Source organism: Pinus tabuliformis, chromosome Q, assembly GCF_031772625.1.
Source record: "Pinus tabuliformis cultivar Carrire ecotype Pingquan chromosome Q, CPIR1, whole genome shotgun sequence".
Lineage (NCBI taxonomy): Eukaryota > Viridiplantae > Streptophyta > Pinopsida > Pinales > Pinaceae > Pinus > Pinus tabuliformis.
The window spans coordinates 1,335,130,603-1,335,202,691 of record NC_142296.1 but is presented as its reverse complement, the minus strand read 5'-3'; the positions used below and the strand labels follow the sequence as shown (position 1 = coordinate 1,335,202,691).

At 36.7% G+C, this 72,089-nt stretch overlaps 2 pseudogenes; both read right to left on the bottom strand.

The window, feature by feature from the left end:
• Positions 1–35,828: 35,828 nt before the first annotated feature.
• LOC149224775 (protein BPS1, chloroplastic-like) lies at positions 35,829–36,938 on the bottom strand (annotated as a pseudogene).
• A 959-nt stretch (positions 36,939–37,897) lies between these two features.
• On the bottom strand, positions 37,898–39,720 carry LOC149224774 (cytochrome P450 704C1 pseudogene; annotated as a pseudogene).
• Positions 39,721–72,089: the final 32,369 nt, after the last annotated feature.

Below are 72,089 nucleotides of genomic sequence, written 5' to 3'. Positions count from 1 at the left end.
TTGGTAGAAAACAGCACTGGTAGAACTTTAAAATGTTTAAGAACTGACAATGGTGGTGAGTTTACTTCCAAGGAGTTTGACAGCTATTGCAAGGATGCAGGGATCGAGAGACATAAGACCACGGTTTATACCCCTCAACAGAATGGAGTTGTTGAACGCATGAACAAGACTCTTCTAGAGAGAGCAAGGTGTATGCTGAGTAACGCCGGGTTGCAAAAGGAGTTCTGGACGGAAGCAGTGGCAACAACTTGTTATGTGATAAACCGATCTCCATCAATGGTGATAGGCTGCAAGGTTCTGCAAGAGGTATGGAAAGGACACTCTTGTGACTATTCTAAATTTAGAGTGTTTGGTTGTGAAGCATATGCTCTAGTGCCTAAACATCAGCAAACTAAATTAGATCCAAAGTCTAAAAGGTATATCTTTGTTGGGTATGGTGATGGAACAAAGGGATATAGATTGTGGGATCCTACTACCCGCAAAATCATCATCAACAGAGATGTAAAGTTTAATGAATCCTCTCTTGTACAGTTAGATGTAGATAGTAGATTGAAACAGGATGATGTATTTGATTTCCAGCACATTCAGTTTGACAACATTTCTAATGATAGTCATAACGACCATAGTTCAGATTCTAGTCATGAACAGGTTTCAGAATCAGATTATGAACAGGGTTCAGATGGAGGTCATGAACAGGTCTCAGATGGCGATCATGAAGAAGTTCCTACAGATGATAGACAGCCAATTGTGGAAGCACCAGAAACATTCTTAAGGAGATCTACAAGGATCAAACGCCCTCCGAGAAGGTATGATGATCATGTTACTTCAGTTGCTTTGATCACTAATGATGATGAACCTTTGTGTTATCAGAACGCTGTAGAAGGTTCAAATAGTGACAAGTGGAAAGCAGCCATGAAGGAAGAAATGATGGCCTTAGGTAAGAATGGCACATGGGATTTGGTTGAACTTCCCAAAGGCAGGAAAACTATGGGATATAAGTGGGTGTTCAAGGTGAAATGGGGTGTGAATGATACGGAAGACAGGTACAAAGCGAGTCTGGTTGCAAAAGGGTTTTCTCAGAAAGCTGGCATAGACTTTCATGAGATATTTTCACCAGTGGTTAAAATTGTTTCAATTAGAATTGTGTTAGCATTAGTGGCTTTGCTTGATTTAGAGTTGCAACAGTTAGATGTTAAGACTGCATTTTTACATGGTGATTTAGATGAGGAAATATATATGGAACAACCGAAAGGGTTTGTTCAGCATCGCAATGAGAAATTTGTCTGCAGGCTCAAGAAGTCATTATATGGCCTGAAGCAGTCGCCTCGGCAGTGGTATAAGAAGTTTGATTCTTTCATGTTGAGTCAGAAATATGTAAGAAGTGAATATGATCATTGTGTTTACTTTAAGCAGTTAAGTAATGGCATGTTCATTATCTTAGTGTTGTATGTTGACGATATGCTTTTAGCAAGCAAAAGCATTGAAGAAATCAACAGGTTGAAGACTCAGATGGCAAGGACGCTTGATATGAAAGATCTAGGAGCAGCAAGACAGATTTTAGGCATGGAGATTTTCAGAGACAGGAGTAATGGTAAGCTGTGGCTATCACAATAGAAGTATGTTGAGAAAATACTTTTGAGGTTTGGTATGAATAATGTAAAGCCTATGTCAGTCCCTTTAGCTTCCCATTTCAAGCTTTCTTCCAGTTTATGTCCTAATACAGATGAAGAAAAGGATTATATGTCTCGAATTCCATATGCCAATGTAGTAGGATTTTTGATGTATGCGATGGTGTGTACGCGACCAGATATTTCACATGCAGTTGGGGTTGTCAGCAGGTACATGGCAAATGCGGGTAAAGAGCACTGGTCAGCAGTAAAATGGGTGCTTCGTTATTTGAGAGGGACAAGTAGTTATTGTATTACTTACAATAAGAGTAGTGAATCTGTTTGCGGATATGTTGATTCTGATTTTGCAGGTGATTTGGATAAGATAAGATCAACTTCAAGGTATGTCTTTACTCTTGCAGGTGGAGCTATTAGCTGGATGTCAAAGCTACAAAACATTGTTGCTTTATCCACTACTGAAGCAGAATATATTGCTGCTTCGCATGCTTGCAAAGAGGCGGTTTGGTTGAAAGGTTTGCTTGGTGAGTTTGGTAGGTTACAGGACAACATCAGGTTACTTTGTGATAGTCAAAGTGCAATACATTTAGCTAAGAATCCGGCCTATCATAGTAAATCAAAGCATATTCCAATTAAGTATCATTTTGTAAGACAAGTTATCACTGAAAGGGGCGTTTCTCTTGAAAGGGTGCATACAAAGGAAAACTGTGCAGACATGTTCACAAAACCAGTTTTGTTAGAGAAGCTACGTTGGTGTTTGGCTTCTCTTGGCTTGTAGAAAAAATGAAAATAATAAACAAACAGGGCATCAGGCTAATTGTTGTCAAGGTGGAGATTGTTGAGATTTTTCTGTTTTAGACGAAATAGGCAAAAATCCCAGTGTGTGACAACAATAGAAAATCTGTTGCTGGATTAGCTCCAGGTTGTTGGGAGAAAATTAATGCATCCTAAATTTGATGTGAGAGGCAGTTAGATTCTCCTTGCTATAAAATAGGTAGTCATACGGATAGCTGGGTGTAATGTGAGAGTTTATGTAATCTCCTGTTTATTGATTAATAATATTGCCGATGCCTTAGTTGTGTGGACGTAGCCCAGATTGGTTGGGTGAACCACGTTAATTCCTATGTCCCTGTGCATGATTTTAATCGCTGTGTATATGCTTTTATGTTTGCTGTGCATCTGATCTCCTACATGATTTTTTTGAATGCTTGTTGTTGTTTACATGCATATTTGTTTGTACAAGCACCGTTTTAGTTTTCATTAGCATCTCACTACTGTCGCATGCATGATATTGTTTTGCATGGACAGTCGCCGATTCGACGACTCATCTCACACACATGCATGTTGTTTTGTTTTTTGAATCTTGCATTCAATTTTTGAATGCATGATCATTCACCTCTACTTCCACTCAGTATCACCATTCATTTAGATCTTCGTTTTCTTTCAGTTTCCCGTCGGTGGGTCTAGGCATCATTGGCCCAGACTCTGCCTCACTAAGACAACATTGTACAATTCTGAGAGGGAAGGCTCTACCTTCCTCCTAGAAAATACGCATTTCTGGATAATGACCATCCTCTAGGCTTGCCTAGCGCAATTCTGAGAGGCAGTTACTGCTGGGCCAGAAAATTGAACAATGCAGTCTCTGGGCTTGCAAATCTTGCCAGCTGAAATTGCACATTGTGTAATCCCAACACCCAGCAAGCTATTCTTGATTGTGCATTGCGCAATTCTAGTAGCCATCCATCCTCCACATATTCCAAACTACCTTTTGCATAGTTTCGACAGCCAGTCTACCAGCCACCGAGTGAAAATTGTACAATCCTTTCCAATCAATACCCAGGCATGTTGCATGTCATTCCTCAAGTTTTCTTTGGTTTTAGCTAACAAATTTCTTGCCATGCATGTTGCCATGTCTCTAGATCTAGCATGTATTTGTCCGTCTCTCGGCATTTCAGGATCAATGACCTCCTAGAGAGTGAGATCAAAGGACACTGACGGAAGTGCAACTAGAGCAGTAGTTGAGTGAGTATCTACTAGTTTTCCAATCTATGAAGACAACAAGTTAATCGTAGATGAAGACATAAAGCTAAAATAGGAAGAGGTCAATGATGCATTCTCAGGCACATTTGGGAAAGACCTCGAAGACTACCAAGTCTATGTGAATATTCACAAGTCCGGCTTGTACCGGATTGCATGTAGGTATCTCGCATTCCCATGTATAGACATGATACATTGGATCGTCCCACAAACTAATCCTGAGACGATGAAATTGAGCAGTTTTAGCAGGATGAAGACTGCTACCTTTAGGGCACAAGATTATTAGCAGATGTACCATATGTCAAAGCCAGTGATCACCATGGATACACCCTTAAGCACACCCAACAGAAATGCGAACTCCAGGGATATCTTGGAGAACTCGGTGAAGGAGACAACCAAATTCAGGATGACACCCAACCAGATTTACAAGATGAAGATACTACGAAAGACGTATCAATACTTGGTCATCTTTTCATATCACTTGTATGGCCAAGCGAGCATGGAGACCTTCCCACAAAATTGGGTGAACGCATTGGACCAGCTAGCCAATGAAGGCAAAGCATGCAACTGGTCCGACACGTTGGCTCTCAGGCTGAACGAACAGGTAACAGGAGCTCGGTAGCCGCCCAAAGGTCAACAAGCAGAAATATACATGTCTTCTTACATCTTGGATGTAATCTATGCCTCGCAGGAGTTCCCAGGCTTCAAGTGGGCATGGACATCGGTGGAAACCTCTGTGAATACTTATTGTAAAATGTTGTCCGAATGCAGCTTCAGAGGAGTTATGACACAGCTGTTAGATCATTTTGTCACCCCGGTGTACAAGATGACATTTGAGCAGGATCCACCTTGCATGTCAAAGGCAGCAATGGAGGCACTGATTGACATAGCGGATTGGTATGCCTCACCATCCAGCACCTTCATATGGATGTACAGTTCGAATAAGCCTCCACATGTTCTGTTGAAGTGTGCCATGGACAAGCTTGTCATGCAAGAAGTATCATACCACATCTCGGCAGGATTGTCAACTAGGTTGCACTGGAAGAAGCAGGCACCTTGGCCCACTCTTCCATTATGGATTGGGTTGTACGAGATATAGAACCTCAAGAATGGAAATGTTGAAATAGAGGAGATCAAGGAATATCCTTTTGACGTCTAAAGCCTTAATCTGTATGACCTGCATTGTATTGTGAAAGATCACTACGTGAGAGTACAGTTCTAGTGGATCCACAGGGCATGTCATTGGGCAGAGGAAGACCCATGGAGATATTGTTACAGCTTCTCCAGGCCCAATGAACTGATCGACATCATTGTGGAATGGTTAGTGAAGTAGCGTGAAGTAGCATCCAGGAGAGCACCAACAGGAGCAACAACAGAGGTAAACATACCGGCATGCGACAAAGGCAATAGGAAGATTGTCGATAGCATAGAGGCAGAAAAAAGCTGCAAGTTCAGACCAGACCCACTTGTACAGAAATTAGTTTTGGCAATAGAGGCAACAACACAATAGGAGCAACGCGCAAAGGCAGAGAGAAAAATAGAGGATGGAGGAAATAATGAAGGAGTTGCATGAGTTGAAGGAGAAACTCCAAAAGGAACAGGAGCTATGCAGATAGGAGAAGGAAGCGCAAAAAGAATAGGTACAGTAGGGGGTTCAACATATACAAACATATGAAACTGAGCTCGTACAAGTAGTAGACTCATCCGAACAAGTTGGCACCAAGCAAGCAGGGTGAGCAGTGAGAGGAACAAGACTTCGTTCAAGAGATTGAATAAACACTTCAGAAGAGGATATAGATATGGAGCAGGAAGAGTTAGAGCAAGACATCAACCTCATGCCTTACCACCAAGAGGTCCACATACCAACTTCATGGGATCTGGAAGCAGAGCAAGTCCCAAGCGACCAAGGAGACACTGAGATCCTTGGAGATAATACAGAAGGAGAGACGCACAACATATCATTCAACGAGTCGTAGCATAGAGTTGTGTAATCTAAGTGTCTACTCCTGATGAAAACACATCTATTGCACAGTTTGAGGAACGATTGATCATGTCTGATGTGCGCAAGCATCCAGCAGCATTGGTTAATGCTACTAGAGAGTATACTGAATCCACTAGCTTGAGTGTTCACTTTCTGATAGAAGAGGATGAGCGAATGGTTAAGGAGTTAGAAATGGCCAAGCGAGGAGGAGAACTGGCTACAGCATCTACCTAAGCATAGTTGAAGAAGGAAATACTGGATGAAGTATTGTCCCTTGAGATAGTCATGCTGTCGTTGTATTCCAAGTTTGGTACCATTTATAAGGCAGTTGTCCATCTCAACGGTTGGCAGCAGTGATGTGCTAGGAGAGCATGTATCTTATCAAACATGCATACTATTGTTGACTACATGCAAACATGGACAATGAGCTACAAGGGAGCCCCATTACACTTGCCCAAGATGATGAATCCTAGAGCAGTCGAGCTTAAGGCATCCATCCGGAGCCTGATCTGGAACTATGAAGATCTCCCACAACTCATCAGTAGTTTGCAGGCTTCCCATGCACGGGTATTCAAGAGTATGATGTTGTTGTGTGTGCACATGTGATCCCATCTATTGGGACACTCACTAAGGAAAAGACAAAGGCACAAGTCCGGTTGGAGCTTGACTCGTACTTTGAGGAGTTGATGCACATAACCACCAGTGCGGACTTGGTGATCAATGCGAACTCCATGCATCAGTATGTCGTTGGTCCAGTCGCACTGAAGATAATGATGCACATATTATCAAACGAGTTGGATAGAGGAGCTCGAGCAGTGTACCCAGATGCAATGGAGGCAAGAGTTCATTTCCAAAAATATGTCACCATAGAGTACATGGACACCATCGCAGACTACCAAGCTTGGCATCAGTTCGCCACTATCGACCATCATGAGGATGTAGAAGAGTTGGTCTTACCATAGTTGTCCGAGTCATAGTGATGTCTTGCATGGCTTGTTCAAGCCTATTTTGTTTCACATGGGTACATGTGCAGAATGTATGTAACGTCTTGTTAAGTGGAAGTTCAAGTGTCGATAGTTAGATGTAAGAGTCATAAAGTAGATGAAGAGTCATGAGGGTATATGAACAGTCACAAAGGGGAATTTCAAGGGCCACCCCACCCTTTGCTATATATAGTCCCTCATAACTCATTGTAGAGGCTTTTGGTCAACCAAGCTTCCAATAGGAGTATCTTAGAGAAATATTGGAGAGTATTGTAATTTGCGCTTGATTCTCCATTGTGCAAAGCTAGTATATCTCTTTGGAGGAGTAGGCGACAGTGACTATAACATTCCGCTGTCAGAACTAGTGGTTAAGCATGTTTGTATTGTATGACTGGAACTTTCACTTCTTAATATAACAAAGCCAACACGTTTCATGCATATGTCCTATTGTATTTTAGCTATCTTGTTTACTCTAAATGATATATGTATCTATTTTCTTACGCATGCATGTATGGCTTTCCTATGTATGTATGTATGAATCTTACTGAAATGTGTTGTTGGATTAACCATCACTTTGGATTGCTAGTTCACTTTCCTTCTAGTTTGTGATGCATCTTTGCTCGTGTGTTCCCTTCTTAAACACGTGCTTTCACAGGTTTCCAAGGGGCGCACTCATCTCACCCTCCATGTGTTAGAACCGCTCATGTACCTTCCTTGACTTATTGCATATGTCACACCCTTGCTACCAACATGGACATCTTACTTTCCTCTGCACACAACCGTGGTCAAGGCGATACCGTACGACCACTGTTGAGACTCCTACACCAAACGATCTGAGGTCTAGTTGGGACTTCTTACTGGGGAGATCCCCTGACATGTTGGCGGGTCCAACACCATCAAAACTACTCAAAAAATCTTGGAGTCCTTTTTGGCATGTCTCAGTTTGGTGTCGTCAACTGTGCTTCGTGTTGCTCCTTTTGTGCGACATCATCTTCTTCCATCAGTGGCACTTGTGCATTAATTGTTTTGTCTATACTACCATTCCACGACTCTTATCCTTTGAACACAACATCTCTACTAATTATGGTCTTCTTGGTGATAGGGTTATACAATTTGTAACCATTTAATTGCTCACTATAACTAGTAAATATGCATTTTTGACTTGTATCATCCAACTTGCCTCTTATCTCTTTAGGCACATGTGCGTAAGCTACACATCAAGATTGTTTCTTACCTCCTTATTTTCAATTTCATTAGATTAAAATTTAAAATTGGCCTCAAATTTGGCCTCTTTATCATTTTAAAAAAAGAAAATTGTAGTGCCTTCACAAAATTAGCTCATACCAAACACATTGATGATGCATCCTATCAATATACTTAAAGCACCATGATGATCTCTAAAAGAGATGCCTCCATCATTGTGCCTCACAAAATACAATACACTAAATAGGAAGAGGTTCTTAATTATTGATACATATAGGTGTGCTCCAAGAAGAATAAAAAATGTTCAACATGTTACAGATAATATATCACACCATTTCACTGACCAGATATTTCTACATGACATTCCCACCAATGTGCCAAATGACATGGAACATCATGATAATGATAATTCTTATTGTTCATCATGAAACCCTTCCAATGTTGCACATCATTTCTTTAAAGATCAAAGTGGTAATGGTTTTAGGCTACCTAATTCATTTTTCAATCCTACATCTAAAAATTTGCATTGTGGTGTTCCTAAAGAAGAACCAGTGCACCAAATGATATGAACCATCATGACAACGGTGATGATTTTTGTCTAGCATAGTGCACCATTTTCTAGGGAAATTATATTTTAAATAAATCACACATTGAATGCCTTATGCACAATTTATAAACTTCAGATTAAAAAAATTATCATAGCAATGTGTTAAATTAAAAAAGTAGCACTAATGTGCCACTTTTGGTGCAGCATTGTAACTATGCTAGTGTGCCACATATGATGTAGCACTATAACTATATTGGTGTGCCAATTAACACAGTGTTGAAGATATGGCAATTCTTGTTGTATCGTATAATGCACAATGGTTGTGTACATGAACTATTAAAGGTACACTAGTTACTTTACCATGTCATTTTTGAAAACAAAATTTATTTTTTGTTTTTGATAAATACAATATCGTTTGTAATTTCAATTTATTTTACCTATATATATATATATATATATATATATATATATATATATATATATATATATATATATATATATATATATATATATCCTAAAAAGAATTGTATGTGAATCCGAAATGATAGCAACAAGTGGAGGAGCAACAACAATAGTAGCAGGTTGACAAATACAACCTTGTAGGGGATTGGGAGATTATAGAGAGGGAGAGGGATATTATCCTTTTCCATATTGTAGCACATATGTGTTTCCTTTTGAGGAATGTTTTCTTCCTTAAGTTTTATGATAAGGCTACATCTCTTACAGAGGAGTTTACATTTTTATAGTAGTGGATCTGTCATTGGGATCATGTCAAGAAAGAACCTAAGATCAATACTAATATATATTCTATTAACCCATGAAGGAAGATATCTATTTTGTCATTGAATTTTCTATGAGCAGGGAGGTTTTAACCCACTTCCCTAATATGAAATTTGAATTGCATGATAGGATTAGCTGACATATGTGCAAAGAAATGTTAGCTCACAAATTATTCATGTCATATATTTCTAGGTCATTGGTTGCCAATTGTGGATAGGTTTAGTTACTACATAGGATGTTAAGTTCCAATCCCTTATTGTCATTGAACTAACAGTTCAATACCCCCAAATTATTAGGTGGTAATAGATATTTCATGATAGTCCTTTGCTTTGTTAAGGTCATTTCCATTGTATTTTATTATGGGATGTTATTATTATATTTGCGAAAAATCTATTTACATTACTTTTAATGGGATCCATGAAAATTGGATAACAATACACGACTTCCCTACTAGGCCTATGATGGATGCACATGTGTACATGTGAGGGTGGTTGTTTCCCAAGACGGACTATATGGAGTGGTTATGTATTCTAATCAGTATAAAGATTGATAATTTCTTGGCTAGAGGGGAAAATCCTATCATAAATATTATAAAACATTAATACACAATGATTGATTGGAGAGTTTTTCTAAACATCCTATTTACTCTAGAGAATCCACTATATGGTCGACGTAATATTATTGCTATGTTTTGATAAATCTAGTTGCATATTTTTTCTCTTTTATAATGCACGTGTAATTTATTGAAACAATTTGTTCAAATTATCTTATTATTATTATTATTATTATTATCATCATCATCATCATCACATGTGTTGGGGAAAACCCTCCCTAGTAAGGTCAAGAGATGGATAATAACTTTTAATAACTTCCAATACACTGACTTAGATTGCCATGCATGCTGGACCATAGGGTCCAAACTCTGCTCATATATCACATATATAGTCTAATTTCTTCACAAGGTGTGGTACCTATGCACATCAAATAGATATTACAAGACCCATATTATCTAACATATGGGTGACCCTTCCTTACAACATTATTTCATTGATGCATCATGTTGTCAGTGTCATCAGTTTCATTCATATGTTTAGGGATGGTGTTTATTCTAATTTATATATATCATCCTATGAGGATGAAAATCATAATCATTAACCTCCTAATTCTCCACTACTTATTCCTACGCTATATCATCTAGCATATCCTCTTCCTCCTCTAATCCATTATTCTATGCTTCTTATTCTTGCATCAGACTAATTCGAATCCGCTTCTCCTCCTTGAAAATAAGGTTCTCCAACACTTGGTCCTCCACCATGTTGAGTATAATACCCTCATCCTCCTCCACAAACATCAATAAATAAACCATTGAGTGATCCATCTCCTTGTCCACCTCCTCCCCATGTGTAAGTAATTGGACCATTCATCAATCCACAACCACCTCCTCCACATCCTCCTCATGAATCATCAACCAAACCATCCATCAATACACCATTTCCTCCTCCTCCTCATATTCCATGTGTTATCATTTAACTCATCCACTAATCCACCACCTCCCCCTCCTTCACATGTGTCACTAGTTACATCAGATTCCTTTGATTATTCTTTTCATAATGCTAACAAGGATGGATATCAAAATGTTGGTCTTCCATATGAATAACTTGATGAAAATGTTTACATTTATTATTTTGATGTTGAATGTGAACATGAGAAATGGAAACTCCTTGAATCAAACCTATGTTTTGAAGTGGATTAGTATAGAATAATGTGAATATGAAAAGTTACTTCCTTATAATATCCAAATCTTATTCTACAATTTTTGTTTCTAATTTTTTCCCAAGGTATAATAGTGGGCTTGGAAAGAGTATATTGAACCTATTAATGTATAACTCCATCCTCATCTGAAACTACATCTAAAGTTATTTCACAAAGTTATTTCTATGTTGAATGTGGATTGGAACCAATATTGATTTCCAAAAGTGGGTTGTTTTGAAAAAGGATTACATTAGAATGTTGAAGATACTTTAGTTATAATTCATCATGAATAAGTTTTAACTAGGTTTGATGAAATTTAATTTCAGCTTGTGAAACTAGAAAACAATTTAAATTGATTTAATATTTTATCTATCAATTCAGATTGTGTTATCAACTTCATTGAGTACTAGAGTGTTTAATAACACTAATAATTCTATACTTTGGTTCATTATTAAATATTGAATGAGTCATTTTTGTGTAGATAAGTCCATATTAAAATCAGTTCAACAAAAAAGAAGGCTTCTTGTGATTCCACCTTATCTATAATTCAATTACTACAAACAATTATTGTATACTTAGAAATTGGAAGTTATCGAGTTAAACAAAAGATGCACCTAACAAGTACAGTTTCAACTTGATTTCAAAAATACAAGTGAGCTTACAAAAAAAAACCTATTTGCAAGATACAATTAATGTAGATTTTTAATCTTCAAATTTGAATGTTTCATTATACATTGAGTCTATAAAATTATCCTTTAACTATTAACTTAACTTTTCCATTGCTTTGAATGATTAATGATGCTTATTAGAGTGCCTATATTTCCTTCAATTCCGAGGTTTGAATTTCTTTACTTACATTAGATTGTGGAAAGGAATGAATAGATCAACTCACTTGTGTAGACAATATGTACAAAACAATACTATCATATACAAAGATATACACATGGGAATAAAAGAGAGTTCCTTATAACCCTCATTCCATTTCAGGGTATTCTAGAATAAGAGCCAAAAGAAAATGATTTTATTGTGGTGTCCCTAATGAAACAAAATTGATGTATCCAAATACAATGAGAGTTTTGTAATGGTTTAAATTGAAATTTCCCAAACTCATATTACATCAAATTGAAACCATATTAATCTTATAAAATTGATATATTTTCAAAATTAGTTTTCAATGTACTAATTCCCTTCATTAATAAAAATATTCCATCTTTTTATAAAAAGGGGCTAAGCACCTTTTTTAATTGATTGCACTTCATTGCAATACTACCAAACCCCGATAAACATCTAATTGCATACTTTTAATTTCCGAAGAAAGATATCAATTTGAAGAAATAACATTGAAAACAATTAAAAAATACATATTTTTATCTTTGTAAGAGACACGTGTACTTAATTCTAAGGTTTAGTTTAATTGGTAGAGTTCCCATTCTTAAAAGGCCTTTGCTATTGAGAGATCACAAGTTCAATTCTCTCGACATCTTTGAGGTCAAGCTCCATGGTTGAGCTAGTAGGAAGTGATCCCTCTGGGTGATCTACATGGCATAAATATTCTATGGACATAATAGTCACCTATCTCTAGCTTCGTGAACCACATTAAAAAAGAAAAACACATTTCTCGTTCTAGCATATTGTTTGAATTTAGTGTCATAATTGGGATCAAATAATTCATTACCATTATATTCTATGTTACATTGAAACTTCTCCCGAGAGGTGGGAAACCTGTTTCAATTGTTCCCGCACTCCCGGGAGCTTTGGAACTGTATGGGAACATTACCTTTTCAGCGGGAGATGCAATGGGAGCTGAGGAAAGTTTCGGGAGCTTTGAAGACTATGTTTTTGGAGTTTCGGCATTCTCGAGGGTTGGGGAATACAAAGCCTGTAGGGAAATATGCTAAACTTCCCACAAAACATGAGCCTATATTGAAACCTTCATAGTAAGAAAGGCCAAAGACATCATTAACACCGATATCCTTAATTGACAAACTGGAAAAATCTCTTTATGGGTTAAGGAAGCATGTGGCACCTCGATGTAAAGGCGATATCTGGGATGTCATGTTGATGAGTATTTCTTTTGTTGTTTATGTATATACATTGTAGAAGATTGTGTGTGCATATTGTATGTGGCATTGAATGTTTAAACAATAGAGTTATTTTTTCTCTTAAGAGAACTGATAATAAACTTGACCTTTTATATATATAAAAGGGAGAGACTTCGAGAGAGAGACACCCAGAGAATATATTTATATATAAGAGAGGTTATATATTTAAATTGATTTTAATATTTTGATTCAATATTAATTTTGATTATTGTATAAATAATATATATATATATATATATATATATATATATATATTATATTTATATTTTTTTATTATATAATATCACCTTTTGATTAGCGATTTCCTGTAAATTTTGGGAAAACCTCTAGCCATTCACGACACCCATACCCAAGTTTCCAACGTTCCCACAGTAAACTCATGCAACATATATTATATTGCTAATAAATCATGAATGCAATATATATGTAGATAAGAAATGATAAACAAATCCACATTGAGTATTTTTGAAAAAAAAATAATGAAAAGAAATTAAGATAGAGATCTAATATTATATATGTATCTAAACACTACCATTTTAAAAATATTTTATTTATCAATTTCAAGGTGGCTATAAACATTTTCTTTGATTGTAGTATTTCAAATCATTGTCTATGGATCCATGGTGAATAGGAACAATGACATTTAATTCATTAAAATATATACTCATACAAATTTAGTGACTTTTTCTTCAAAGTTATTTATTTAGAAAAGAAAATTATTTTCATATTTTTCTTCTATAATTTCTAAACCATTTAAATCACGTATACATTCTCCATCATCCAAAAAAATCAATAAATTTCAACATTAAAATTCTCTTAACTTAAGAAACAATCAAAGAGGATTCTATAACTTCACAAAAATGGTCATGACTCTAAACGTCCTAAAAAAAATAGTTCTCGATGACATCCTATTATCTCTTTGTATTCATATTAAAGACTCTAAACGTCCTAAAAAAAATAGTTCTCGATGACATCCTATTATCTCTTTGTATTCATATTAAAACTTTCTAATTGTAATCAATAGTAATCACATAAATCAATTCTTAAATTCTGATTCTTAAAGGATTATGCTCATAATCCATACTTCTTTACAAGAAAACACACTTCATAAAAGCTAATACCAACTCAAGCTTAAGTCTCGATAAAGATATTTTGTGGAACCGGCTCCTCTTCCTTCACATTATTTGGAACCAGTTCCTCTTCCTTGAGTAACTAACACGTCTTATCAAATAGATCCATACTTCTTGTTCGTTGGCAAACTAACACACTTTATTGAAATAGATCCATATTATTATTAAGATCAAAGGCATTTACATCCTTTATAAAATTCATGTATCTTGGGAGTGTAAATTGTTGTTGAAGATCATAGAGATGTCACTTGCATTTGTGGGTGTGGGTGGTATTGCCGTGTTCATTCTCTTTGCAAAACATCTTCATTAGCTATAACTATCATATTTCAAAGATCTAGTTTCATTTAGCTTGAACATTCATCGTTTTTCAAAAACTTTGATAAATCACAATTATGAAATTATGCATGATGTATGTAAAAAAAAAAAAATCTATATCATGTTAGAAATATAATACAACATAATATGACAAGACATATAAATTAACAGAAAATACCTGAAATTATCATTTTTTTTGGTAGGTAAGCACCCACGGGGGATTTGAACCAGTGACCTATCGCAAGGAGTGATGAGACATATAAACTAACAGAAAATGCCCTAAATTATCTTCTTTTTTTTGGTAGGTAAGCACCCATGGGGGATTTGAACCTATCGCGAATGACGAGACATATAAACTAACAGAGAATGCCCTAAATTATCATCTTCTTTTTTTTGGTAGGTAAGCACGCACCGGGGATTTGAACTAGTGACCTATAGCAAGGAGTGCCTTAACAGTGCACCCATTCACTATCAATCCAAAGCCCCATTAGACCCTAACTTATCATCTTCATTCTCATTATAACATTGATTTTAATTATACAAATTTATAATATATATCAAATCAATTCACAATTAAATTTATTTTCACTCTAAATAAAATAAAATTTTAAGTTTTATAATATAAAACACATATACTGTATCTTATAATATAAAATATGTTTATGATTATACAGAGAACTGCACACTAACAAAAAAAAATGTTTAATGCATGTTACTAAAGGTGTAGAAAAATAATAAACCCACCATGTATATCAAATTAATTTACAATTAAATTTATTTTCACTCTAAATAAAATGAAATAAAATAAAAATTTAAGTCTTATAATATAAACCACATATACTGTATGTTATAATATAAAATATGTTTATAATTATACAGAGAACTGCACACTAACAAAAAAAAATGTTTAATGCATGTTACTAAAGGTGTAGAAAAATAATAAACCCACAAATACATTGATTATTATGGAGTACTTTATAAATAATTAATACAATGAAACGAATATGAACCAAAATCACCGTAATGCAATCGTCATAAGATGCATACAGCGATCTCGGAAATACAGAGTTGTTTACTAATATTGACTAAATTCATAGCCTCAATAACAGCTGTTGTTAAAATTCATAGCCTTATTAATAGCTGTTGTTAAAGTGAAAATTATTGTATATATATTATTAAATTTTCATTATATCTAATTTCTCATCTCTATCGACCGATAGTACAAAATTTGAACCCTAACTTAGAAGTTTTAATAAGATTTTATTTTCAATTGAGCTACCGTTCCTCGTCGTAGGAATTTTGGTTTTGAGTACGGCCAAAGAGTAATGTAGAGAAGCTCTTCCCCATCACTGAAAAGGAACTGCAACACCGATACAGAGAATAACCCCAACTCAATCTCTTGCACAACGCTATGGAATTGGTTTTCAGTATGAATATATAGAGTGAAAATCCACAGTATTCATCACATTTTCAACGAAACGTGTCCATTAGCATTTGACCAAGCTATAATCAATTGGGCGCAGTAAAAAATAAATTTTCTTTTAAGTAAGAAAAAAGCGAGATATATATTCATTATGAGAACATATTACATATTATGTCATTGCAGGAGCCATATCAGATACGACATATATCATTCCTGAGCGAGTATCTCGCTACCCATCCAGTAAACAATACGATATTCTAATTTTTCTGTTCCACATGAAATGGCCCGGAGAGTTAAGCCACATATAAACAGGGGACAAATATAAACAAGTGTACAAAATAAGAAGTATCATCTAGATCTACATGGATATATACATATGATTCACATTCTTCATGATATTATCATCAAAACAAAGTAATAGATATAAACCAGGCAAATGTTCAACATATAAAAAAGATAAGCATAGATTTTACCAAAAAGGAAAACAGATCTATAGCTACTGAGGAAATGGAAACACCTCCGCATCCAATGTAGTGTCTCCCAACTTGACTTTAATCAAGTTGCTCTAGTAAACCCTCTTTTGACAATCGATCAGCTTGTTGGTTGTAATCCCTTCCGATGTGCATAATCGAGGATTTCCTGAAATTTGTCCATAGACTATCAATTTTCCAGAGCCATCCACGGAGTGCTTGTTGGTTGATTTTAGCACCTCCCTGAACATGCTCAATAATGATCTTTGAATCACCAAAAATGTCGATGTAAGGAATGTTGAGGAAGTGAGAAAACTATAACAGCCCCCATAGAGCCGTCGCTTCAGCCTTTGTATTCGTGCCGCTGCCTGCATTCAATGCACCCAAAATTCTTGTTCTTTGGAAATACCAATCCAAAATCCGCATCCACATTTGTTTCTCTATGCTGCCACGTCAAAAAAACGAGTCGGGTATTCCATTTCATGACCCGTCAACTTGTGTGGTTCTCTTTTGGGTCCAACATCATGGGAAAAACCCATAGAATGACAAGAGCAAATGTGATCAAGAACCAACATAAAATTGTCCCGAGAGTTTTCAGAAATTTTCCTATTTCTCCATTTCCAAATCGCCCAAAATAGGATGGGAGGGCTAATCCTCCAATAGGATTTCTGAGAGCTCCACCATATCATACAAGCTTGGATATTATCAAATCGAAAACATGGAAAGCCAAAATTTTGTGCCAATTTTTTCCATACCTGTACCGTGTAGGGACATTTAAGAAACAAATATTCATTGGTCTCCTCTGTGTTCCTGCAAATCACGCAAATATTCAATCCATGCATTGCCTCTTTTGAAGATTTTCCCATGTGAGGTTTTTGTTGTGGCATACCAACCAAAAAAATATGATGATTTTGATGGGAATATTTGTTTTCCAGAATTTGTAAAAGTCACATATCCCCAAATGATGGACCTCCCTTCCACAGAGAGTAGTATATGTATCGGCCACCATGATGTTCCCCCCTTTCATCTTGCCAGTGCATACAATCTGATCACTAAAACCCTCATGACAGATACCTATGAAATTCATGTGTGTACGGGTCCATTCCCATACCCTCTCCATATGCCTGACCAATCCCAGCTCTTCTGCACTCTTCCAGGAGGGACAAGGACCCCTCCAAGTTGATATAACTTGGCTCTAGAAAAATATTCCACGACCATTTAAGCATCGGATAAAGTACTCCAAAATATTGTAATCCTCTCCATCACCTAGTATGTGATCAGCTCCAATGATAATGTTATTTCCTGGCCCCATGGACCATGCAAGATTGTGGAAAAATAATGTATCTATTTTTTTGAAACTATTCCAGATGGCCGAGCCCAATGAGATGCCAATAGATCTTCTATGATACCATACTAGAAATTCTTGTTCCTTTGGGTATTTGTGTCTTATGATCTTTCCCCATGTTCCTTCACCAAAAATGCCCCTCCATAAAGATTTGAGTAATAACGCCCAACCGAAGTGTCGCAAGTTTGTAATACCCCAGCGTCCCATACGCTTCGGGAGCGTGATATGAGACATCTTAGCCAAATGAAACTTGTTTTTGTCCCTACTACTCGACCATATAAATTTAGCCATAATCCTATCAAGATTCTTCACAATAGTTTTAGGGAGATGATAGAGGTGAGCCCAGTAAACTCCCAACTGCATCAAAACAGCTTGTGCAGGATGACACGGCCCCCTAGAGATAAACATCTAAATTCCCATCCAGATATTCTTTTGAAGAAGCAATCTGCAAGCCACGAACAATCTGCCACTTTATAACCACATGGTTTAATATGGTATCCCAGGTATTTCATACCATTCATCATCAAGTACGCAGCCACCCTGAATAGACCTTTTATATAAACAACAATCTCCTTATCACACATGCCATGATATATAATGGACTTTTGGAGATTCATATATAGACGAGTAGCATTTGCAAATTTAGAAAATATGTGAAATAGAGTCAACCAAACAAATCAGTTAAGCATCCCCATATTAAGTACATCGTCAACAAAAAATCTATGTGAAATATCAATGTCATTTCCCATGTGAAAAGCCAAGAACTAACCCTCCGCCACTGCTTTTTTAATATGCAAACTCAATCCATCCATCACCAAGATGAATAGGAGTGGTGAAAGTGAGCAACCATGTCGGAAACCCCTACGGCCTTGAAAAAAATCGAGGGATATCTATTGATGATGGCAACATAACTTATCTTTGTGATGCAGGCCATAATCCACTCCACAACCCTGGGCTGTAATCCAATTTTATGAAGGACAAGTCTGAGATATCCCCAATCAAAGGCAATCATATGCCTTTTGTAAAACCACCTTCATAATGGCAGCATTTTGCTTTTTTGTGTGGATCGAATGTATGAATTCCTGGGCAATAGAAATAGCATCATGTATTTTCCTGTTTTGAAGAAATCTAAACTGTTCCGGAGTAATATAATGAGACAGGGTACCCTTCATCCTAATCACAATCGTTTTGGAAATAACCTTGTAAATAAGGTTACAGAGCTAAATGGGCCGGAAGTCCGAGAAAGAGTCTGCTGGGCACCGCTTCGAAATAAGAGCAATGTAAGTGGAATTAATATGTGGGTGGACATATGCCCTTGTCCTCAACTCCTCCACCATGCTAAGGAGTTCTTGTTTGAATAGATCAAAAAAGTGGGAGAATAGTTCCACCATCCACCCATCCGAGCCCAGGCTCTTATCACCCTTGAAAGATTTAAAAACCTCCAGGAGCTCGTCCTAAGAGACAACCTTGAAAAGCTCTAAATTAGCATCCACATCGAACATGATAGGATATAATTCCACTCCCCAATTTATATTCTCTGCATATATCTCATCCTTCTGACTGTAGGCCTTCTGAAAATGTGAGACCGCAGCACTACATACATCCCTCTATGACTAACAGTGATTCCCATCTGCATCTTTTATCTCCTAGATAGTATTAATTTTATGCCCATGATTTGCAAATCTATGGAATAATTTTGTGTTTCGGTCCTCCTCCTGAATCCAAATGGACTTGCTCTTGAGGTGCGAGGTGGATTCATTTATAGAGAGTATGTGCTTATTTTTGAGCTCCAATTCATGAATACAACATCGAGTAGCATTTGGGAGGCAATGTGTTGACATCTGGGAGTGAAAGGTATCCAGTTCTTGGATAATATCTTGCAATTCCTTATTAAGTAAATGTTTCTTCCTCTTCTGCCACATTTTTACCTCCCAACGAAGAATACCAAACTTAACCAACATATGAGCCATGGGAGATAGATCTCGTTCAACATCTCGTGCCCAGACAACGCACACAAGGTCATTAAAATTGAGTCATCCAACTACACCCGGTTGAATTTCGAAGGCATACCATTTTTGTACTCCCCCCTTCACCATTGTAATGTTATGGGCCAATGATCAGAGATAAAATTGTTAATCACCATAGATTGTACATTTCCCAGATGCTCCACAACCTATTCATGCATAATAAAACGATCAAGTCTCTTCACAATGTATTCCATCCACGCCCGGTCGTTGTCCCATGTAGGAACCACCTTTTGTGGGCATATTTTGACATAATTGTATTCCATAATAACATTTCTAATCACCTCTGCCATAGGGTCTATTTTCTTGGAGTGGCCCCATACCTCATCTAGGCCAATCGTGCAGTTCATATTCCTCCCAGTGATGAGAGACACCAGCTCAAAGATCCCCGATGAAATCAATTTGTCCCAAAAAACAAGTCTATTTTGGTATGGAGCGTACATATTGGGAATATGTAAGCGGCCCATAAGACCTATAATATGTCCTTGAAGAAGGATACCAACAAAATATGAAAAATCCCCTGACCTTGACCCATCGAGGGTCCTAAAGAGCCACAAGACCACCCGATAATCGAGTAGCAACCATGGCAGCCATGTGCCACTCAGGAAACATCTTTCTGAAATATTTAATCACAATAGGAACCGAGTGCATCGTCTCCTGCAAGAGAATGATATATGGACGGAAAGAAGAAAAGAGTTGTTTGAGAGCCAGATATTTTGGGTCGGCCCCCAGTCCCCGGATGTTAAGTGATAGTATGAAATTCATGACAAACCCTGTGCGGGCATCCGTGCTTCAAGGGCCCAAGTAGAGTTTTCAACAACAATAGGAACCTCAACAAGAGAATGACCATCAGGAGAATTGAGAGGGAGATGCCTAGCGCACCCCCGGAAATGCCTACTGTCACGATTATGCTTCTGACGGACAATAATATTACCCACAGAGGTTGGGATGACGTGTGGGGATGATGAGCCAGGCGGTTTGTGAATGTTAAGGGTACGGAGGTCCAGGGTCTTCCTCTGGAGAAGAAAGTCTAGGTCACTACCCTTTGAATTTGTGAGTGATGCAAGTGGTGAATTAGGTGGTGTAAGGATTTGTCTATGCCCATGGGAGGGAAAAGTGTAATGGGAGGGAGTTGGTGTAGGAGCATAAATGATATGTGAAGTCGAAGGCACGTCATGAAACATGGAAGGGAGAGGGTTATTATTACAGAGAAGAGTGTTCCCCGGTGGGGAGGAAGGAATATTCGGGGAGGGAATACTTTCCAACGAAATACCAGGCTTGTCAAAAGACAAAGGAGATGGAGGAACGGTAATGGGAGAGTATCCAAAATTCGAAGTCCAGTGAGTAGAGACATGTAAAGAGAAAGGGACATGTGAAGTACTTGAAAAATGCTAAGAATCATTGCCATGTTGTGTCGCTCCACCTTTGGAGCCATGAACGTGATCTTCATATTGCGCCAGCCCAGATGAACCAGCGACAATTCCACCCCTGTGACATATGTCTACCACCTTGATGGCGAGGGCACTGTGCCAAAAGGTGGCCAGTGTGGTGACAATTTAAGCACTAGAATGGCACCCCCCAAAAATCTAGATGTTGGGACAAGTTTGTTTCCCCCCATTGCAATGCAATATGGTCAGGAAAACCACCCCTATATTCTTTCTCTATCAGAATCCAGACCACTCTTTTATCTAAGCCCGCAAACACCTCGGATTAACATATAAAAACTTCGCAATCGCATTCTTGATGTCCATGAAGACCTACTTATTTCAGGATTCGATAGGCAGCCTTGACAATTTAACCCAAATTAATTTGTTTTGTGGAGTATCTTTGAGTGGGTTAAACCCAATATACCATGAATGGAGCGCCAAAAAACTTCTGCCTTTTATCCACAAGATGGCCTTGCTTTTCATAAGGTCCTCCTCACTGATAAAATGAAAACTGTACCACCCATGCCGCAATCTCACCACCGTAGCCATATAACCAAGTGGGGATTTCCATTTAGTATCCACCTAGGTACGCATCTCTGCATCACTAAGGTCACAAAGTTCCACCTACCAATGAGCGCTCATTTCTGCAAGCTGGTTATACGATCAATCAACACTTCGTGATCGAAAACCAGTGAAGGTGGCGGGGATGTAATCTTAATAGAACGATGACCACATCTGGATCGCCTCCAAAATCCCCATGGTCGGTAGCATGGAGATCAATGGCCTCATGTGCACCATCTGTAACGTGAACAATATCTTGTAGGGTGTGCCAAGTGTGCAGATCCCAGGTGCCACCCTGACGTTCCACCCGAGAAGAAGGGTGGAAATTTGATTCATCCTCCATGGTGGCACAAATGAATGCCTCTTGTACACATGTGTCAGAGTCTAGCACGTCCATACCACCAGAATAAAAGAGTGAAACAAAACAAATACGTATAGAAAAGTGAAAAAGGACTGGACAGACAAGAAAGGTAGCAGAGTGGTAGATATGCCTTAATGAATAAAGCCAAAGAGACACCACCAGTCATCTAGAGATCAGGAAAATAGAACCCTTGAAATAGGCAGACAGATGGAGAATAAAACCCACACTAGTATAGTACCTCTGCCTGTGCAAAGTCCAAAACAGGATATTAAGTAGAAAACGGAATATAAAAATATTACCCGATATGGGGCAATGCAAGCAAGTGGTTCCCAAATCACGTGATCATCAAGCTTCGAAGGCATGCATGATTAAAGTGCGGTAGAAGAATGTATACATCAAGAGAAAATATCACCCACCCCCCCGTGGAATTTGAAACATACTAGAATGTGAAACAATACCGACGCTGGAAAAACCAGAGTTCCAGTGCCGAATCCAGACCAAAGCAACACAGTGATAGTAAACCAAATAGTCACTAGGCCAAAGTGATAGAGTGTAAGTGGAATTAAAGGTCTTCACAGCAGCAGCAACAACAACAACCCATGTAGGTACACCACCTATTACAAAAGCGGAAGCCAATATACTTGCACGGGCGGGAGATAATAAAAGAGTTTATCCACCTATGTAAGAGAGAGTGAAAGCTGATTAGATACAGACATGAACCATCCTAGTCTCGTCGCACTTGCACTACACATGATAATATTATAATCATTTCATAAAGTCATTTCTATGCTTTCGGACGAGATGCTCAACGATACAATCTCTGAGATGCCCTAATTCTTTCAAATTTCCTTTCTGTGATCTTGAAAGAAGGGAATATGCCATCAAATTTTTAGAAAGGTCAGTCTTATAGGTTTGATTTTTGTTTACCACACTATCGTTTTCTGCAAAAGGGATTGCAATCCCACCTCCTTTTGAAACTATCGCACACATATTTATTTGAATATTAGTGTGTACACATATTTGAAATCCCAAATGTATAAATTTGGAAATATGCGAACCCTTGTCACCATGCATTTCATAAAACTATTCCTATTCTCTCGACTTTGCGATGAGATTATACCATGCCATATTTACTTACAGCGACTTGGAAGAGTTGATAGTCCAAAGGGAAGGTGTCCTTTAGTGTTTTAGAGGAGAGGAAAAGTACATATGCAAATCAAAACATCAAACATATATGTCAAATTTATCACCCTTGTTCAAACATATATAATTACACTGATAGGCGTCCCTCTTATTGGAATTGGGCACTTTAATCATTTTACTAATTAAAAAAATTGATCGGACAGTTTAAATTTAAAGATGTCAGTATATTCTCATCATTGCCACAATATCAATGGATTGAATTCACACCACTAATTTCCCTACATATCTAAATCACATGATTAAACCTTGTTTAAATTAATTATTTAGAAAGCTTCATTAAAAATTTACCATGCCATTTGTTAATTGACACCTATCAGGATTAACAATAATGGGAAGACTACAAAATGTTACACACACCTTACACATACACTTGTCATAGCAATGGAAAGGTGTATTTCGGAATAACATGATTATCCATTTCAAACCATTGGTAACACATGTCCAATTCCAAATAACAGGTGTTTGTAGTTTCATTAACTTGTCCATCAATTTCACCCTTTCATGCTCTTAGTAATAAGTTGCCACTACATCTAGGATTGTAACGTGGAGGAATAAGATAAACGTTTCTTGGCGGAGCGTTTCAAATTGTGATTAAATATGTATTGTACCTGTTATTGATCACCATTCCATATATTATAAGAAAAGCAGTTCTCCCTCATTGCATGCATTTCTTAGTGCCTGGGTTGTAGGAATTGTTGAAGGGAAGAAATTTTGCTGGGAGGATTAGTGGATGATTTGAAGGGGCCTCTCTAGGCTTCTATCTGCTAAGAAAGGTGCACAATCTTTCATAGCCTTCCTTAACCCTCTATTCTGATCTTGCAGATTCCAATGTGTTAGACCAAACAATGCACAGCGGAAATAAAAAACATACATACACAGCACACAAAATCACAAAACCATAACACAAAGATTTTAACGTGGTTCACCCAACCAATCTGGGCTACATCCACCAGAACAGAGGCATCGTCAATCTTATTATTCAATCAGGAGATTACAACAATTTTAATTCTTCACACATACTCTTAGCTCACCCTATTTTCTCTACACTCACACAATCCTCTACGGGATTACATTTCTTATAGCTGGAGTATAAAACTGAATCATAAATTCCCTCACAACAAATATAGGATGCATTAACTCCTCCTCAAAAAATACTGGAGCTAATATAGAAACTAATCCTATTGTTGTCACATACATGAGATTTTTTGCCAAATTTAATAAAACAGAAAATCTCAACAATCTCCACCTTGACAACAATTAGCCTGATACCCTGTTCATTTATTATTTTTATCTTTTCTGCAAGCCAAGAGAAGCCAGACACCAACGTAGCTTCTCTAACAAAACTGGTTTCCTGAACATGTCTGCATAGTTTTCCTTTGTATGCACTTTTTCAAGAGAAACACCCCTTTCAGTGATAACCTGTCTTACAAAATGGTACTTGATAGGTATATGCTTAGATTTACTATGATAGGCCGGATTCTTAGCCAAATGAATTGCACTTTGACTATCACAAAATAACTTGATGTTGTCCTGTAACCTACCAAACTCACCAATCAAACCTCTCAACCAAACCGCTTCTTTGCAAGCATGCGAAGCAGCTATGTATTCTGCTTCAGTAGTGGATAAAGCAACAATATTTTGTAGCTTTGACATCCAGCTAATAGCTGCACCTGCAAGAGTAAAGACATACCCTGAAGTTGACCTTCTCTTATCCAAATCACCTGCAAAATCAGAATCAACATATCCGCAAACAAATTCACTACTTCTGTTATAAGTGATACAATAATCACTTGTGCCTCTCAAATACCGAAGCACCCATTTCACTGTTGACCAATGTTCTTTTCCTGGATTTGCCATATACCTACTGACAACCCCAACTGCATGTGAAATATCTGGTCGAGTACAAACCATCGCATACATTAAACAACCTACTACATTGGCATATGGAATTCGAGACATATATTCCTTTTCTTCATTTGTATTAGGATATAAACTTGAAGAAAGCTTAAAATGGGAAGCTAAAGGGACTGAAACAGGCTTCACATTGTTCATACCAAACCTCAAGAGTATTTTCTCAATATAATTCTGTTGTGATAGCCATAGCTTGCCATTGCTCCTGTCTCTGAAAATCTCCATGCCCAAAATTTGTCTTGCTGCTCCTAGATCTTTCATATCAAATGTCCTAGCCATCTGAGCCCTTAACCTGTTGATCTTTGTTATGCTTTTGCTTGCTAAAAGCATATTGTCAACACATAACACTAAGATAATGAACATTCCATTACTTAATTTCTTAAAGTAAACACAATGATCATATTCACTTCTTATATAATTTTGACTCAACATGAAAGAATCAAATTTCTTGTACCATTGTTGAGGTGATTGCTTCAGACCATACAATGATTTCTTGAGCCTGCAGACAAATTTCTTGTTGCGATCTTGAACAAACCCTTCCAGTTGTTCCATGTAAATCTCCTCATCTAAATCTCTATGTAAAAATGCAGTTTTAACATCTAGTTGTTGTAATTCTAAATCAAGTAAAGCAACTAATGCTAATACAATTTGAATTGAAACAATTTTTACAACTGGTGAAAATATCTCATGAAAATCAATACCTGCTTTCTGAGAAAAACCTTTCGCGACCAGCCTTGCTTTGTACCTGTCCTTTGAACCATCAACACCCCTTTTCAATTTGTACACCCATTTACATCCCACGGTTTTTCTGTCTTTAGGAAGTTCTACCAGATCCCATGTGTCATTCTTGTCTAATGCCACCATCTCGTCCTTCATAGCTTCTTTCCACTTTTCACTTTTAGAACCTTCTACAGCTTCCTGATAGCACAAAGGTTCATCATCGTTAGCGGTTAAAGCAACTGAAGTAACATAATCATCATACCTTCTAGGAGGACATTTAATTCTCGTGGACCTCCTTAAAGATGTTTCTGGTACTTCCACAATTTGCTGATTATTATCTGTAGGAACTTCTTCATGATCTGCATCTGAAACATGTTCATGATCTACATCTGAAACTTGTTCATGATCTACATCTGAAACTTGTTCATGACTAGCATCTGAACCATGTTCATCTTGATCATCATCAGTATTTGAACTGGTTTCAAATTGAATGTGTTGAAGCTTAGATACATTATCCTGTTTCAATTTATCATCTACATCTGAACTTTCAAGTGAGGATTCATTAAATTTAACATCTCTGTTAATGATGATCTTGTGAGTAGTAGGATCCCACAATCTGTATCCCTTAGTCCCATCACCATATCCAACAAAGATATATCTTTTTGATTTAGGATCTAATTTAGAACATTGATGTTTTGGAACTAGAGCATATGCATCACAACCAAAAACTTTTAGTTTAGAATAATCACAAGGATGACCTTTCCATACCTCTTGAGGAATTTTGCATCCTATTGCAGTTGATGGTGATCAATTTATCAAATAGCAAGCTGTAGCAACCACTTCTGTCCATAATTCCTTCTGCAAATTGGCGTTACTCATCATACTTCTTGCTCTCTCTAAAAGAGTCATGTTCATGCGTTCAACAACTCCATTTTGCTGAGGAGTATACACAGTGGTTTTATGTCTTTCGATCCCAGCTTCCTTGCAATAATTATCAAATTCCTTTGAAGTAAACTCACCACCATTTTCAGTTCTTAGACATTTAATAGTTCTTCCAGTGATGTTTTCAACTAATGCTCTAAACTGTTTGAAAATTGTAAACACATCAGACTTCTTCTTTAACATGTAGACCCACACTTTTCTAGAGAAATCATCAATAAAAGATACAAAATATGACGAACCTCCATATGCGGTTGTAGGAGACGGATCCCAAACATTAGAATGGATATAATCAAGGATTCCCTTACTAGTATGTTTTCCAGTTTGAAACTTCTGCTTGCTTTGTTTCCCAAACAGACAATGTTTGCAGAAATATAACTTAACAGACTTTAAATTAAGAAGTAACTTATGATCAAATAAAATCTTTAAACCTCGTTCGCTCATATGGCCCAACCTTTGATGCCATAAACGAATAGAATTATTGTCATTTTCAGACACTGTAGAAACATGATCTGACTCTGTTCTTCCTTCTAACTAAAAATGATTTCCAACCTTCTTTGCTTTCATTACTAGTAAAATTCCTTTATAAACTTTCATTACTCCACCTTGAATAAAGGTTTTATATCCATTAGTGTCTAGTACTCCTAATGAAATGAGGTTTTTCCTTAGTTCAGGTACATGTCTTACATCAGTTAAAATTTTATTTGTCCCATCAAACATTTTAAGTTGAATGGTTCCAATTCCCACAATGTTACATGTGACATCCTTTCCCATGTAAACTACTCCATCATTGATTGGCTTATAAGTTTTAAACCATTCCCTATGAATACACATGTGATTTGATGCACCAGAATCTAACAGCCAATGTTGATCATGACTAGACAAATCAACTGATAACACTTCATCACTCATACCTGTCTTGGATGCCGAACCTGTATTTGTTGTGTTTGCTTCTTTCTTCTCTGTTGAAGAGTCTTCTTTGGATGCTTGCTGTCTCTTCCAACATTCCTTCTTCAAATGTCCCAATTTGCTACGGAACCAGCACTTTACCTTACTCTTCTTCCCTTTCGATTTTGAACGTGAGTTGCTATGCTTACCGGAGCGTCTTTCTCTAGAATGACCTCTAGCCATCATTGCTTCTGATGTAGAGGTTTCGGAATTTGACCTCTTCCTTGTCTCTTCGGACAACAAAGCTCCAACAACATCATCAAATTCAAGGGTTTCTAATATACTTAGACTTATATAAGTAACAAAATGATCCCATGACTCGGGCAACGAGCATAATAAAGTTATAGCTTTATCCTCTGATTCAAATTTTACTTCTATACTTTCTAATTGCACCAGGAGAGTATTAAAGACATTCAAATGAACAGTAATAGTTGTACCTTCCTTCATGCGCAGATTGTACAATTGTCGCTTCAGAAGAATCCTATGGGTTAAGGATTTTGTCATGTACAGCTTCTCCAGCTTTGTCCACAAACCAGTAGCAGATTTCTCTGACACGATGTTAAACAAAACATCATCCGCCAAACACAGTCGAATACCGCTCAGAGCTCTTCCATCCAATTCATTCCATTCATCATCTGTCATGGTGTAAGGCTGTTTGGATTTTCCCAACAGTGCCTTCGCCATGCCTTGTTGCACAAGTAGATCATGCATCTTCACTTTCCAGATTTCGAAGTTATTTTTTCCATTGAACTTCTCGATCTCAAAACGAGCACTTTGAGTTTTTGCCATGTTGTAACAAATAGAATCTCCAATTCCAACTTAATAAATAAAGTTAATATCTAACAAAAAAATTCCTTTGCCTTCTACTATGTTGCCTTTACCTTATCATACAATCCCTCTGCTGTACAAACTGCAAATTACAGAAAAAAAACAAATAACAAAATGCAGTTTTACCAAAGCGATCCTCTCTTGGCGCGTTGGCGCTTCCTTGACAGCAGACGATTCGCGCCAGAACAAAAATGGTGTAAGTGACAAAAAATTGGCGTGCTTAAACCCGTCGATTCCACGCCAATCGAGATACTGGCGCTTTGGCGTGAGTATTAAACTCGGATCCGTGCCACTGGCGCATCTGTTCTAAAATAAAACGCACCAACCCAATCACTGTCAGAAATTGGCGCGACTGTCTCTGCCGAAACCACGCCAATCGCCTCCACCTTCAGCTGCTCTATCACACGCACCAGCTCCACAACCAGATTCCTGTAGGTTATGGGCCCTCCACGCTTCCGCTGCGTTACTCTGATACCAATTGTTAGACCAAACAATGCACAGCGGAAATAAAAAACATACATACACAGCACACAAAATCACAAAACCATAAGACAAAGATTTTAACGTGGTTCACCCAACCAATCTAGGCTACATCCACCAGAACAGAGGCATCAGCAATCCTATTATTCAATCAGGAGATTACAACAATTTTAATTCTTCACACATACTCTCAGCTCACCCTATTTTCTCTACACTCACATAATCCTCTACGGATTACATTTCTTATAGCTGGAGTATAAAACTGAATCATAAATTCCCTCACAACAAATATAGGATGCATTAACTCCTCCTCAAAAAATACTGGAGCTAATACAACAACTCATCCTATTGTTGTCACATACATGAGATTTTTTGCCAAATTTAATAAAACAGAAAATCTCAACACAATGTTTAATTAGTTATTTCTGCAGAGAAATGTTCTCATTTTTTAGATCGAAAAGTTTTCTTTGCACTTCTGTTAAGATTTTGGTCGTCCGTGCACAAATATTTGAGAGTTTCTCTTACCTTTTAGCTCCTTCTATTTCCCTTATTTCTATTTCGATTTGGAGTAACTTAATGATCGGAAAATATTTGTATGTAGATTTCCCTGATTGATGAATTTTCTCAAAGTTGGAGTAACTTAGTAGTCAGAAAATTATTTGTTCATGTGGATTTCCCTGATTAATGAATTTTTTTGGTTCTGTTGTGGGTGGAAAGTTGTCTCTAGAAGTTTTCAGAACTTGAGTAGAATGGAATTTTCAATCGTGATTGAAACAATGCATTTAGAAGCTTTCGCATTTGCATAAAAAATATGTCTAAAAAAATGTTGAATTTGTTAAAAACATAATTTCATTGAAAATGGAGCGTGAACTATTTGCTTCCATGCATGACTGTATACTTTAACACTTTATGTGTTACACCACTAAACTATAGATCTCTGGCTCATTGTTATATTTCAATATTTCTTCTCCAAGGCTTTTCAGATTGATTGTCAAATGTGTTGATATATTATGACAGGTTTATGGCAAATGAATAAAGAATACCATCATAAAAACATAGGGTTGTTGATTTCATAAATATCAAATCATAAATTTTATTGTTTATTATCTATTTCAAATTTCAAATAATCAGTTTCAATCTGATTATTTCAAATTTGAAACAATCTAATTATTTCCATGCTTATCCACTTTGAAATTTGGAGAAATTTTTATAACTACAAAGAATATAATAGTGTTAGGCATACATTGAGGAAACTAGATCTATATCAGAATTGTATTCCCTTTTCGTTCAATATTAGAACTGTATCCGAGCCATACTGATCTTAACTGATTAAGAAAAGGACCTGCGCAATAACTAAAGAGAAAGAGGACATGTTTATTTTGGTTAAAGATGTTCAATACCCAACCACACTCCATCCCACCCAAAATGAAAAATGGTGAAAGTTACTTTTTTATTTAGCTGAAATGGGAATTATAAAACATCAATAATTATTTTCAGTGTGGTGGTTTCTTTGTTAATATTACAATATTACAACATAGTGTAAAAGAGTTGTAAAAGAGATAGGGAAAAAATATTTTCCCTCTCAATCTTAATCAAAAATAAAATATTTTTTGACATTACAATTCACAGAGGTGTAATAGGAGATATGAAAAATGTATACTAGCATTTGCACCAGATGTTGCAAAGGAAACGTCATAGGCATAAATTGAAGGACACAAATACAACACAAGAATACTTTGATAAAGAATAAAAATATATTGAACACTCAAATCAATGCCCCATTAACTGAAACCACTTAGTAGACATATCTATCAACATTAGGATTATACACAATGATCAAGAAATTTCCCATATACAAATAGCACCTTCCACAACAACCTTTTGTCACGTCCACATTTTAAAAAATGCCTTGGAACGTGATTGGAATCTCCCATATTTTCTTTGTCATTATGCAGATAAATCTTCCATATTGCTATTTTCATCATGAATATTGTTAGTTCATTGTTGTAAAGTGTTAGTGTGTTAAAATATACAAATAGCACCTTCCACAACAACCTTTTGTCACATCCACATTTTAAAAAATGCCTTGGAACGTGATTGGAATCTCCCATATTGCCTTTTTCACTATGTAGATAAATCTTCCATATTGCTATTTTCATCATGAATACTGTTAGTTCATTGTTGTAAAGTGTTAGTGTGATAAATTCAATACCATAAGTTCGACAAGCGAAAAACATTCCTCAATTAGCATAATATGTATTTTTCTCTCACCGTGTATTCTTCAGTCATGCATTACAAAACTTCCATCAAAGAGAACAAGTAACATATTAACTGATTGTGAGGTTATTAGTGGTGTATTTATTCTACCAGAGTTTTGAAGGATTTGCAGGTCTTACTATTTTTTGTAAGCATAAGGACACATATCGGTATGGATATGTTATTGGAGAAGCTTAAACTCTGGTGGAAGGAAGCCATCATTAAAATGCTTATTATTTTAACTTATATTTTACTTGAAGCCACCTTTTCCCATTAAAACACCTCACTCTCCCAAATCCCTTAAAGCATAGAAACAAAAGTCATAACATTTAATGGAGTGGCTTATAATTTCCCCCTCAGTCATCCCCTGCATCTTTTCTCTTGAAACTTTGGTGAATAGAGGCCTGAGGAAGCATCGAGTCCCATTTCTTTGGTTGATGTTTGATTAGAAATTGTTATACAAGTCGTAGGCTAACAAGGTGACTTTTTAGTCTTTTTTTTGTGTAGATATTCTAGTTGATTTTTCTTAAAGTCCTCTTAGAAATCTGAAAAAAATGTAGTTTTAAGTTGTTGAGTCTACACAACATATGTTTTCTAAAGACTTTCTATGGTGCTAAATCCATTTTTACATTTAAAATTACAATTTAAATGACAGAATATTGTGATCTCACCAAGAATTGTATTACTAGATTCTGGTGAAAAGGACCAAAAAAATATTCACGTTAGACTACACCCTTATTCATCTATTCTTTTTACCTGGCCTTTGATGATGATAAGCAATGTTGAATTGGAAATGTGTATCACAACATTGCCAAAAGTGGCTCAATATTTGCTAGATGTTTTATAGGTGATAGAGTAAGGGATTGTTTGGTATATGTTTTAGAGGTGATAGAGCAAGGCACTGTTTGGTATATGTTTTAGAGCTGATAGAGCAAATCACTGTTTGGTAGATGTTTTAGAGGTGATAGAGCAAGGCATTACATATAAGCTACTTTAAGAAGAGTTTTTCAATATGAAATACGGCTCCATTTTGTTATGAAATGCATCATTAGATGGACATTTAAGATCAACAAGTATACTGTCATTAACTCTTAGGGCTTAGTAAACCAGTACAAAACCATCTTTATGTTTATAGGATTTTCCATGCATGGAAGCAACCTTAGTCCTTAATGCACTTACTTTTTTTGCTGCTTCTTTCATTGTCTTTGGTGGTATCTTGCTAGAAAATCCTTACATAAATTCCAATATATGTTCTCTAAAGAAATATAAAATTCTCTCAAACGCAAGACATGAGCTTGGATACCACTTGGAGCAAAACCACATCACAAAAAACACAGTGTACATTGAACGCACAAACAATAAGTTGCTTTCTTCCAATTTTTTACATTTCACATTAAAGTAAACAATATCTAAGCCACTAAGTAGATAACTCTGCTCTTTTTCCTGTCTACGGGTGCACTGAGGAAAAGATTTTTATTTTCTAAGGAAACTAAAAAAATAACTGTCCATAAATATCTAATTGATAAAGACTATTTAGTAATGATTTTTAACTTATCACAAAAAGCACACTCATTTTTATGCCATCACTAAGAATTGAAGGTATGCTTGTGTATGAAAGTTAGACATGGATGGAAGGAGTTTGACTATATTTTGTGGTTCTAGATGTCTACTAATACGACCTAATTTGACCTTGAATGATGCAAGTTCTGGTTTATTGAGTTTTTATAAAGACACTGTTGAATTAAGATTTCGAGCTTTTTCTGATCTTGAGTAGAGTTTAGAGGATGTTTCCTTCATTACCAATACAAGTTTGGATCCATCCCATAACATAGCTAAATTAACCTGAATGGATTTTTCTCCAATATTGTTTTTTCCATAGCATTACGTTGCTTAGTTAGCTCAAGTCATCTACAGACACAACAAGGACCTTGAAAATCCAGCCATTAATCTGAAAGGATATATGGTAAGACCCTATACTATCATTATGAATGTATGGGCATTAAAATATAACGAGCAACACTTGAAATGGGCAACAGAGGGCAATAAATCATTTTTTCTAAATAGGATCATATAGAATGAAAAGGGGCGATTATATTTCTATACTGTGTTTTAACATCTGGAAAATCATGGTTCTTGCAGGTGGGCAATGCACTTATAGACGATTTCCATGATCTTGTAGGGATTTTTGAATTTATGTGGTCTCATGGTTTGATATCAGACAACACCTACCGGTTGCTCAATATTCACTGTGACTTTTCATCTCTTGTGCATCCATCAGCTCTATGTAATATGGTATTAGATCGTGCTAATGTGGAAATGGGGAATATTGATCCTTACAGTATCTACACCCGTCCTTGTTTGAATAGTACTGGAACATATAGAAAACAACAGAGAAAAGGATATGTAAGTATATTATATACATTAAGCATTGTATATGCCAGCAGATCAATTTGAAGGTATGCTTAAAGTCCAATTTCGTATCTTTTGCATTTGGTAGTCTCTTTCCCATTGACATGGTAAACTGTAAAATAAAGACCAGAGAAAAATATGTGTAAGAATATTAGATACATTAAGCATTCTATATGCCAGCTTATCAGTTTGAAGGTATGCTTAAAGTCCAATGCTATATCTTTTGCATTTGGTAGTCTCTTTCCCATTGACATGGTAAACTGTAAAATAAAGACCAGACTAGATGATTGAGGTCATTTTTTCTCAAATTAAACACATCCTTGCATGCCATTGAGGTCCACAATTTGTTGCATAGTGAATTTAAATGACTGGTATCCATCACCTCTTGATGGGGATAATCAGATCAGCTATAAGAGCACTACTGCATTCTCTTTCTCATAGAGGCTTTTTGTTGCAGCCATGGAGGCATCCGTTTGTGGAGTATGATCCTTGCACTGAAAAGCATTCTGAAATTTATTTCAATCTACCTAAAGTACAAAAGGCTCTTCATGCTAATGTTACAGGAATTCCTTATAATTGGACTACTTGCAGGGCTGTGGTTTTATTATTAAAATGTTAACTTTTTTTATTATCTAGTGCTGCTTCTTTTGCATTTATAAAGGACCTTCATTCATCAATCTAGTCTGTTTTCTTTATTATGTATAGTGATGAAGTTTTCGCTCACTGGGGAGACTCCCCTAGATCTATGTTGCCAATTTACCTAGAGCTCATAAACGTTGGCCTACACATTTGGATGTTTAGGTCACAACTCACTGTGCATATCATTTCTTTTAATCAGAACATGGCACTTAGAACAATGAGAATGTTTCTGGTTGGACTTTTGATTTTATCGTCCATCATAAAGTCTACTACAGAAAATTTGATATTGTTTTGTTGGTATGTAGTGGAGATACAGATTCAGTGATTCCAGTCATAGAAAAACAGGGATTCAAGGGCCTTACCCCACGATTTATGATCGGAAATATATTGGATATTGCGAGAAGATACAGAAGGGGTTGTGCACAGACATGGCCTTTGTACATCACAATTTCAGAAAGAGTGCTTTCCCTTATATGGTTGAGTGGTCCAGGAAATATGATACTGTCACAAGAAATTTTTATGGCATATGCTGCTTATGGATTATTGGTTTATTTATTTGTTGCAATTATAGATTTGAAATTCAATTACTTTTTGTAGGTGAGAAGTTTGTAATCTAATTTCGTTACGAACTGAGAATTGTTCTGACCTGATGCATAATTGATCCGACAATTTCTATCTTCCAAGCACGTGAATTACTGTGGAAAGTCTCCTCTGGACCAGAAAATGTTGTTTGTTGTGGTTGGGAGAAGTGTGTTTGTTGTTAATGGTGAACAATGGTCTTACCAACACTGAATGTTTGCACTTGCCTTTAATATGGAGAAGCTCTCAAAGCTCAAGGTGAATATGGAAAGTAAAGATGGTAGAAATAACTTTCGGGTTAATCTCATTGAAGAAATTTAATGGTTATGGGCATTGCTTTTCTGTTTTATATGCTCTTCATATACTTTCAATATATAATCATGTTTTTATTTTATTTTATTTTATTTTTTATCATAGCCACACGAAAATAGTACTACATATTCATGCAAAAGTAAATGCAGCATACCTCGCTGAGTAACAATCGCCTTCTTCCAGTCATAGCTCCACACATACTTCGAGATTCACAAATACTTCGAGATTCAGTCTTGCCAGCCTCTGCACTCGTCATTCTTGTTTGCCTATAGTCATATTCTGCAACAGTAAAAAGTGAGTGCCTCCTCGTAAATTCCCAGCGTAATTGGCCACCATTGTAGACGATGACACCACATTTTGTTTAGACATTTACTTAGGCCACATTTTGTTTAGACATTTACTTAGGTAGGTAGGGTGTCCATATCTCCCATCTCTCTAGAGAGTACTCTCATTGCATCTTCTATAATACTAGTTCCTATGCCATTGCTTTAGGGTGCCAGTATCTCCTAAACCAAGAAACATTTCATGCTGGTCAGCTTTACTGATATATTCATGACTGATCATCTCTAATGTGTGTGCCTTCTATGGATAACATGAGACTATCAAGAAATGCTTTCATTCCCCTTAGAATAACATGAAAGAAGTCATTAACCTATTTAGAGAGAGGACCTAACCCCTGGGCAAGAAATTGTGCACTTTGTTGTAATTCCTGTATAGAAATTCTGATATGTTCCACTTTCTCTGTTCCATCAACAATGTCAGCAGAAGATAATTTCTCAACTATACGGTGAACATTTTCAATCGCTACATCCAACAATTCTAGCTCTTTCAAAACTCGATCTTAGCCATTGGCAAAACATCTCTTGATTTCGTCATTAATCCCTCGCTACAAACTCATGAATGCTGTGGACCACAAAAACTGATCAGGAATATGCAATTCAATCAATGGGCCATAGTGCCCAGCGAGAGCAGAAGCCACCATGTTGTAGAGAAATATAGTTGTTGCCTTCACTCCATACATCGCTCTCAAGAAAACACTACCCTTTGACTATGACTTTACCTTCCCAAACTGAAGGCTTTTGCTCATATGTTGTAATATCACAATGCAATTTTCAATCCTACTATTCCTTTGGGTGTTTGCACCATTTTTCCCCTACGAATCCATTTTTTCCTTCAACTCTTAGAGAGAACCTTTGACACGGAATAGCTTGTCGTTAGACCAAACACCGTCTGAAAAGTCCAGCAAATGCAAAGCATAATGAACAAGAAGATGGAAATATTCAAGCTTTGAAATTTTGACATTTAATGCAAGGCAAATGTCTAAAAGCTTTACAGTGTCATCCAGCTATTCGTCCATCCATTTCTCATCCCATTCTACTGTAGGAAATTGGAGATCTGTAATAAGGGACTTGAGGTCCGCGTGTGTAGTAGATAAAACCACCATGGCTTGCTACATCCACGACAGATTTATCGTGTTCTTCAGAATCTTTGGCTCGAGTTGCTTTAATCTTCTTGTTAAGGAAATCTCAAAGGCGTTCAATATCTCATTAAACTTTGCAGACTGATTAGACGATCGATTAGAAGTAACCATTCTGAAAGGATTTCCAAAGTTTAGGAACAGAGAATGGCCATCATGTGGGAGACTCATTTCTGAAGCAGTTCATAAACCAAATGATGAAAACAGGGGAAACGGTTGGTAACAGAAACAAAATAGCAAGACAACCAAGAGCTTGCAAAGAAAGTGTGTGCTGTTAATTTTTTAGGTGCAAGACACGGAAGCTCGTCCCACGATATTATCACCCGCAAAGACAGGCAGCACAACCTATAAAGCTCGAAACCTTATTCCACAGTTTTACACTCTGTTTTCTTATTGGTCCACTGAGGGTTTTGTCCAAAGGCTCCCTGGCACAGAGGTTGCGTTGGATGTGTTGAAGTGTTATGTCGATACCCTACCAAACACGCACTGATGTATGGGATCTGTTAAGGTATTTCTGAGTAAGAAAATCTGATTAATTCTCTCCGACTCAATGAAAGCTTATATACCTGTGTCCAAAGACAAGTAAAATGGGTGAAGTAGAATTACAGCCCATTCAAAAAACAAGATGAGAAAGAATTCCAGGGATGAAAAGATCAACCAATGTTTTTAAAAGATGCAGAAGCCTACAAGCATATTATCCCCGAGTCTCTATACAAAATGTCATCGAGGAATGAAAATGACAATATTCACCAATTTATTTTCAAGAAAAATCCTAACTGCCTCAACACAAGGAAACGACACAAAATTTGCATCATCCAAAACCAACAAAGAAAAAAACAGCTGGAGCAATCAACCTCGGTGAAGGAGGATTTTTTTAAAACTGTTGCAAAAGGAAACTACAAGCATACTATCCCCGACTCTCTATACGACTTAAATAAATTGACTTAAACTGATTCCACAGTTTTACACTCTGTTTTCTTATTGGTCCGCTGAGGGTTTTGTCCAAAGGGTCCCTAGCACAGAGGTTGCGTTGGATGTGTTGAGGTGTTATGTCGGCCCTCCTCCCTGAGTGCTTCGCCGATCATCTTATACATCATGCGCGCGGTGTTCCTGAACCAGTGCAGGATTGCCTACACAGTATCCCCCTCCGGTATTCCCTCTGGCCACATTGGGGTCAGCACATACACGGTGAACTGCTCCCGGGCTCTGATCTTGCTCACTACCTTTAGCACAATCTCAATCGGTATCAGATGCAGGCATTCACAGTCTTGATCTCGGTCCCAAGAAGCGCAACTGCCGAAGAAGTGTTTCCCAACCTTCAAATGATGACGCGAAGCTGAAACCAGAAGCGAAGTCGAAACTATTATGGAGGATCAAATTTGCGCTGGTCAGACGGTTAGGGAGTTACTACCTCAACATAATCGAACGACTCAAAATCGCTCAATCATCTAACATATCATCTAATGGTGCAAAGTAATGACACGTAGGCAGAGAGCAAAGTTTATTTTAGAGGGCACGCCTTACGGCGTAAAAATATTTAGATGTTGATGTGAAATGACATAGTTTGATATTAATTTTTAAAAATGATAAAGTAATTAAAAAGAATAATAAAAAATAACTTATATTTCAACTTTTGACGATTTGAATAAGATTCAAGCATTTATATTTTTAAAAATATTCCAATATAAATTCAGATAATTTATTTGAATATACACATTATATATAGTGCCAATATAGATCCATTCTAATTATAGATCTAACAAATTCAGAGAGAAATTAAATCTATCTGAATACAAACTTCCTTATATAATTTATTTGAATAGACACATTAATTAGATAAATTATTTGAACCTCTATGTATATGTGTGTATGTATATATATTAGCACCAATATAGATCCATCTTAATTATAGATCTAGCAAATTCAAAGAGAAATTAAATATATCTGGGTAGAAACTTTTTTTTAAGGTTTTTACTAGAATAACGATTTTTTACCTTAAAAAAAAATCATCTATGGAAGTTTTCTAAATCCATAATTAAGATAAATCTATATTGATTTCAATAAAATATAACCACAAACCTATGCAAACCTTTTAAATGTGCAATAAGGATATAACCCCAGACCTTTTACCTGTGCAATAGGGGGATAGAGACGCAAAACCTCTGATAAAGTTGCATGAAGATAATGCATCTTGTCCAAGACTGTATGTGTTAGACTTTCACAAAACCTAGTTACAGTTTCTTCCAGGGGCACATGTTCTTTCTCCTTGACCAGCTCACAGATTTCTTGAAGAATCTTTTTTTCAACATCTGGAGTCTTCGAAAGCATATGGAAAAACCAAGAAAGAGTAGTTGCAGTGGTATCCCGCCCAGCAATAATGAAGTTAATAACAATATCTCGTAGATACTTATCGTTCCCAGAGTAATTGCCTTGATTACTGTCAGTTACTTCCATAAATCGAGATAGCAAATCTGGTTTCATCTGTAGGGAGAAACAAGTAAACGATGAAAATGAAAAAATGATCGATGTAGGATTTGTTTGAAGAGAAAGTTAAAAACTAATACCGAGTCAATTTAATTTGTTCTTTCTTACACATAAACCCTAACCCTAACCCTCTACAGACTCATCAAATGATTAAAAAAGTTTTCAAAACTAAATATAGAGTCTGTTGTGGGTGTTGCCTTACATTAATAGTTTGCAGTGAAATCTCATGTCTTCTATTCCGAATGACATCGTACACAAAGTCATCCACGATTTTGATGCATTCCTTTATGATGACCTCCGACCCTACGTTGAAGTACCTTTTTAATTTCCAGATAGGGTCATAATGACGCGCGAAAAGCAAACCATTTGCAGTATCAAAAGCCTTTGAAAAAGTTGCCCCCGGTCCAGAGTCATCCATGGATAAGCTATTGACTTCTAGTCCAAACGCGAACTTGGAGATTCCATCCATGGTTGATCTCAGAAAGAGACGTTGTTAACATTCATTCACAAAAGATAACCAAGTGTGAGTAAGTGGAAAACAGTTAAATCTAGTTATAAACTCTGAAAACCGAATGATTTAACATGCATGCCTGCATTTCTATTGTGCTTTGCTTAGTTTGATAAACTTTCAGTAAAATTTTGGAAAGTTTCAATGCATTCTCCCGGAAAACAACACTGTTATAATCCCTCAATTGTTTGGTGGAGAATTCCAAACTAGACAATTTTCGCTGTCTCCGCCACTCCACTCCATCAACGTTGAAAATGCCATCCCCAAGAAGGTCTTCCATAACTTCGTGGATGGAATCTCCTTGTGAATTTCTCAAAACAACTTGGTAATATAAGTGATTGGAGACTTTCACTTTTATTCATATTGTTGTAGGCCATTTCTGGATTAGAAATGTATAATATTTGTGATTAGTCTAATGTTTAAGATAATAACTCCATCCATCATCAGAAACTAAATACAAATATTACACAGTTGTAATCCAGAAATATCCAACACCCTTTTTCTTTGGCAACATTCTTGTCATTTCCTAGTAAACCATCCACACCCTTACCCTTCCAATCTTCAAATCTTTTAGAGATAATAAAAACATAAAAACCTAAAACCTAACTCCATTTAAAGAGTTAAATGTTTAAAAGCCTTGTAAAATATTTATTTGAAAAAAATCATCCTAAATCCTTGTAGATCTAAATAACCTTAAGAATTTTCTAATTCTAGATATAGCTTTTAAACACTATTCTATTCAATTGGATGGATGTCTTACTCCTGAAAATTTCACATTGCATCTATTAGAAAATGACATTGGCAACCTGATCAAAGGTATATCTATTTCTATTAGCAAGTTATCAATATATTTAAATTATCTTTTGGCATTGACAACATCATCAAAGCTATATCCATTTCCATTAGCAAGTTATCAATATATTTAAATTCTGTTTTTTTATTTGTTGAGATGGATATCCCTTTTAAAATTGCTCAAAGTGTCCATTTCCATTAGCAAGCCATCAATATATTTAAATTCTCTTTCTGATTCTATTAGAAAATTGCATTGACATCATCATCAAAGGTATATCCATTTCTATTAGCAAGCTATCAATATATTTCAATTCAATTTTTTTATTTGTTGAGATAGATAGCCCTTTTAAAATTGCTCAAAGTATCTATTTCTATTAGCCAATTATCAATGTATTTAAATTCTCTTTTTGATTTGATTTGTTGAGATAGATAGCCCTTTTAAAATTACTCAAAGTATTTAGATCTATATGGAATAGGAATTCAAGGTTGAATTTAAACATTTGATCTTGATATTATGAGAGAAAATCTAGAGAGAGATATAGACATTTCCTCCTTGAAGAAGGCCTTGTTAGGTGTGGAGTTCATAGTTGTATCCACTTATTTTACTAAAATCCTTCCCCAAATCTCACTAAAATGTATGAGAATCTAGAATGTGCATGTAGTCACTTTTTTTTCTTCAAGAAAGCAAATGTTAGATCAATGATGGTTGAAGACTCATCAAGGATAAACATTACTTCATTGTCACAATAATATCTAATTTTCCAACTTTCACATCTACTATCCATATTTAATTTCACTAAGGTGTGAGGATTATAATGGATTTAAGGAATTTATGTATTCCTTTTTGTACTTAAAGTGAATTTGGTTACTGTGGTCCATTAGCATAAGGTGAATTGGTACATAGATTTATAGATGCATATCCCATGAAAATTTTAAGCAAATAACTTTTCAACTCTACAATCTAATAGAGAACATTTTATTTTTAAATATTCTTCAATATCCAATTGAAATTCAATAAACTCTACAATAGACATTATTTACATATATAATAACAAATCATTAGATATCAAATTCAATGGTCCTTTTACTTTTTTCCTATAATATTTACTAAAAAAAAAATAATAGATAATTATCTAAAAGATGTTGAAATTTTGGATAACTAGGAAAGTATTTTCAAAAGAAAGAAATGCATCAAAAATAGTTGGTTGGGAAATTTACCCAATATTGAAGTTTTAGACCCAAACCAATGGGTTTAGAACTTAAATAATTAATTAATTTTTTGAATGGCTAAATATGGATTTGTGGATGGACAAGGATAACCCAAAGTCACTGAAACAAAAGTATGAAAAAAGAACATAAAGAGATGCCCATTCTACACACGTGTAAAGGATTGCATGTGTGGAGTGAAAAAATTGTCTAGAGAAGCCGGAGATCTTAGGAAGAGGTGCCACACCAAGGAAGGAGGAAGAGTTATGGTCTATGAAGGAAGTTGATTAGGTGGAGTTCTATCTGTCTTAAAAGGGGAGGGTTCTTCAATAGTTTTTCTGTGGTTTTTGGTCTGTCCAAGAGTAGATCTATGTGTTGAAGAAGGCCACATAATCATAATCATGTAGATATTAATGTAGTCCATTACAATGATTAAGTTGTGATATTAATGCAGTCCATTACAAGGATTATCTTATGATATTAACAATCTATTGTTTTATTAATAAATAAGTAAAATGATTTTAGAGTAATTTTAAATATGAAAAAAATTAATATATATGAATGTGTTGTTTTAGAAATTTAATAATATCATTTTAATTTGATATTTCTGGATTCATTATATTAAAAATTTTAGTTTAGTTTTAGAGCCAACAATTGTGACTTATTATTATAATATTGATATTAAATATTATTAAGTTTTAAAAGAAAATAATTAAAAATATGAATGTGATTGTTTATTATTTAAATTTCCTAATATTTATTAATTTAACCTCCATATTCCACATAATCATAATCATGTACATATTAATGTAGTCCATTACAATGATTAAGTTCTGATATTAATGCAATCCATTACAAGGGTTATCTTATGATATTAACAATCTATTGTTTTATTAATAAATAAGTAAAATGATTTTAGAGTAATTTTAAATATGAAAAAAATTAATATATATGGATGTGTTGTCTTAGAAATTTAATAATATCATTTTAATTTGATATTTCTGGATTCATTATATTAAAAAAATTTGTTTAGGTTTAGAGCCAACCATTGTGACTTATTATTATAATATTGATATTAAATATCATTAATTTTTGAAAGATGAATAATTAAAAATATGAATGTGATTGTTTATTATTTAAAATTCCTAATATTTATTAATTTAACCTTCATATACGACATAATCATAATCACGTAGATATTAATGTAGTCCATTACAAGGATTATCTTATGATATTAACAATCTATTGTTTTATTAATAAATAAGTAAAATGATTTTATAGTAATTTTAAATATAAAAAAATTAAAAATTAAAAAAATAAATAAATAAAAAACCATATGTATGAATGTGTTGTTTTAGAAATTTAATAATATCATTTTAATTTGATATTTCTGGATTCATTATATTAAAAACTTTAGTTTAGGTTTAGAGCCAACAATTGTGACTTATTATTATAATATTGATATTAAATATCATTAAGTTTTGAAAGATAAATAATTAAAAATATGAATGTGATTGATGGGAAAATATATAGATCAAAATTATTCTATTTGAGATTATGAGTTTTTGTTATTTAAAATGAGTCTTTTTTATTGTATAAAATGAGTTTGAGGTTTACATAGCTCAAACTCAAAATAATAACAATAGAAAAATCATTTTTTTCTTTGCACCATGCTTATTGGTTGGAAGAACACAAATCCACCCACTATGGAATGCTTATCACCATAATTGTACCTCCCTAGAATAATTAAAATTAATGGATCATAACTCTAACCAAATGTTACCCTTCTTCTGACTGCATCAACCAAATCAAATAATTAGACACAACTTAAATTTTCTATTCAAAAGCATAATAACAAAAACATTTACTAGCTATTGAAGTGTTATGTATGAGTTTTTAGGTTTAAATTTCTCAATTCATATCTGATAGCTATTGTGATGGCCCAGCCCTTTCGTTGACGTGGACACGGCCACGTGACTCACTTCAGGCCCGGTATTCACTTGTGCGCGGACAAATCTTCCATGGATTTGCTGGCCCCCAATCCGAGGTTCATTAAGGCATGCACTTACCGGTTGTTGGGTGTAGCTACCGGCTCGTCCAGTTGAGGGGTCTTCCCACCTATGTTAAACCCTAGAGGGTTATCCTCGGCTCATTTTCTCTCCACCACACTGCCGTTGCCCTCTCTGCGTTCCTGAGGCGATGCTCACCGTTCTGTCACTGCAACAAACCCTATACTCGGTTGATGGTTACAGTTCTTGTTGTAATGCCATCCCTTCGCCTTCGTTGCTGTCTTCGGTGGTTCTGTGCGGAAATCTGTGGTAAGTTACTCACGTTTTTATGGATTCTTTGTGGGAGTCTTTTCGTTTTCAACTTCTGAGCTTTAATTCTGTACAGGTATTCGCGACCACGAAGCTGCCGCTCTTCTGAACCCTTTCCGCCCTCGAGGTAAACTCTCGTGCTATGATTTACCTTACTCTGTCACCTGTTATCGACACTTACAGGTTTTTGTGCATTCTCAGCTCATGGAACTGGTCTCTGTCTCAGCAACCTCCGTCGACCTGTGGGTAAGCTTACAGTTCCTTCTCATTCATACATTGTTGCTCTTTCGTTTTCTTAGATTGATAATGGTTCTGGTTGATAGCTGGACTAACTCACGTTGTTTTTATGTGCAGGTTGACCAGGAGACTTGCTCGCGAGGGTTTCGGGTTATACTGTCTTCAATCCCTTTCAACCCTGGTACTCTTTGCAACCGGGTAGGGTTTACTCCTGCTGTCGTATGTCTGTAGTTTGCTCCATTTGGCTGTAGCTGTAGTTTTCTGTTTGCTTAAGTTATTTAGGGTTCGGCCGTGCCCCTTTGCCGGCGTTTACAGTCTCTATGCTCAGTCCCTTTGCGTCAGTCTATGGTCTCAATACAACAAGGGTTTGGAACTTTGTAGTGTTACGGCGATGCCGGGTTTAATACATGGTGCTGTGATGTTTGTCGAACTTTCTGTATGTAAAGACTATGAAATACTTTATTAATAGAAACAGAATGGTTTGATCTGTTACCTCTTCCTTATAAGCTTATATATTTGATTTGTATGTGGCCGTGTTGCTCCTCGTATTTGGCTTGCGGGTTCTGTGCTTTACGACTGCAATCTGGGTTTACTTTGATGTCTGTGACGCTCTTGAATTTATAGTTACAGTATAAAAATTCTTTCTGTCTCAATTCACTTCTAAAAACAACAAATACACAGTAATGCTTATATGCACGATATGGGAAAGATTATTAACAGTAGATTATCTCAGAAAAGATTTCAATATTTCTGTTACAGAGGGTTTTGTAAATCGTCTTGCTATTCCTTCTTCTTTCGTTATGAGGGGAACCAGAAAAGTCCCTGTTACATCCGTCCTTTTCATTTTTAAACTACATGAAATACAACTGTCTATTGAACTGAATCTGTAACTGTCACTTGCTTCTTTAAACAGAAAGTTAACTAAACATTTTTTTGGTTTCCTAAACTAACAACTAGTAACTTAAATTGTTCTGAAAATAAAAAGAAATAAACATTAATTAACAAAAGACAACAACCAGTTTTGATGACCTGTCCATCCACTCTTGGAGTCTTGTCGTGTTCCTGTTTCACCGTGAGTCAGTCAGCGATCTTCTGTCTCCTCGGAGCTGGATGCTCCTGCATCAGGCTCCCGGGGTGGCAAAAAGTCATGGCTCCGTTCCATGAGGTCGTCAACAGAATAGCCCGCTTTAGTTATCTGCGCTGCGTTGAGCCAAGAACTGTCCTCTATTGGACGGTTCCGCCACTTGACCAAATATCGCAGATACTCTTTCCTGCGTGTGCGTCTAGCTACCTGTGTATCCAGAATTCCTTCGATCTCAAGGGGTGGTGCCTTTGGTAATTGTCTTGTCCAAGAATCTTCCTCATAGCTGTCTTTCTGTGGCACTGTAGTTGCTGTATCATTCTCTGAGTTGGCGACATAGGGAAACAGATCTGCCACATTAAAAATGGGAGAAATTCCAATCTCAGGTGGCAACTGTATTTCGTAAGCGTTCGCAGAAAATTTGCGGATGATTTTGCAGGGGCTGATCTTCTTGAATTTTAGTTTGTTGTACTCCCGCTTCGGGAATCTCTCCTTACGTAAATACGCAAGGACTTCATCCCCAACGTTAAACTGAACTTCCCGACGCTTTGTGTCAGCTCGCTGCTTGTACTTCTGACTGCTGTCCTGCAACTTCAGCTTGACCTGTTCGTGTAAATTGCTCATTGCTTGAGCGAATTCTTCCCCGTCAGCGCTCCGTTTCTCGAGTTTCCCCAAATCCCATAATTCATGCACTCCTCGCGGATGCATGCCGTACAAAATCTGGAATGGACTGTAACCGGTGCTGCGGTTAGGTGAATCGTTGTATGCGAACTCTGCTTGAGCAAGTACACGGTCCCATGTCCGGGAATTTCCTCCTGTCAAACTGCGAAGTAAGTTCCCTAGGCTTCTGTTTACGACTTCCGTCTGACCGTCAGTCTGCGGATGATAAGCAGAGCTGAACTGCAATTGAGTATTTAACTTTTTCCACAGAGTTCTCCAAAAGTGACCAGTAAACTTTACATCCCGATCAGAGATGATGGATTTCGGGAGTCCATGCAACCGAACGATTTCAGTAAAGAATAGGTGTGCTATATAAGTAGCGTCGCTGGTTTTCCTGCAAGGTACAAAATGTGCCATTTTTGAAAATCGGTCAACTACAACCATGACTGAATCGAAGCCCCGCTGTGTCTTTGGCAAACCCAAAACGAAGTCCATGCTCACTGAATCCCATGGTCGACTCGGAATCGGCAATGGCGAATAAAGACCAGTGTTTTGACTATGACCCTTTGCTAGCTGACAAACTCTGCATCTGCTCACGTACCTTTGCACATCTCGCTGCATTTTCGGCCAAAAATAGAAGTGCTGTACTTGAGCAATCGTCTTGTCGATACCAAAGTGTCCAGCCAGTCCCCCACTGTGCTTCTCCTGTATTATATTTTCCCGCATAGAACAGTTGGGTATACACAGTTGTCCTCCTTTAAACAGCAGTCCTTCTTGTAGATTATAGTCTAGCCACATGCTATCATTCCTTAACAGAGGGTTTTGGCAGGCTTCATATGCCTCCCCAAATTCGGTATCAGTTTGATACAACTCCTTCAAATGCTCAAAACCCAAGACTTGCATTGTGCTTTCCTGCAGAAGCAATGTTCTTCTGCTCAGTGCATCTGCCACCTTATTCGCTTGGCCACTAATGTGTTTTAGTACGAATGTAAAATTCTGCAGATACTCCACCCAAGCTGCATGTTTGTGGTTCAATTTGTGCTGTTGCATAATGTACTGCAAGGCAGAATTATCTGTAAATAAAACAAACTCATCTCCCAGTAGATAATGCCGCCAATGCTTCAACGCTTGTATGATTGCGTAAAATTCTTTGTCGTAGGTTGAGTACTTCTGCCTGCTCTCGTTTAGCTTTTCACTGAAGAAAGCGACCGGTCTGTCCTCCTGACTAAGGACTGCCCCAATGGCTGTCCCACTGGCATCACAACGAACTTGAAAAAGTTTGTTGAAATCTGGCAGTCTTAATATAGGTCTTTCAGTAATCTTTTTTTTCAAAGTTTGAAAACTACTTTCTGCCGCTTCAGTCCAGCGAAAAGGCTGATTTGCCTTCTTGATCGTGTCCAACATAGGTGCGCAAATCTCGCTGAAATTTCTGATAAATTTCCTGTAAAAACTGGCTAGTCCATGGAAACTCCGGACTTCAAATAAACTCTTTGGTGACGGCCAGCTAACTATAGCTGCCACCTTTTCCGGATCCATTTTTAATTCATTTTCTGCAATAACAAACCCCAAATACACTAGTTCTCGCTGAAAAAAGGTACACTTTTTCAGATTAATCAGCAGCTTGTTTTGCTGCAGCTTCCTCAACACACTCTGCAAATGCCTGAAATGCTCCTCTTTAGTCCTGCTAAAAATCAAAATATCATCCAGGTAAACTATCACGAATTTCCCATTAAATTCCTTTAATACCTCATTCATCAAGCGCATGAATGTGCTGGGAGCATTACTCAATCCAAATGGCATCACCAGCCACTCATATAAGCCTTCGTTTGTCTTGAAAGCTGTCTTCCACTCGTCGCCTTCTCGTATTCGAATCTGGTGATATCCACTCTTCAGGTCAATTTTTGAGAAATAGGCTGCCCCACTCAAACAATCCATCATATCGTCCATCCTTGGTAAGGGAAACCTGTACCTGACAGTAATCTTGTTTATGGCTCTGGAGTCTGTGCACATTCGCCATTCTCCTCCCTTCTTTGGAGCCAAAACAGTCGGTACTGCACAAGGGCTCATACTCTCTCGAATCAACCCTTTATCAAGTAGTTCCTGAACTTGCTTCCTAATTTCCTCATGATCTTTGGGACTCATACGGTAAGCAGCCTTATTTGGTAAGCTTGCCCCTGGTATAAAGTCAATACAGTGACTAATACCCCTCCTTGGTGGTAATTCATTGGGAAGATCATCCACCACAATGTCCCCAAATTCTTGCAGCAACTGCTGAACTTCCTCAGGCAAATCTGATAGCTGTGTGTGTAATACTACTGCCTTTGGTCTCCTTATGACAGCAAAATTGATTTCGCTGTCCTCAATCTGTTTCACAAACTCCTTTCCTCCCAACAGCAATGCCTTTACTCCACTGGTTTCTGCTGTATTTTCCTCCTTGATGGGTACAAGCGTGTGCTTGATCCCATCTTTAACAAACTTATAGCAATTCTTTTTCCCGTCATGAACTGCACTTCTATCGAACTGCCAAGGTCGTCCCAACAGTAGGTGACAGACATCCATTGGCATGACATCACAAAGGATCTTATCCTTGTACTTACCAATCTGAAATTCTACCTCACATTGTTCGTCGACTAACAGCTGATGTCCTTTCTGCAGCCATGACACTTTGTAGGGCGTAGGGTGCTTCAATTTCTTCAATCCCAACTTTTCTACCATCTCCACCGCCACAAGATTGTCCGTACTCCCACTATCAATAATCAGTTTGCAGCACTTGCCCCGCGACTTGCAGACAGTGCGGAACAAAGCTTTACGTTGATCTGGTTCTGCAACCTCCTTTGCTGGTTTCAACAGCACTTTATTCAACACCAAAGCTTCACCTGTCTCTGGTGCATTTTCTACTTCCTGAGATGTTGTCTCAGCATCCTCTGGCTGAACAACATAAGTTCCTCCTCTGCCTGCTGGTTCAGCTTCAGGACATTCATAAGACTTGTGCCCCCATTTGTGGCAGCGATAGCACTGGACAGCTCCCCTGCCCCGACCATTTCCTCGCCCCCGCTGAGGTGGTCGTCCTCCTCTCGTGCTATTGTCTTTTTCTGTCGCTCCAGCAGATTTAGAGCTGCTGCTTTCTTCACTTGGACCTGTACCTCGGCCTCTTCCAAACACTTTACCCTTTCCCCTGCCAGTTCCACCTCCTCTCCTGGCATTCTGCTTCCGGTTAATCTTTTCTTCTGCCTTCAGTGCAAACTGATAGGCTTCTTCCAATGTCCGGGGTGAAAGGATACCAATTTCATCTAAAATTTCCCCCCTTAAGCCATTCACAAATCTGGTTGTTTTCTCCGGGGTGTCTTCCACATATCCTGCTCGCAAATTTAACTTGTAGAACTCTTCTGTAAATTCTTTCACAGTCATTCCCCTCTACTTCAAGTTCTATACCTGCCTGTACAGCATAATCTGATAATCCTGCTGTAAGAATTTCTCTTTTAGTTTGGCCTCCATTCTAGACCATTTCTTTATAGGCTGTTTGTTAAGCCTCCTCCGTTCCGCCTGAACGCTATCCCACCATAAGGACGCATGCCCCTTCAGCTTGGTGGCGGCGAACTTCACCTGTTTATCCTCGTTGGTTTCCTCAAATTCGAAATATTTGTTGACTTCACTTAGCCAATCCAACAACACGTCTGCGGACAGACTTCCGTCATAAGTCGACAACTCATGTTTTGGCTTATGACTTGACAGCAAAACCGACTTCAACAGTCTGAATTCTGGTGTCACCCCCTCCAATTCTTCCTCTGGTTCTGCTTCTTCTTCATCACTGTCATCTGCTGGGTTTCTTCTTCCCCCAGCTTCCACCACTGCCAATCTTTCACGCAAAACTCGAATCTCCTCTCGAAGTCCATCATCTACTACCCTCCGGACTACTCTTCCCCTTCCTCTTCCTCTTCCTCTTCCTCTTCCTCTTCCTTCACCTTCACCTTCTACCTGTTCCATTGGTTCTAACTCAAGAAACTATCTCTGATACCACTTATGATGGCCCAACCCTTTCGTTGACGTGGACACGGCCACGTGACTCACTTCAGGCCCGGTATTCACTTGTGCGCGGACAAATCTTCCGTGGATTTGCTAGCCCCCAATCCGAGGTTCATTAAGGCATGCACTTACCGGTTGTTGGGTGTAGCTACCGGCTCGTCCAGTTGAGGGGTCTTCCCGCCTATGTTAAACCCTAAAGGGTTATCCTCGGCTCATTTTCTCTCCACCACACTGCCGTTGCCCTCTCTGTGTTCCTGAGGCGATGCTCACCGTTCTGTCACTGCAACAAACCCTATACTCAGTTGATGGTTACAGTTCTTGTTGTAATGCCATCCCTTCGCCTTCGTTGCTGTCTTCGGTGGTTCTGTGCGGAAATCTGTGGTAAGTTACTCACGTTTTTATGGATTCTTTGTGGGAGTCTTTTCGTTTTCAACTTCTGAGCTTTAATTCTGTACAGGTATTCGCGACCACGAAGCTGCCGCTCTTCTGAACCCTTTCCGCCCTCGAGGTAAACTCTCGTGCTATGATTTACCTTACTCTGTCACCTGTTATCGACACTTACAGGTTTTTGTGCATTCTCAGCTCATGGAACTGGTCTCTGTCTCAGCAACCTCCGTCGACCTGTGGGTAAGCTTACAGTTCCTTCTCACTCATACATTGTTGCTCTTTCGTTTTCTTAGATTGATAATGGTTCTGGTTGATAGCTGGACTAACTCACGTTGTTTTTATGTGCAGGTTGACTAGGAGACTTGCTCGCGAGGGTTTCGGGTTACACTGTCTTCAATCCCTTTCAACCCTGGTACTCTTTGCAACCGGGTAGGGTTTACTCCTGCTGTCGTATGTCTGTAGTTTGCTCCATTTGGCTGTAGCTGTAGTTTTCTGTTTGCTTAAGTTATTTAGGGTTCGGCCGTGCCCCTTTGTCGGCGTTTACAGTCTCTATGCTCAGTCCCTTTGCGTCAGTCTATGGTCTCAATACAACAAGGGTTTGGAACTTTGTAGTGTTACGGCGATGCCGGGTTTAATACATGGTGCTCTGATGTTTGTCGAACTTTCTGTATGTAAAGACTATGAAATACTTTATAATTAGGAACATAATGGTTTGGTCTGTTACCTCTTCCTTATAAGCTTATATATTTGATTTGTATGTGGCCGTGTTGCTCCTCGTGTTTGGCTTGCGGGTTCTGTTCTTTACGACTACAATCTGGGTTTACTTTGATGTCTGTGACGCTCTTGAATTTATAGTTACAGTATAAAAAATTCTTTCTGTCTCAGTTCACTTCTAAAAACAACAAATACACAGTAATGCTTATATGCACGATATGGGAAAGATTATTAACAGTAGATTATCTCAGAAAAGATTTCAATATTTCTGTTACAGAGGGTTTTGTAAATCGTCTTGCTATTCCTTCTTCTTTCGTTATGAGGGGAACCAAAAAAGTCCCTGTTACATCCGTCCTTTTCATTTTTAAACTACATGAAATATAACTGTCTATTGAACTGAATCTGTAACTGTCACTTGCTTCTTTAAACAGAAAGTTAACTAAACATTTTTTTGGTTTCCTAAACTAACAACTAGTAACTTAAATTGTTTTGAAAATAAAAAGAAATAAACATTAATTAACAAAAGACAACAACCAGTTTTGATGACCTGTCCATCCACTCTTGGAGTCTTGTCGTGTTCCTGTTTCACCGTGAGTCAGTCAGCGATCTTCTGTCTCCTCGGAGCTGGATGCTCCTGCATCATATTGAAATAGAATTTGAAAACAAAAAAAAGTTTAATAATAACAACGAGAAACATTTACCACTCTCGTTACCTGGTTGTGTATTGCACAATTTTTTACAATTTTTGCCATATTTCTCCACAAGCGAAAATAAAAATAAAAAATAAAAAATAAAAATAAATAAATAAAATAAAACATATAAATAAATAAAAATAAATAAATAAATAAATTGTGTTCAAATCTTAATTTGTTTAAACTCATTTTTTTGACTTCATATATGGATTCAAGAACCTCAAAAATCCATGGGGCAGTTTGATTGCGAAGAGTTCACTTGTCAAACTTGTAATAAACTCTAAATTTTCTAAAAAGTGGCACTTAAAGACTACTCCTTATTTAGGTGGTTATTACACTTAATCACAATTGACAATAGTTAATTATGATTCACATTACATACATAATTAAAACATATAACTAAAATAAATTAGCCATGTGATCTTGAATCTCGAAAAAAACCAGGTTGTTCCCCAACAATTTTTTATTAGTTAAAATTTCACTCTTACACAACCATTAACATTTTTTATCCTTAACACAATGGAAAATTGTGTAGTCCAACAAAAAGATAAAATGGTGTTTTCTAGGCAATTTTTTGTTGGCATTGTGAATTAGGTGTTGTCCTTGATGACAACCTACCTAATGAGTTGTTCTTATTTGATATTATAAATATATGTGTAGAAACTTTATAGCATCAATATTAAACATAGACCTTAATATAAAGATAATTATAGGTTTACTAACATTAATAATCAAGGATTATAGAGATTAGGTTTAACAAATTATGGAATTGTGGTTGGTGTTGTAATAATGTTATGATTGCTCATTTGATTTTATACAATGTGTATATGTGAATTTTTTCTATATGTGTAAATGGTAAATTATGTATGTATGTTACTTTTAATTTTATTCAACATTAAATTGTTTTGTTGATATCAAATGTGCTTTTTTTTCTATTAGGTGATTTCATTGTTTGATCATGGATCTAGCTATTTGGAGTTGTCTTCCATTTGAAATTCTTGAAATTGTCTTCCTCTCGCTCCCTTTATCGGTTGTGATAAAATTTAGCATTGTTTGTAAGAAATGGAAGAATGTTTTGCAAAACCCTTCTTTCTTGTTACATTGCAAGCATGTCTCTACAAATGAATTTGGATTTATGGTTCATTTCCTCAATAGTGAAGACAATTATTTTGCTGTTGAATACCTTAATCAGAATGGGCACATATCTCAATTTCATTTGTGATTCATAGATTCAAGATACAAAGTAGAGTCTACTGTTGGATCAATGGTGGTTTTATCCTTACCAACATAATTCTCCCATACACACAACTATTTTGTAACGAATCCATTTACAAAGATCTTTAAAAGCATAGGGGCAATACAAATTGGAGACTGGGGATTCTTTTCATTATTGGAAAATGTAAGCAGTAGAAAATATGACTCAGTTGTTCTAAAACATATGTATGAAAGAATGTAGTCTAAATTTTATGTTTGCAGTAGTCTTGATAAGGTATTGCAAAGGGTTGTTGTTCCATTTGGTGAAACTTCACCCCCTAAGAATGGAGTGTTTTACAAAAGTAAATTGTTTTGGTTGTATCTGGGTAAGAAGTATGAATATTATCCTCAGTATGAGTATACAATCTACTGGTTTGATGTAATAAAAAATGAATGGGGTTTTTCATTTGTTCCAATAACTGACATACGGTGTATGTCGTTAACAATATACATGGATCAGTTGATATGCCTTGTCAATGATGGCTCCACTTCTGTATGGTCAAATGAAGAATTAGATCATTTCCAATTTGGTCAATTGTGCGTTGAGCAAAGAATTGACTACTTTGAAGATGATTGGGGTTTCAGATGGAAGTTGTTGGAAGAAATTTCTGCAGATATAAATAGCAAATGTTTTGGTTATCTTCCATTTCGAACTGTCCATGGTCTGGTTCTTATGTGCAACTACAGTGAAGTTCCTTTCCTATTATATGACATGATGACTGGCATTTGTTTTCCAAGAGATATTGACAATTCAACTAATGAATAGATGTCTGGGTTTTGGTACCCAACACTGGAGGATTGCAATGATTTGATTGAGTATGGAAATGTATTTGCAATTTATCCCCTTATGGATTTTGTTGATGAGATTCCACCATTGGATATGGATATGGATTCTTAGGATATTAGTATTCCTAGGAGTTCCTATAAATATTTCCATTTTATATACTCTCTATGGTTGTGGAAAATATTTCCATTTTTGTCTTTATACATACTATGGGTCTTTGTGGTAATACTTTAAAATTATGCTTGTATCGATCTAATCCTATATTGATACAAAATAATTTTACAAAGAGGCCTCGGCCTCGAGAAGTCTAGCCCAGAGATGCGGCATGCTCACATTACATAGCTGAACACTGACCAAAAAGACTTGCTGAAGACCAACCAGAAGGGCTTCTAGGATCATGACCATGACTAGTTCATAGAAACAGAAAACTCCAATATCAAAACTGAAGACTGACTAGAGGTAATTCAGCAACCAAAACAAGATCCCTGGGCCTAGGCAAGAAAAAAGAGAAGTGTTGATTAAGCTTCATGAGAGGTGGAAGGTTGCTCTTCAATGATGTGACACCCATAATTGTAGGGGTCTTCGTCCTCAGAGGGATGGCCCTCTTTGCCTGAAGAACCGCCACCAGTAGGGATGCTCGAACCAGCTTGATTATTCATGACCTGGGTTGCAGCACCCTTACTTGGACCAGGATCCTTAATCTGCTTGTTGTCAATATGAGAAGTGTCATGCCTATCTTCCGCCCTCGTCTCCAGAGTCACCCCAGGGATCACAACAGCCTAACCAGAAGTAACCTCTTGAAGCTCAATGATGACTAAAGCTAAGAAGGAGAAATTACTAAGAGTACAGGGAAACTGAAAACGAGTGGTATGAGATGGAGAATTGAGAGAGCGCGCTACTGAATTAAGATGCCCACGACCCCGTCCATGACCACTCCTAGTAATGGGATAGTGGTCAGAGCAGAAGTCTAAGGAGTATGACGAGGAGTCCATAGTGGAGGAGGAGAGCTGGCGGATAACTCACCCTCGGGAGCTTCCCCTCCTGCAACTCATTCTCTGGCGCAATCTGGGCATAGTGAGAAGAATAGGAGGTTCTGAACGGGCTACAATACTATGGAGGCAGAGGGGGTCTGAAAGGGGCTTAGCTTCAACACACAAAGGGGCACTGGGAATCACAGGGGATGAGCTACTATTGAAATTGCAGAAAGGGTTGTGAGAAACATGAAGGCCCGACGATAAATCCACACAGTGATCCAAAGCCCAACGTTTCCCTGGGCTGGTCTGAGAGCGCGGCTCTGCAACAACAAGGGAATAACGTGAGCGCAGGGGAGGAGCGTGAATGAATCTAGGGAGGGGCGCCATGATCGAAGAATTAACAGGCTGGTGTGGAGGGACGAGCTGCATTAACGCAACATTGAAATTGAAAGTGGAGGAATTAATGACTGTCATTGCGCGAGGCCAAGTGGTGATGGTAATAAGCCATGCGCCAACCCACCAAGCCGCCCACGTACCGATCACATTATTAAACACCCAGATCTGGGAGAGATAGATCTTGTTGCACCAGAAGAGTGCAGTCTCATTTGAGTTGTATGTCATTAGAACTTCTCAATGGACCAGAGAAGAATGGGAGCTGCTGATTGGCGCCTTGATTAGCTAGTCTATCGGCTACCTTATTAGCTATTCACCAAATGTGCTTGAAGGTGATGCTGCATGGTGCCCTTAGCCATTCTTCAATTGTTCTAATCTGCTTAGGAGCCGCCAGCTCGAAGCGATCTTTGCTACTGAAGTGCCTGAGTGAATCCGAATAGCAGCCTCTATTAAGATTTGAGAATCCCCTTCTACCTCTAGAGGGAAAAAAATTTCTATTTCTGCTATACAAATGCCCTTCCATAAGCCTTCAAGTTTGGCAGCATTGTTGGTGTCTTTTCCAAGCGAACCATGATATATGTGCAGAACAGAGCCTTCAGCATCTCTGAAGATACCACCATATCCAGCCAGCCCAGGATTGCCCTTAGCAGCTCCGTCAAAGTTTAGTTTGTAAGAGTGGATGGCAGGAGGAGACCAGAATTGGGGAGACTCAGTGTGGATGGAGGATTTGGGTTTGATTTGAGCTAAAAAAGTGAGGTCTAGGTTCCAATTGTCCAGAATGAGGCATTCCTGGGGTGAAGCTGGCAAATCTGAGTCTTGCCAGTGTCTTAGAGCTAGAGTTTCTTGAAGGTTTTGTTTGAGAAGTAGCCAAAGTGTGTCAAGGGGCGTGTTGTGATTTTTAAAGATCCTGTTATTTCTTTCCTTCCAGATGATCCAATAGACAAAGCCCGGTAAGAGGTTCCAGAGGGAATTGAGTAGTAGACTTTGGAAAGGATGCTGAGGCCAGTTCCTGATGGTGTTTAAAATATCTCCCACATGTCTGCCTGTTCTTCTGTTGCACTGTGTTATTCTCTCCCAAAGTTGAGCTGCTAATGGGCAGGTGTCCAAGAGATGCAAGATGGTCTCTATGTGAAGATTGCAATTGGGACATCTGGAAGGCCCAGTAAATCCTCGCTTTTGTAGATTGTCCCAAGTGAGGATCCATTGTTTGCTTAGTAGCCAAAGGAAAGTAGAGACCTTAGGCCAGATACTTGGTTGCCAAACCTGATCCCATAGCTGATCCTTTATGATCTGCGTGGGTTGATAGAGAAGTTGGTATGCTTCCTTGGTAGTGAACATACCTTTGGGTGTATATCCCCATCGCACTTTGTCCTTATGATAAAAGAGTTTAGTTTTCCCGAGTTTGAGCTCTTGATTGATCTCTTCATAAGTTTCCTCCTGCTAGTTAGCCTGCCAGGTGTTAGCTGTTCTCCAAAGTTGAAAACCTTGAGGGGATTGCTACTGCCAAAATTGATGGACATGGATTTGATCATTGTGTTGCATAGTTACTTGCCACTTAGGTTTGTGGAAGAGAGAGGCGATTTTGGGAAGTTGTTGCCAAGAGTCCTCCCAAAATCTTGTTGTGGTACCCGAGTGGATTTCCCAGAAGCTGTGTGCTTGAATAAAGGCACTATGTTGCTTGGCCACATTCCAAATCAGCGAGCCAGGGGTCATCATGTTGATGCAGATGAGATCCTCCATTGGACTGCCTGGAGCATATTTGGCCTGCCAGAGACGTGCCCAGGGAGTGTGCAGTTTGGAGATCCAGTTCCACCAGATGTGGGTGCCCATGGTGTTATTACTGTGGAGGGGATCCCTTAGACCAAGCCCACCAGCTGACTTCGAAAGGCAAACCTCAATCCATTTGACCAGAGCCCATTTTCTATTATGGCCAAAGGAACCCCAAAGAAAGTTTCTTTGAAGATGGCGAATATTTTTAAGAACCCATTTAGGGGCTACCAATATAGAAAATAAGTACAAAGGCATGGCTTGGAGAATGGATTTGATTAGGATAAGCCTGCTAGCAATGTTGAGCGAGTGGTAGGTCCAAGAGGAGAGCCTGGTTTCTAAATTGTCAAGGAGGGTTCTCCAAGAAGCATGTTTGATGGCTGAATCAAACAGGGGAGCTCCAAGATATTTCAGAGGAAGCATAGCTATCGGGAAGCCCAAAATCCTGGCTATATTTCTCTGAGTGAGAATGGGAGTATAGAAGAAGAAGAGCTGGGATTTGGAGGCATTGATAGTGGTGCCAAAAGCTTCTGAGAAGAGATTGAGTAGGGACTTGAAGGCAGAGGCCTCTTGGACTAACGGATGGCCGAAAAGCATATTATCATCGAAAAACTGTTGGTGAGAGATGGGGGATTGACCATGCAGAGAAATTCCCTTTAAGGAGTGTGAATTGATAGCATAATGAAGAAGGCGACTAAGTCCTTAGGCCATGAGAACAAAAAGGAATGGGGAGAGAGGATCGCCTTGACGAATACCCTGGGAGGGACAAAAGGGCGAGGAAGGAGAACCATTCAGAAGGATGGAGAAATAGGGGGAGGAAATAAGATTCATAATCCAACGAGTCTAGGTAGCATTGAGGCTGAATGCAAGTAACATATGATTAATATAGGTCTAGCTGAGTTTATCGAAAGCTTTAGAAAGATCTAATTTGAGAATCATACCTGGCGTTTTTAGAATCTTGAGTGAGTGGATCACTTCATGTGAGAGAATGATACCGTCCAGAATCTGGCGCCCTTCTACATAGCCTGTCTGCTCTGGCAAAATGAGGAGAGGAAGAAGAGGTTTGACCCTATTCTCCAAGACTTTAGATATGAGTTTGTAGATTACATAATAGAGCGCGATAGGCCTATATTTATTAGGTGTATTTTATTCTTCCACTTTAGGAACGAGTGCTATGAAGGTCGTGTTTAGGGAAGGAAGGATCCAATGCATCGATCGCAATTCTTCCACGAGCTCCCAGACCTCTGTTTTGAAATGCTCCCAGAAAGAATGAAAGAAGTTGGTTGTGAAGCCATCAGGGCCAGGCACTTTGCCATCCTTGAGTTGGGCCATTGCGTCCTCCACTTCCTGCATAGAGATAGGCTGGAGTAGCATATTTTTGTGGTCTGCGGTGATGATTTTAGGAATGTTCTGTGTAATAGATCGAATATCTTGATTTCTACAGCCCGGGGGCTCCCAAAGAATGTCCTGAAAGTACTCTTTGAATTCCTGTTCCACTTCTTCATGCACCTCCAGACATTCCCCTTACCGATTATTAATGAAGGCGATGTTATTATGCATTCTCCTTTGAATGGTAGACCTATGAAAGAATTTGGTATTTTTCTCCCCATCCTTAAGCCATCTGATCCTGGATTTTTGACGCCACAGAATCTCTTCTTGTTGCCTTCGTGCTTCAATCTTGGTCAAGAGGGCCTGCTCCTATTGCGCATAGTCTTTCGTTCTTCCCTCAGAGATAATACACTATTGCAGTGTGTTCATTTACTGCTCCAGCACTTTCCGATGGTCAAAAATGTTACCAAACTGAGTGTGATTCCATGATTTGAGAACTTGTTTGAGGTGTTTTAACTTTTGTTGAAACTGGAACATCTTGGCTCCTTCAGGGGGAGTGAATGATTTCCATGCATTGTTAACTACTTCTTTGAAGTTAGGATGAGAAAACCAAAATGATTCGAAGCAAAAAGGTCTATTTCACTTATAGCCCGGATGTGACCACTGTAGCATTATGGGCCAATGATCAGAGGCCACTTGAGGCATGATGGAGGCATGAAAGTCCCCACCCAGGTGAATGGCATTATCCAACATAAGGAATCGATCCAACCTGGAAGCTATATGTTGTGGTCCCCTTCTTTTATTGGTCCATGTATACATACCATTAGAAGTTTGTAGGTCCATTAACTGATTTTTGTGGATGAAGTCTTTGAAGCCGATGCTATCACCTTCGAGCCTCGATCTTCCTCTTGATTTTTCCTCCAAAGTTGTGATGATGTTGAAGTCACCACCATAGATCCAAAGGGGAAATCTCCTGACAGAGTTGAGAGCTGTGAGAGTGTCTAGCAGATCCAACTTTTTTGTAAATCTTGTGGGAAATACACATTATAGAGATGACCATGGATATTGGTCCCGATTAGGTGGAAAGTTGTTTGAATAAAGCTATGTGAGGTGTGAAAATCATGAAGGGAGAGAACTTGAGGGTTCCACATGATTGCTAGCCCTCCTGAAGCCCCTGAAGCATCCACTGAGACTGAATGACATCCCAACCAAGCTTTATTTAGAATCTTTTCCAGTGCAATGCTATTGCATTTTGTTTCTTGTAGAAAGACTAATGAATGCTTATCTTCCTGGATCATATTTTTTAACATTCTGTGTTTTGTAGGGATGTTAGGCCCTCTCACATTCCATGAGATGAGCTTCATGAGGAACAGTGGGAAAGAGATTTGAAAAACTTGGTCAGATTGGGGAATCTACCAGATTCCACCAACATTCCTCCAATAATAATGGTCCTCTACAAATCCGTTTTATGCCCGCATTTCTTCGTGTCTTTCAGTGTTTTTTTTCCATCCCAAGGACTCCCTGCCTGAATATTAAGACATTTGTTATGCTGTGCTCGGGCTAAAACTACTTCAAGTCTTTCGATTTGCCGGGAGGGTATAACACTGAACTCTTTTTGTCGACACGTTGTTTCTAGGCTGAGAATGTCCAAACCTCCCTGATCTACACTCTCTAGTTCCTCATCCATGTGTATCGGTATGTTCTGTTCTTCCTCGTTTGGCTTTTGATGGATACTGAGAGCTAGAGCTGCATCTATCTCCATGTTGGAAGTTTGAAGGGCTATATCTTGATCTTTATTATCAGAGGAAGTAGAGGCGGGGATGATGGTGAGATCGGAGGCTGAGAGCCGAGCTGAAGATTTTGGAAGAAGGGTGGGGTGAAGTAGGAGGTGGATCTAAAGAAGGAGGGATATAAAGTTGATCCTCCAAGTTATTTTGAGAGGTTATGATTTCGAAGTTGTTCCGTGTTTCAGGTTTCTTGAGATTATCTGGGGCGACTAGTGATTTCTTGGCATGCTTTCTTCGACTGGTGACCTTTGTGAGTCCCTCAACATCTTTGCTAGTCTCAGTGACAAGGGCTTTAGACTGAAGATTCAGTGGGCAATCCCTGAAAAGGTGGCCATGTTCATGGCATTTCTTGCAACGAAAAGGAACATGCTCATAGTCTATTGTTTGAACCCATTCAAAATCGTCATGAAATAGACTTACTGAGTCCATGAGTGCTTTGCCCAGATGCATGTGTACACAGATCCTGGCATAGGAGGTGTATCTTCGATGTTTAGTTTCCTCAGCGACCTATAAAAACCCCCAGGCCATTATCATCCCAGTATTCTAGGGCAAGAGAGTACATTCGGATCCATACTAGAGCCCAGTTGAAATCTTCTTTTTCTGGATTGAATCGCTCTATCCAGTCACGAAGGTACAGGCCTGCAGAGTTGAAGAAGTATGAGCCTACCTCAAAGATACGAGTTTTGTCCTCCAGATAGTTGAAAATAGCAGTGAAGAAGCCTTTGGGACTAAGCTGCAGGGTAACTTGTCCTTTGGGCTTCCATTTGGAATCGATCCATCCTTGCAAGGCCTTTTTAGTAGGCTAGAGTCCTAAGAACTTGCCTATGAGTGCATGATCCCTCATATATTGGATTTGGCCATTGATTCGTTAACTGGGGAGATCTATTTTGGTTCTTTCTGAAGCTTTGGGGATGCATGTAGCTGAGGACGCCTTTGGCTATGACGTCGAGGCAGTCTGGTCTATGCCCTTGTCTTTAGCAGTCGCGGAGCCTATAGCATGGCAAGAGCGATAGCATGGGCAGCCAGTGGGGTGGAGCCGGGACTCGAATTCATATTTGCGCTTGTAGAGTTGTCAGGAGAGGTACCAATGGGGGGAGGGGGGTCATGCCCACCCCTCCGGAGGATGGATTCATGGAGAAAAAGTCAGCAGAGAGGCGGATTCAAGGATGCAGTGTGCACAGCGGAGAAGGGCGGCAGGGTTTACGCAGGAACCCTAGCAGGAGCATTGCTCGGCCATCCATGATTCCTCCTTGACCAATATTATTGCTTGTATCAATCTTTATGATGTAAAATATTTCATATTGTTTCCACTAAAGTTTTCTTAATTACATGTAAATGTGTCTCAATGTTATGCAATTTTTGTTGTTTGTATAATTATAATTGTTATGAGTTATGTTATACATGTTATTTGTATTGGTTTTTGTCATTGATTCTCAAACACTGTTATATCTTTATGTACATTTTAATATTTGCATTTTTATTTTGATAGTATATAGTTCCAAATTTTTAGATATACTTCGAAGTCATATAATTCTTAGAGTATTGTGTCCCAATAGTATGGGTTTTGTTTGATTCTAATATGATACATGCAAATTTAGGCTTTTTTGTTTAAGTCCTTTGTAAGAATTCATTTTTGTTTTAGCCATTTTGAAAAATCCATTTTTGTTTTTAGCCATTTGGAAAAAGCCTTATACATTTTGATAAGTTTATATGGTTGGAAAAAATGACATATACACTTTTTATGTTTTTTTGTGATTTCCAAAAAAAAATTTGTGCCTTTTTCATTCTTTTGTGTTTGTTTATATTAGATATTTTATGTTTATGCTTCCATAATGAATATTTTATTATTCATTGTAGACATGTCATCTAAAGGCACAAGCAAGCATACAACAAAATGAAATTTGTCACCAGAATCATGTGAGAGGTCTAATGAAAGTCGTTGTTTACGGTATCAACAAAATAAGGTTGCCATAAATGAGCATAGGAGAGCTACATATTATAGAACAACGAGTGAAGCCACTCTTGAAAATGATTTTAGAATTCCTCGTAAGTATCGTACTATGGATGATATAATGGAAAGAACATTTCTTGTTGATAGTTCATTATCAGAATATGCTCCTTGTCAACATATTCTTGTTGTTCGAAGCTCCCTTGAAAATGTTCATAACATTGGGGAAACATCTTGCAATCAGGAAGAACATCATATCGATAATGTGGATGAAAATGTCCACGCTAACCCTTTCGTGTGTCCAATTGCATGTTTTGATGGCCAAAGGTTGCAAAACATCCATGGTGGAGGTAATGAAGACATTGTGTGTGATGATTTGGATGATAGTTTAATTGGCCATTTGTTTGATAATTTAGATCTAGTTGATCGAAACATCAAATCTTCCAATCCTGCTTCTCAAAGTAATGTGGTCCCACCAAGAGAATCAATCATCCCTGATAGCATTTCACATGGAACAAAGGAGGTAACACAATGATTTTTTTATTTTTGCTGCAATAGTGGCTGCTTTATTACATTCATTTATTTAAAAAGTTTTGTTTACTAAACTTATACATTATTTTATTCTCTTGGAATAGGACACAACTCATTTCAATAGAGGAATACAAATTAACTTCGCAAATGTTCCATCTACTGATGTTAGAAGTGAAGAGGAACCATCTCATAGCGTTCATCCACATCACCAAACAAATGTGAATTTTGAGTGCATTTGATATTTTTCTCATTTTTTCATTTACAGTTTGTTGACAAATATGTAACTGCATGGAATCCACGTGACATACATCATCACAACATAGAGGTTGAAGCTTCAATGATGACCCTTGCCTATTGAATACTGGTCATATTTTCTCTTGTAATCCTCATAATGATTATGAATAATTTTTAAACCATGTTCAAAGGCACACAAAGTGTAGTGTAGATTCTTATTTGTGCAAAAAGGGAACTATTCTAACATGTCGGTGCAATGCTCCATGGGATCTTTGTGATGAATCAAGATTGTTCATAGATGATCAAGGAAGAAAGAAATATGATCCAGCAAGAAATGATGACAGGCTTAATGTACATAACATTGACCTTCTAACAATGTGGCGTGAAAATGTTGATTTCCAACCAATGCTTTCTCACTATGTTGTCTTTAAATATATTGTTAAGTATGCATCAAAAGCAGAAAAAAGGTCTAAAAGTTATCACCATATGTTAACTAGAATTTCAAATTCTATCGACTCTGAGGATCATGCTTTATGTGCATATAGAAGGTTTCTTGCAGAAACGATTGTTGACTGTGACATTAGAGCACAAGAAACGTGCCATATGTTGCTTAAGCTACATCTTGTTGTTTGTAGTCGAAAATTTGTTTCCTTAAATGTTGGAAGAAAGGTTTTCAGGAAAATCTCAATGGATGGCTTGCAATGTTCATCTAAGAATACTTTTGTTCAACATTATCAAAAGGGACCATTTTTCCATGCACATCTATCTTTGATAGAAACAACAAGATCTTGGACATTTAATAGCAAGCATAAACAAGATCCATGGAAGCCTAGAGATGTTCATGTTATTGTTCGGGTTTGGCCACAGTTTTCTTCTATTCTTGGTGAGGCTTCAGAGGAATTTGAAACCTTTTGCTAGATAGAATTGCTCTTGTACAAGCCATTTCGTGACATTCCTATAGAAATTGGCCTTTCAGCTAAAATTATTATTGAAAATTAGAGGAATTTCCAATATCGAGCATGGCATGTTGATCGAAATCTATCAATAATCGAAAATATTGAAGATGAAGAAGATGGTTATTTTTCTAACCATGAAATGAACCTTGAAGATGATTTTCAAGAATGGCATATTTTCTCTTGCTTGGTTCCACCAAATGATGTCAATGTTTTTGATATTCACACCCTTAGTAGAAGGGACTTTGATATATCCTTTGACTAGGAAAGTACAATTATTTTTGATGATGTTGCAGAAGAAGCTATTAATTTTATAAGGAATGAAAAATCAAGGGGTGATATTATTGACCTTTCAAATAGAAAATTTTCATATCTATATTCTTTTTCGGAAAAACAACGATTTGCTTTTGAAATTATTTTAAGGCACTTTGTTGAATATGAGATTCGTGAATCTCTTCTTATGATTACTCAAGGCACTGCAGGCACTGGAAATCTTTCCTTATCCATTGTATTTTTGAATCTCTTTCTAATTCATCAAGTAATTGAAGAAGCCATTTGCTTCTTCTTGCCCCAACATGAATAGATGATTTTAATATACATGTAAAAAAAATACACTCAGCTCTAAAAATTCCAATTAAAGATATGCATCCACTATAGGGGCAGTCACTTGCAATATTCCAAGAAGAAATGAGACATGTTAGATATATATTGATTGATGAAATGATCTTTCTAGGATCAAGGTTCTTTATGAAAATAGATGCTCGATTACGAGAAGCATTTCCAGAGAAAAAGAATTGTCCTTTTGGTGGCAGATCCATCATCCTTGTGGATGACCTTGGCCAACTGCCTCCTTTGAGATATAAGCCTTTGTATGCAGGTAATACAACAGGGTAATTCTTGTGGAACAAATTCAACATTGTTGTCACTCTTGACACAATATTTTGCCAACAAGGGAATAGTGAGAAACAATCTTGTTTTTGTAGAGTCCTCAATAAGATAAGAAATGTAGAACCTGTTCTTAAAGATTGGGAGTTTCTTATGTCACGGGCTGATATAAGGTTGCATCGTAGAGAAAGAGATTTATTTAATGGAGTAGTTCACATGTTTCCAACAAATAATTTGGTCTCCTTCCATAAGAGGCATATGTTAAAATCATTAAATTCTCCAATTGCATGATGTAGTGTTGAGCATTCAAGGCATTTAGAAATCATTGGTGTTGATGATGATCAATTAGACCATGAAGTTTTGTTATGTCATGGTCACTGTGTTATGTTGACATGTAATTTACAAGTTGAAGCTGGCTTGGTGAATGGTGCACTTCGTTATGTTAAGGATATATTTTTTACGCCTACCTCTAAGACACCTCAAATTCCAATGTTCACAACTGTTGTTTTTGATAAGTATGTTGGTGTTCCATTTCATGCAAGCAATCCAAACATAGTGTCTATCATGCCAGTGATAAGAGGAAATCAAAAACAAATTCCTTTGAAGATGGCATGGGCTCTTACAATCCACAAGTCATAGGTATTGACTTTAGAATGAGTGTCAGTTGATATCGAGAATAAAGAGCAGCAAGACCTTACCTTCACAGCCATATCAAGAGTGAAATCAATAGATGGTTTACGCATTGCACCACCTTTCTCTTTTCAACGTTATGCCAAGATGAAAGATAGTGCATATGTTACAATTAGGAAGAAAGAAGAGGAGTGATTGAAGTCCATATTGCTACAACTAATAACATTGCGACCTTATTTATAGTATGTTTTTTGAATTGTTTTTATTGTCCTCTTGATTTAATTTTAATATAATAATCATTTTCATATATTTATGAGATTAATAAATTCATCATATTCATAGTAATATTTGAGAAAGTTGTTTACATCATTTTTCATGTTGTTCAATTTACTTCTTTTTTTTAAGTGCCTATTGTTCTTTTCTTTGCAACAGACCATTCAGACATAAACAACGAGTTATATGAACCAATCATTCAAAATCATTTTTATAATTGGTTCATATTGATATTAATATTGTGGATTCATATTACATCATGAAACGCAAAAAATTGAGGCTTTGAATATTGGTCATCACCATTTCCGCGGTTTTTTCTATTGTATTTTGATATGAGGCTTATATTTGTAGAAATTTTTATATCATTTGGTTCATATAACACTAAATTGTTTTATTTCATGTAACATTATAACATTAAGGTTTTTAACATAAATACAAATGGGGTTTTATGTTTTATGTATATGTGTGTGTGTGTGTGTGTGCTTATTTATTTGTGCATGTCTTTTTTTAATTTTGCTTTTGTTCTTTTGTCTTTCAAATGTAGATATGGACAATAATGATGTCATATATTATTCCAGAGCACTACGCAATATTGCTAGAGTGATAAGTTTTCTTTCCTATCTTTAGAACAAGTTTGATAGAAAACATGGGTTCCATCTTGCTTTTATTGATGACTGTCTTTATGTGCTAGATGAAACAAAGACACATGTAAAATACTTGTTACATGTGCACCAGAGGGAGTTTGGGAGGAGAACAAGAATGAATTGGTTGGAAAGCGTTAAGTATCATGATCATTATCTTGTTGATTTGAATTGGTGCTTCTTTTGTCATCGGTCTGGTTGTGTTTTGGAAGAGGCCACTCCATAGATGACTTTTGATGTAGTGTTTCAAGTTCAATTTTGTAGTGGAATTATTTGATGTGAAGAAAAAAAAAATATGTTAAGACTCAATGTTCTTTTTGTGGTTGCAATGTTGGTGAAATTGAATTTTTTTTCTTGTTGTTGTCTTTATGTAGAAAATTGTATATCTCTGGTCTTAAAATGTCCTATTATGTTGTTCTTCTTTAAATCCAATGTGTGTAATTTAGATGTGTGTTTTGCATTTATGTTCCTTTGCTCCAATGGCAGTGCTACTATTTTATTATTTTCTCTTGCATTTGTAATTGTTGTGGTCTTTTTTGTGGATCCCTTCACTTTATTTATGTCTTTCATAAATGAAAATATTGTTGACATTTATAAAATTATTGTTCGGCTTTCATGTTCTAGCTATTTATATTGGTATTATTGAGATTTATATTATTTATACATTCATGTATTGATATCAATGTATTTATGGCTTAAATTTTATTTATTGTTTATAATGTAGTGATATATATGTGTTATTATTAATGTGATGATGATTTGTCATGTTTTAATGCTTTATGGTTTACAATGTAGTTCTTATATTGGTTGTGGTTTATGTTTTTTATTATTGTTTTCTGTTATAGCATTATTTATGTTTATAATATTGATGTCATGGATTTAGGGCTTAGGGGTTTTAAAATATTTAATATGACATATATTCTCTCATTTTCAAAACCAATCATCGTGTTATAACAAAGATTGTCTTGAGATGAAAACCATAATCAGCCATCGTGAATCATGGTCAACCATGGTCCAACGTCGCATTGTAACAAAGATTGTCTCAATATGAAAATAAACAATGGTTAAGGATGGTCATTGATATTTATTTTTCGATTTATAATATTTATCGTGGGGTTTAAACAAATTGGATTTATAATATTAATCCATTGGGGTTAAAATATCAATTGTTGCCGTTTTTAATATTGATCCCTTAGGTTTATAATATTTTTCTCTTGGGTTTATAAGATTAAACCCTTGGGTTTATTTGTTCTTTGAGTTTATAATACTAATAATTCCATTGGTTTATCATTTTATCCCTTGGATTTATTAATCCCTTTAACTTTAAAATATTAATTTCTAGGATTTATTAATCGTTTAGGAATTTAATATTAGTTTGTTGGGTTTATTTATTCCTTGGTTTTATTGATTGCTTGGGTTTATTAATAATTATTTTATATAATATTAATGCCTTGGGTTTATAAAATAAAAAATGCATTGTGTTTATTCATCCCTTTTATTTATAATATTAATAATCCCTTGGATTTATAATAATAATAATCCATTCGGTTTATTAAACCCCAATATTAAGGGTTTACTTACTTAGTTTTATAATGTTTATCCCTTTAGTTTATTTATTCTTTGGGTTTATAACACTAACAATGTCTAAGGTTTATTGATCGCTTGGGTTTATCATATTAATAATCATGCGACTTTATCAATCCTTTGTTTTTAGAATATTATTTCCTAGGATTTATGAATCCCTTGTGTTTGTAATATTGATCCCTTCTGCTTCTTGATCCCTTAAGTTTTTAATATTTATCCCTTTGGTTCACTAATTCATTGGGTTTATATTATTAAACGGTTGGGTTTATTAGTTCCTTGTTATAAAATTAATAATCCCTTTGGTTTATTAATCCCTTGAGTTTAAAATATTAATTCTTAGGGTTTATTAATCTCTTCGGTTCTTATATTGGTTTGTTGGGTTTATTAATTCCTCGGGTTTATTAATCCTTTGTGTTTATAATATTATTTTGTTGGGTTTACTATTTCCCTTTAGTTTACTATTTCCTTGGGTTTATAATATTAAATTATTAGGTTTATTTGTTCTTTAAGTTTGTAATATTAATAATTCCTTGGGTTTATCATTTATTCCCTTTGGTCTATTAATCCCCGATATTAAGGTTTAAATAATAGTCCTAAGGTTTAATATTAATCCCTTACATTTACAATGTTTATCCCTTCAATTTATTAACCTCTTGCTTTCATAGTATTAACAATCCCCAGGGTTTATTGATCCCTTAGGTTTATAATATTCATAGTCGCATGGGTTGATCAAACCTTTGGGTTTAAAATATTAGTTCCTATGTTTTATTAATCCCTTATGTTTTCAATATTGATCCCTTGCAATTTTTTATCCCTTGGGTTTCTAATATTTTTCCCTTGGGTTTATTAATTCCTTAGGCTTATAATATCAAATGCTTCGATCCCTTGTGCTTCTTGATCCCTTAGGTTTTTAATATTTATCCCTTGGGTTCACTAATTCTTTGGGGTTTTAATATTAAACGGTTGGGTTTATTAGTTCGTTTGATTTATAGTATTAATAATCCCTTTGGTTTATTAATCCCTTCAGTTTAAAAAGGATTGTCTCAATATGAAAAACAATGATGGTCAATCATGTTTATTTTAGTGCTTATAATATTTGTCTTAAGGTTTATATACGTTGGGTTTATAATATTAGTCCCTTGGGTTTAATATTATTCCCTTGGGTTCATAATCCCTTGGGGTTTTAGTGTTAATCCCTTGGGTTTATTATTCCTTTGGGTTTATAATATCAATCCCTTGGGTTTATTATTCCCTTAGGTTTACAATATCAATCATGGTCAACCATTATCAATCATATCCAACCATGGTTGAATGTCGCATTGTGACAAGGATTGTCTCACCATGAAAATAAACCATGTTTATTTTAGTGTTTGTAATATGTATATTAGGGTTTACCAATGTTGGGTTTATAATATTAGTATCTTGGGTTTAATATTATTCCCTTGGGTTCATAATCCCTTGGGTTTATTATTAGGTTGGGTTTATAATATCAATCATGGTCAGCTTTATTAATCTCTTGTGTTTGTAATATCGATCCCTTGCGCTTCTTGATCCCTTAGGTTTTTAATATTTATCCCTTGGGTTCACTAATTCGTTGGGTTTTTAATATTAAACGGTTGGGTTTATTAGTTCCTTTGGTTTATAGTATTAATAATCCCTTTGGTTTATTAATCCCTTGAGTTTAAAATATTAATTCTTAGGGTTTATTAATTCAACCATGTTTATTTTAGTATTTTTAATATTTATCTTAGGGTTTGTATACCTTGGGTTTATATTATTAGTCCCTTTTGTTTAATATTATTCCCTTAGGTTCATAATCCCTTGGGGTTTTAGTATTAATCCCTTGGGTTTATTGTTCCTTTGTGTTTATAATATCAATCGCTTGGGTTTATTATTCCTGAGTCAAACATGGTTTATTATGATGTCGACCATGGTCCAACATGGAATTGTGATAATGATTGTCTCAATATGAAAATAAATGATGATAGATCATGTTTATTTATGTGTTTTTAATATTTATCTTAGGGTTTATATACGTTGGGTTTATAATATTATTCCCTTGGGTTTAATATTATTCCCTTGGGTTTTTAGTATTAATCCCTTGGGTTTAATATTCCTTTGGGTTTCTCATATTAATCCCTTGGGTTTATTATTACCTTAGGTTTATAATATCAATCATGATCCACCATTGTCAATCATAGCCAACAATGGTCAACCATGATTGAATGTCGCATTGTGACAAGGATTGTCTCACCATGAAAATAAACCATGTTTATTTTAGTGTTCGTAATATTTATATTTGGGTTTACCAATTTTATGTTTATAATATTAGTCCCATGGGTTTAATATTATTCCCTTGGGTTTAATATTATTCTGATATCAATCCCTTCGGTTTATTATTCCCTTAGGTTTATAGTATCGATCATGGTCAACCATTGTCAATCATAGCCAGCCATGGTCAACCATGGTTGAATGTCACATTGTGCAAAGGATTGTCTCAATATGAAAATAAACCATGTTTATTTTAGTGTTTGTAATATTTATATTTGGGTTTATAAATGTTGGGTTTATAATATTAGTCCCTTGGGTTTAATATTATTCCCTTGGATTCATAATCCCTTGGGGTTTTAGTATTAATCTCTTGGGTTTATTATTCTTTTGGGTTTATAATATCAATCCCTTGGGTTTATTATTCCATTAGGTTTATAATATCAATCATGGTCAACCATTGTCAATCATAGCCAACCATGGTCAACCATGTTTGAATGTCGCATTGTGACAAGGATTGTCTCACCATGAAAATAAACCATGTTTATTTTAGTGTTTGTAGTATTTATATTTGGGTTTACCAATGTTGGGTTTATAATATTAGTCCCATGGGTTGGGTTTATTATTCCTTTGGGTTTCTAATATCAATCCCTTGGGTTTATTATTCCCTTAGGTTTATAATATCGATCATGGTCAACCATTGTCAGTGATAGCCAACCATGGTCAACCATGGTTGAAAGTCATATTGTGACAAGGATTGTCTCACCATGAAAGTAAACCATTTTTATTTTAGTGTTTGTAATATTTATATTTAGGTTTACGAATGTTGGGTTTATAATATTAGTCACTTGGGTTTAATATTATTCCTTTGGGTTCATAATCCCTTGGGGTTTTAGTATTAATCCCTTGGATTTATTATTCCTTCAGTTTTATAAAATAAATCCCTTGGGCTTATTATTCCCTTAGGTTTATAATATCAATCATGTTCAACCATTGTCAATCATAGCCAACCATGGTCAACCATGTTTGAAGGTCAAATTGTGACAAGGATTGTCTCACCATGAAAATAAACCATGTTTATTTTAGTGTTTGTAGTATTTATATTTGGGTTTACCAATGTTGGGTTTATAATATTATTCCCATGGGTTCAATATTATTCCCTTGGGTTCATAATCCCTTGGGGTTTTAGTATTAATCCCTTAGTTTCATTATTCCTTTGGGTTTATAATATCAATCCTTTGGGTTTATTATTCCATTAGGTTTATAATATGAATGATGTTCAACCGTTGTCAATCATACCCAACCATGGTCAACCATGGTTGAATGTTTCATTTTGACAAAGATTGTCTCACCATGAAAATAAACCATGTTTATTTTAGTGTTTGTAATATTTATATTTGGGTTTACCAATGTTGGGTTTCTAATATTAATCCCTTCGGTTTAATATTATTCCCTTGGGTTCATAATACCTTGGGTTTATGTTTCCCTTGGGTTTATTATTAACTTGATTTATAATATCAATCATTGCCAACCATAACCAACATGGTCAACTGAAGTCAATAATGGTTTGATCTCACATTATGAAACAAATTGTGTCCATTTAGGGTTTATATACATTGGTTTTTTAATATTAGCCCCTTGAGTTTAATATTATTCCCTTAGGTTTTGTTAACACTAAAGTTTTCCCAAAAGTTGTAAGAAAGGGAAAGGAGGTCGAGGTAACCACAGACCAATCTTTTAGATATAGAATCTAGCCAATATGTATCCAGTGAGGGCTCTGTCTTTATGTTTTGGCTTTGTTTTTAAAGGTATTAGGCTAGTTATGAAGTTCAAGGATTTGGTTTGAAATTGGGTGGTGAGATTCAATAGAACAGAGAGGTAAAACAGAGCAGTTCAGTCTATTGGGCTAATGGAGTCAAAGAAGATGGCTTTCTGGGTTTGGTTTCTTAATAGAGGATGGCTTCACAGAGCAAGGTAGTCAAACA